This window comes from Populus alba, chromosome 1 (assembly GCF_005239225.2).
Source record: "Populus alba chromosome 1, ASM523922v2, whole genome shotgun sequence".
In the NCBI taxonomy this organism is placed as follows: domain Eukaryota; kingdom Viridiplantae; phylum Streptophyta; class Magnoliopsida; order Malpighiales; family Salicaceae; genus Populus; species Populus alba.
In genome coordinates, this window is record NC_133284.1 from 26449399 (window position 1) to 26521487 (window position 72089).

General features: G+C 33.1%; 3 protein-coding genes and 1 non-coding gene across 4 annotated transcripts in view; 3 read left to right on the plus strand and 1 right to left on the minus strand.

Annotated features, from left to right (window-relative positions):
- Positions 1–9143: 9143 nt before the first annotated feature.
- LOC118045333 (vicianin hydrolase-like) lies at positions 9144–12609 on the plus strand. Its single transcript, XM_035053926.2, has 13 exons — positions 9144–9411; positions 9534–9603; positions 9705–9763; positions 9875–9950; positions 10035–10112; positions 10190–10277; positions 10384–10636; positions 10780–10898; positions 11086–11303; positions 11409–11440; positions 11628–11730; positions 11851–11959; positions 12223–12609. The coding sequence occupies exons 1-13, from the start codon at positions 9253–9255 to the stop codon at positions 12389–12391; spliced, it is 1533 nt and encodes a 510-aa protein (XP_034909817.1). The 5' UTR covers positions 9144–9252; the 3' UTR covers positions 12392–12609.
- A 21342-nt stretch (positions 12610–33951) lies between these two features.
- LOC118045323 (beta-glucosidase 17-like) lies at positions 33952–38168 on the plus strand. Its single transcript, XM_035053920.2, has 12 exons — positions 33952–34008; positions 35506–35564; positions 35653–35728; positions 35820–35897; positions 35992–36079; positions 36263–36512; positions 36625–36740; positions 36862–37082; positions 37177–37208; positions 37352–37454; positions 37560–37662; positions 37859–38168. Exons 3-12 carry the CDS (start codon positions 35668–35670, stop codon positions 38025–38027), a joined length of 1221 nt encoding a protein of 406 aa, XP_034909811.1. The 5' UTR covers positions 33952–34008; positions 35506–35564; positions 35653–35667; the 3' UTR covers positions 38028–38168.
- A 2417-nt stretch (positions 38169–40585) lies between these two features.
- On the minus strand, positions 40586–40724 carry LOC118045357 (small nucleolar RNA Z247). Its single transcript, XR_004686969.1, has one exon. It is a non-coding gene; the product is annotated as a small nucleolar RNA Z247 (small nucleolar RNA).
- Positions 40725–68021: 27297 nt separating this feature from the next.
- LOC118045321 (O-fucosyltransferase 20) overlaps positions 68022–72089 on the plus strand; it is a 4310-nt gene continuing 242 nt past the window's right edge. Inside the window, exons 1-6 of the mRNA XM_035053919.2 lie at positions 68022–68984; positions 69517–69685; positions 70331–70420; positions 70709–70992; positions 71104–71362; positions 71544–72089. The exon at positions 71544–72089 is cut by the window's right edge and continues 242 nt beyond it. Coding sequence (XP_034909810.1) covers positions 68251–68984; positions 69517–69685; positions 70331–70420; positions 70709–70992; positions 71104–71362; positions 71544–71780 — 1773 coding nt within the window. The 5' untranslated portion in view covers positions 68022–68250 and the 3' untranslated portion in view covers positions 71781–72089. The remainder of the gene's footprint in view (positions 68985–69516; positions 69686–70330; positions 70421–70708; positions 70993–71103; positions 71363–71543) is intronic.

Genomic DNA, 72089 nt, shown 5'->3' on the forward strand with positions numbered 1-72089 from the left:
TAGACTTATATCTGCTTGAACAAGTGTTGAGCATCAAACAGAAAGGGAATGTCTGCATATTTTTATGTGGGAATACTGTTTGTCCATGTCCCATTGAAGCTGCACCTCTCCTTTTCATTCATGAACAACAACAACAATGCCTTCAGTCATCAACTAATGACAACCTTTGTTCTTGGTCAATTGCACTATTAGTTGTTCATAGCCTCTACATCTTCCAATGGCACCTAATAGCTACTAGCCTTCTACGCATGGTGCATTAGCCTTCTTTGAAGTTACCCCTACTGTGAGCTCAATTCCAGTTCAACATGATTAGACACAGAACTTCGACGTGGCAAAGCTCTCTCTAAAGAGATTTGTTTGTGGCTCTATAAGTTGGGAATGCAAGAGGGGATGTAGTAGTTTTAAAAGATACAAAAATTAACCCCACTAATTTTAGCACTGAAACACTATAGTAGGAAAAAGAGTCAGACCCGGTCTGAAAACATGAGCAGTCGTCCAACTTCTATGTAGCAAAGCTCTCCCTATAGAAACTGTTTACGGCTCTATAATTGGGAAATCCAATAAGGGATGCAGTAGCTTCAGATCGTCTATAATTTTCTCCTACTAGTGTCTGTTTTTTGAAAAACAAACCTGGGTTGAAAAGGAAGAAGAAGACTAAAACTTCAATAGAGGAGAACTCCCCTTGTAGGAGTTTATTTGTTGCACTATCAGTGAGCAATCAAAGATTGAGACAAAAGAGTTTTAGATTCATCAAGTTCTCTTCTAGTTTTGACAATGTGAGATTCCACACGTCGGTAATGGTGATGCAACATGTTTTTTGGCACTGCCAAGATTACCTAGCTGTTGGAAGGTTTCTAACAATCCTAAAACAACAACCATAACATTGGAAGATTGACATGATGTTGTGAAGATCGCCGAAAGCATTGAACAAGTAATGGATAGGGGAAATATTGAAGGTTCTGTCATGAATTTCATAACAAAGAAGAGAGATGAATTAGGAGATGACTCTGAAGGTGATCAAAATTTCTTGGAAAAATAGAGATATTGCCAGAGTAGTTGATCAAAGAAGGGTGTTAAACTGTTAATCATTTTTGTTATGGATTTTTGCCATTTTCCATTTTGTTTTAGGGTCACATCTCATCCTTGAACGAAACATGTCTTTTCTTTTTCTTCTTGTTGTTTTGAAATCAAGAGATGCTTTTTTCAAAATGGTATTTTGACAAAATATTTTGATCAAACTCCAACATGCAAAATTAATTCTAGTCAATCCTGAAGATTAAAAGTGTTTTGATTATAGAAATTACTCAATATTTGTTAAAATGACATGAGGTGACCAAACAAATTTTGAGCCCTCTATAAAATGGAATCACACATAATGTAACTAAGTTTTTGCAATATGCATAATGACACGTAGTGGATTTGGTAGTTATAGACTCGTGAATCATGATTCTTACAAGTCCAAATTATTACACTAGAGGAGGTCAAAATTTATTGATTCTAACTAACCTGGCTTGAAATGAGAAAAAGGCTATCTTTATTCATCCCTTCACTTTCTAAAGATATTTATCCTTTGCAAACCCATTTTGAGCCTAATAGAATATTTCTTTCAAGAAACCTTGATTAGGATCACACCCTACACTGGGGGCAAATGATAGGTATTTTGAAGACACTGATATGATTAATGGATAAAGGCTTAGAACAAAAGTCCAATGATTGAGATAGGGCTAAAAGAAAGGATGCATAGACTGAAGGCATTTAAGAAATCTTTGAGAAAGGCTAAAAAAAAGGAAAAAAAAAGTGGAAATTACCAACACTTAAAGGCAAGTCAAGGATAAAGATAGGAGAACGCCTATCAAGTCTAGGAAGAGAAAAAAAAATTTTCAATTGAGAAAAGATATAGAAAATGCTAAAAGTCAGCAAAAAAAAAAATCAAGCTTCATGTCTTTTGGTGTCTATGATAAAGCCTCTAATGTCTTCAAAAAGATTATATTGGTTATTCATTGAAGAAAAAGTTGGATTTGCATTATGACCTATGTTAAGAGAATTTTGATCTTTAAGATTAACAAGGATATATGTCACTTTCTCTATAATGACAACAAGAGAGAGAGAGTTGATGAATAGTTGATGTTGATCCTAGGTCTTTAAAACCCTCAAACACCTTTTGAGTCTGTGAATTTCCATTTCTTTCAGAGCCATGAACCATAGGCTGCATTATGTGCTTTAAAAAGCCCTTTTTAATCAAGTCAGCAATCTGAACCAATAAATGGCGATCTCAAAACTAGAAGAGTTGTTCCATAAGGGTCATGACTTCATCAAGCTACTGATTATTATGCATGCTGATAAAATTGGTGCTAAGAAAAACAAACAATATTTCTTGATAAAGCCTCAAGTTTTGACTTAAAACATCCTGTTTTTTTTTTATATAAAAAAAAATCCATAAAAGGTCACCTTATTCATAGACCATCAAATGACACACCTAAAATCAAAGATTAAAATTAACACAAAGAACCATAGGAAAAACCATTTTAATCTTACAACGGGTCATTTCTGTTTTCAAAATACAAGACAATCAAATGAGTATATTGAATAGCGTGTGTTGGATCTTTGACCAATAAGCTTGATTTTCAAAAATACTTTAAAAAATTGACATCTCTTTGATTTAATTTAAACAATTAGACTTGAATAGACATGACCTTTGAAATATGAGATTTGATTTCAAAGTAAGAAATGTTGTCAAACAAAACATGGATTGAGTTTGCAAAATCCTTAACAGAAATGACATGAACACTTCTCAACACTCCTTAAAAAGTTGACCACCTGGGGGCAATAAGTGGACCATGAGAAGAAAAAATGCAGTATTCAGATTAGCTGGAGGCAAAGATGATTAGAAGATGAATCAATGAACTGAGGACAATTGTGTTCAAAGAAAGATAATCAATGAACAAGCACATTCATATATTATTAGGGGTAATGTTGTTCAAAGACAATCCATGATCTAAGTGAATTTCAGCAGCAATTCATGAGCAGTGTTGCACTTAAAGGATATCTTCATATCTGCATCTTGGTTTATCATCTCCAACATGTCTATGACTTTGAATGAATGTTGGAAGGATACACCCACCAAAATCGACTATAGGACCATCTGTTTTAAAGCTCAAATGTGCACTTCACCGCATGAATATGGGTGATAAAGTAAACATCATTAATAATTCCAATGCATTTCTTTTCATGATCTGATTAGATGGGTTGGGAAGATCTTATTAAGAAACACTGAGCATACAACGATGAGTCCTTCACTACAAGCTATGAGATGCATGCTTGGACGGTTGGATGATTTCCAAGAAGGCTAATGATAACATATACTTGAAGAGTATTGTTTCAAAGGCAAGTTCATGGCTAATTAACAATCTCAGATGAGGAGGACACTGAAAAAACCTCTTAAATGGTGTTAACAAGATGCACATAACTAATTAGAATCAAGGAGATGAATGATTTGTTACGCTCCTTCATAGAATCAAGCAACACCATACTTGGGGGCATTATCTAGTTTGATAAGCAATGAAAGCAGTAATTGTTTTGCACAGCCTAGGAAAGGCACTGCGCTTACAGTTGAGTTAAAGGCTAACACATGGATGAGCTGGTTAATCAAAAGAACAAAAAAGGCTTTGAAATGCAAACAAAGGCACCCTATGACGATAGAACATGAAAGAGGGGAGACCTATATTTCAAATTAGGTAAGGATGCATATGATTGGTACTTAAAAGTGTATTTTTATCAAGGTTTTATATCATCATTTTGCAATTGAAGTATCAATAACTCCTAAACTAGAGCATGTTTTATAATAACATATCTAATAATATAAGATACCTTTAATTTATGGGAAATGTTTATCTTAAATGCAGGTCTATCATATAAATCAAGGGATTGATTGATGAGTTTAACTACTGAAATTGAGAAGACAAATAGAGGGCTAAGCTTACAAAAGAGATGTTGATTTAGTCCAAACTGGAACACTGTTCAGTCATTGGGTCATAACTGGAGTTGTAGAACTTGGATTTAGGTCTACTTTATATGGATGCAAAGCTAAGACATAGGCCTAAAACTTTCATACAGAGTGAAAGATTCAAAAAGGCCATTTTCAAGTTCCAATTACAGCAACAACGGAGAAGTCCGAATCTGTCCTACAGCCTAGATATTGTTCAATGTTCAGCCCATATCTTGAGTTCTAGAAGTCAAAATGCACTGATTCTTTTTTTGTTAGAAAGTTGAGACAATTTCCTAGAACTTTTATGACATAAATCTATTAAAATTCTGACGTTAGCAATGATATTTTGTTCAGACAAGAAGATAAGGATTGTCACCAAGTCAAGATGTGGTCACCCACTCAACAATTAGTCATCAAATTAATAGTTCCAAATTTTGGCCTATAAAAGGAGGCATTTGCCATGCATATAGGTATCTTGGTTGTTTATATCAAGACCATTCTCTTTATTTCTTTCTTTATATTTTTGTAATGTTTAAGTTTTATTTCATGTTATATTTTCCTTAATCTCGTGTTTATGTTTTTCATTTCCTTTACTATACTTATGTTCTTATGTTGTTTATTTATGTTTATCTTTTTCATTATGTTTAGCTAAGTTTATTATGTCAAGGTGAAAAGGTTTCACTAATGGTGTTAAAATATGTATAATATAAGCTCAACATGGACTTCAATGTTTATATCAAAAAAAGTTTGTTATTAACATGTCTTATCTTTTTATCTTACTAATTCTTAATACCTTGCTTGTTAAATGGTTAATCTAAATTTGTGTTGTATAACACTTGGTACAACAAATGCTTGGCACTTTCATAGACAACCGTATGGTATAACATACACTTGTGCTATGAAAGGAACTTGATTTGTTGTTAACACAAGTTAGTATCATGAATTCCGGACAATATTTAAAAGTTTGGTGTTACTTAAATAAGATAATTAATATAATCATGTTAATAATTTATAATGAGCTATTAATGACAAATCATCCGAATGGAACATCTTTTATGTGTGGTTTTCAGTTGAGTAATAAAAAGAGGTTATAGTATACTTATTTGAAATACCATTAGTGAATCTTCTAACCTTGACAACTGTTTTTATCATTGTTTAATCTTCACATTAATCTTACATCTCAAAGTCCTTTTTACCTCATCATCATCATCGTTGTTGTTGTTGTTGTTTATAATTTATATAGTTAACCTCCATATAGTTTGACCCCGGTCTTGCCGGGTTATTTATTACTTCGACACTCCTGCACTTGGGATAAGATATCAATCATTTAGTCGTGTTAGCATGCATGTCATCTAACCTCAAAGCATTGCATATATTTGTGATTTGTGCAGGAAAATCCTCAATGAAGTCCAGCAAGATTGTGAAAAAGAAAAGAAAAAAAAAGAGAGAATCATTGAGTTGATAATAATAAAGAATCATGAATTTTGATCTTGGATCGAGAAAAGAATGAGATGAACCCTACCATTAGAAAAATCTTAAAGAAATGAGGAGATTAACCATGTCATCAAGAGGAGTCTTCAAGTCAACCTTATGACTAGGAAGTGCCAAGTTTGTCAGCTTTATCCTGTTAGGACTTCTCCAACCAAGTCTTTTTGCCATGTAAGTCACATTCTATCATTTGAGTAGATCGCCCATTATAAAGAGACCACATTTCATCTTTCATTTGAGCAGGTCACCCATTACAATGAGACCACTTCATATTTTTATAGGTCACCCATCATAATAAGACCATCATCTTCCATCTAGGTAGGTCACCCATCATACTAAGACCATCATCTTCCATCATATTTTCTAGGTAGGTCACCCATCACAATGAGACCATCATTTTTTTTCTTTAGGTAGGTCACCCATCATAATGAGACTATCATTTTTTCCACTTGGGTAGGTCACCCATCACAATGAGACCATTATTTTTTCTAGGTAGGTCACCCATTACAATGAGACCACACACACATCTTTATATCGAAAAAAGACAAAGTTTTGAAATGAGTGGATCACTCAACAAGCCAGGAAGACCTTTTGTTTTCTTTCGAAGCTTACTATGCAAAACATTAAGGAATTTTTTATTCGTAAGCATTGTAAAGAGGGGCATTTGTTGCTACCCAATTTCTGACCCGATGTTTTGCTAAATTTTTTAAAAAAACCAAAAATAGTAAAAAAAAACAATGAAAACCCTAAAAAAATGCATTTTTGATATATTTGCATCGTTTTTAGCATTTCAACATCATCTCAGAAGAATTTAAATTTTCAAACATATTTTGAATGTGTTTAACTTTTAACGCGTTAATTTTACAATCACTGATTTTCCAGTCAATGTTGATATTGCTCGCTTTCAAAAATACAAAAAATCAAAATTGATAAAAAATAAAGAAGTTAGGGGACTAATGTGTTTTGGGGACCAAGCGACTTTACCTATAAATAGAGGTCACAACACACACAAAAGAAAGAAAAAAAACTTGACAAGGGAGTGATTTTGCACAAACAATTAGGGGGGAACAAAAGAAAAAAAAAACCCTAAACACACATAGCTGCTGCCCCCATCTTTTTTGAAATTTTTTTCCTCCCAAAACCAATCAGCTGCCCTCCTTTTGAAAAAACCAGAGCTCTCCTTCCCTTGCAGGACTCTCCTAAAAAGCCACACAAACCTTCTCCTCTCTCACCAGCCAAAGCCTTTTCTTTCCCTACTCACCGGCCTTTCCCCCCAAAACCAACACCCCTTTTACTAGTTATTCTTCCCCCATAGAACAGCCTCACTTCCCGATCTCTTCATCTCACAGCCCGAAAGAAACCCACCATCAACATCGAAACCTTCTCATCAGCAGCATCTTCTTCTCCTCTGGTCTCATCAACAGCAACCGGTTAGCAACATTCCTTTCCCCAAATCTGACTAACACCTCTCTCAACCACCAAAGACGCCGCCTAACAGCCTGTAGGCCCTCGTCATCGTCAAGACCCGAACTAGCTACCAGTAGCTGCACAGACGCAACAAAAGCCCAATCATCGGCAGCCTCTTGGTCTTTTCATCAACTATCTGAAACTAAGAAGGCGAAACCAAAGAAAAAAAAGAGGTAAATTTGTAGAGAGAGAAGCAGATCCAAAAGGGGAAGAAACATATCTAAAAAGGGGAGGATCGACTGTGTTGTTCCGATTTTGTTGTTGTTACAGGTGATTGTGGTCCTCACAACCAACAAGGAAGGGGCTTATTTTGTAATTTTTTAATTGTATTTGATACATTTTAATTTTTTGTTTTTTTAAAACATGTAAAAATGGTGTGAGTTGAGCATAGTAAAAAAGTGATGTTAGTGTGTGTGTTTGTATTTTCTTTTATGTATGTTTTCTTTAAATGTTAAAATTAAAAAAAGAAAAATAATAAAAAGAAGAAAAAATTAATAAGTGTTTTAATTTGTATATGGTCAAGTATTTTAAAGACAAATAAAATCATGTTGTACTTCCCATGAAAATATAAGAACACGTTTCTACATATATTTTTAGATTTAATAACTGATTTATTAAAGACTTAAGAATTTGACTAATATTTCAAATTTTCATATCACATCAAAACGCGAAGCAGCTTACCTCATTTAGGGTACACTAGGGGTGCTAATACCTTTCCTAACCACAATCAGTCCCTTACTCGTGAATCTCTGACAAAAACCAATGCTACTCACAAGACCCACTTACCAATCAAATACTAGGTGGCGACTCCCAAGACCAAATCAAACAAACAAACAAAAAATCGCCATCAACGCGTGCAGGGATGTGCGACAACACTAAGCACTCATAATAAAAAGATCATTGAGAATTTTAGCATACTTTTTGTAGTTGATATTAATTATTTTAACAAAGATATCTACACCCCTATCAAATTCAAGATTATCCCATGTTGTGCACTCGTGTCATTTTAGTCGTTAAGTCTTCTAAGATGGCAGCATTGAATTTTCATGTTGCCCATGCTCCACTAGCTCATTAGCATTAATCATGGCTTCCAGTCACCTCTGGTTTTTCTCTCCAGCAATTTAGGAGCACCGAATATGCTATTGAATCTTAGGATCTCTGGTTTTTCAATTAGATATCGCTCAAATCTAGTCCTTATAATTACTCTAAACATATATATCAGAATAGCTCACGCCACCAACAAGAGAGAGAGAGATCAGAAGTAATACTAAACTTGGAACTACAAAAAATTAAGGGTGACATTTCCCTCCTGATACGCAGTTTCGTTAATGATTCTCGCTGTAGATTCTTTAAATTCGGTGATATATAGCAAACAATTTTCTTGGGTATGCGAAGTGTGACAGCCCGAACAATGTGAAAAGTCAAAACAGAACATTTTTCATTCAATCTCTATGAATATACATTTATAAGAAAGCAGCTGAAAACGAAAAAAGATTTGAAAATCATGGACTATTAATGCTTTGTCTAGTTTTGTTATAAAATTAACCGATTTGTCTTGCTAGTCACGAGACAAGAATATCGTAAAAGATAGACCAAATTGCCAAGAAAAGATTTTAGAATAGAACAAGTCTAAACAGTCGTATTCTATTACATAATATGGCATCCATATCGAGAAAGGATTTAAAATAATATATGAAACAAGATATGTTTTGGAAATTGTACAAGATTTTATGGATTTTAAAATAATATAGCTGTACATTTAATTATGATTTAATTATGTACATCAATATAAAATAATTTAATATAAAATGATGAAATTGAAAAAAAAACTAAATAAAAATAAGATCAAGTTATTAAAGGTTCAAATTAAAAAAAAATAATTAAAAAAATATTATTTTAATAAATAGTATTTTATGAATATAGCTACAATTATGTAGACACACCTATTAGTATTTTGTTAATGCGACTTTTGGAATAGCTCTCAACCCTAATCTCCGTGCACTCAAATCTCACAACGTTCATAATTAATGCCAATTATATTGTATAAAACATGACAACAATATATAAAACATGACAACAAATATATCAAACCTACCTGGGTAGTAATGGCTATACAGTCTAGCTAGCCTGGATCAGAAAAATCCAGTTGGCACAAATAATCTTTGATATATTATTGTTGATAAGATGGATAGATACATTATGAGAATAGTCTCCATCAAGAATTAATAATAATTCAGAACGAGTGAAAAGGCACCTTTTGTAACAATATAAAGGGGCTTGAAGTGAAGTTGTAGCATTCAAGCTATCGAGTAATGGCAAATATTCAAGGAGCCTTCCTCCTCCCTTTCGTAGTCGTTGCTGGCTTGTTAGCGAGCACCCACGGTGCAAAACCTAGCCGTTACTCAATGCCCTTCAACAGGACAAGTTTTCCGAAAGATTTCACGTTTGGAGCTGGCACTGCTGCTTATCAGGTACACAGCACTTAGAGTCAGTGCAATGAACTTGTTGCTGCGTTTAATTACGCGGTGAACCTTGAGCATTTTCTTGCTTTCATATGCTTGTATTTACCCCTTGCTTTTTCTGTGTTTCTAAGTCTGAAGGAGCTGCATATATTGATGGAAAGGGACCAAGTATTTGGGACACCTTCACTAAACAGCATCCAGGTCCATTTCTCTAAACTTGGCTTCTGGGCTTTTATATGCAATTTTACTATCCATTTAACGGGGAACTTGGATTAAAAATAAAAATTACGATGTACTTGTAGAGAAAATTTGGGACCATAGCACAGGAAATGTAGCTATCGACTTTTATCATCGATACAAGGTATGGCCAGTCAATTTTCCACCATGTATATCTTCGTATCATATAGCAAACTTATATATGTATATTCTAAGGAAATTCCGTTTTACTAATATTTAGTATAAAATGTCTTAGGAGGACATACAATTGATGAAAAAAATTGGCTTGGACTCCTTCAGGTTCTCCATCTCATGGTCAAGAGTGTTACCGAGTACGAAAATCACTCAAATCAATTTCTTCGGCATCACAATTATGTTCATATGATATTCATAATTGATTCTTCTTTCATTTTCAGAGGGAAAAATTAGTGGAGGAGTGAACCCTCTGGGTGTCAGATTCTACAACAATCTCATCAATGAGCTCTTAGCTAATGGTGATCTACCTTGCAGTACTCCAAGCTCTACCATTGATATTTGTTTTTGGTTTCTGATTAATGTTAATTATGCACAGGCATAACACCTTTTGTAACATTGTTTCACTGGGATCTTCCACAAGCACTTGACGATGAGTATTCCGGATTCCTAAGCTCCAAAGCTGTGTAAGATACATAACAATATAGGCGAATGTAATTTTAATCTAATTACTATTGTCATAATGTTCAAGATCTCATATCACTTAATTAACTGGTAAGATTAATGTATTAGGGATGATTACCTTGCCTATGCGGACTTTTGCTTCAAAACATTTGGCGATCGAGTGAAGCACTGGTGCACATTTAATGAGCCGTACTCGTTCAGCAACAATGGCTACAATGGCGGTACTTTCGCTCCAGGCCGTTGCTCTAACTATGTCGGAAACTGCACGCTCGGTAACTCCGGTACAGAACCCTACATGGTAGCCCATAACTTGATTCTTGGACATGCAGCTGCTGTGAAATTGTACAGGGAGAAATATCAGGTTTGCGTGCATACCTGGAGCTGTGTGCAATGAAATCCATAATAAATCATGATGCACTGTAAATAAATTAAACAAAGCAAAAGTGAGACTTCTTGACAAGAAAAGGCTGTGAACTTAAGGGGATATTTCATTTTTAATTGCAGGCTTCTCAAAAGGGAAAAATTGGGATCACTATAGTGACAAACTGGTTTATACCAAAATCTCCAAAATCAGAGGAAGATATCAAAGCAGCCTATAGAGAACTTGATTTTCTGTTTGGTTGGTAAGTTCTTGACACTAATTTTCATCTCGCTAGTTAGTTTCTCCCTGTGATTTTTCGATGCGTGCTCATCATAACGTGCTCTTACCCTTTTTCTTAAAATCTGCCCTTAAAAATCCTAGGCGGTTGCATCACATTTTGGCTATCATGATAGCAACAGTCACACCTTAATCGTCACAAAACTGTGCAGGTTTGCGAATCCACTTACTTACGGAGATTATCCTGAGACCATGAAAGCTATAGTGGGACATCGACTACCCAAATTTACTAAAGAGGAATCTGCTTTGGTAAAAGGGTCAATAGATTTTCTTGGTGTGAATTACTACACTACAAATTATGCAGCAAACAATCCAGCTCCTAATAAAATCAACTTTAGTTACTCTGGAGATTCCCATACCATTCTCTCAAGTAAGCTAAGAAAATAAAATATATTCTCATTTAATTATTTTTCTTCGTTTAAGCCTTAATATATATAAATACACTCTAAAGGGTCATTTTAATTTTTTACCCCAGCTTCCAAGGGGGGACATCCTATCGGTACACCGGTACTTTCTTTCCCAATTCCATGCTTCATATCATAATTAATCTATCACCTTCCACTGAGCTCAAATGAAAGAAAAATGGGAAGGATTTTCTTCTATAGATGTTCCTATTTTTACACATTAATTAGTTTGTCCAAAAAGAACAGGGCGTAATTATTTGCTAAGGAAATTCTATGTTATTGTTTCACAGACAGCTTTGAATTGGCTATTCATCTATCCGAAGGGAATTTATGACCTTATGCTGTATGTAAGGGACAAGTACAAGAACCCTCCGGTTTACATTACTGAGAATGGTAATACTTAAGAGCAGTTGTGCATCTTTAATACTTTATGACAAGTACGTCTATTATTATGGAATTTTTTCTTAATAATATCCAGAGCTGATATGTTGTTGAATCTTCCTTGATTTACAGGTCTTGCTGATGCAAATAATGCATCATTGCCAGTTAAAGAAGCTCTGAAAGATGGGCTAAGAATAAGATACTTAGCTAGCCATCTGCAATATCTTTCAAAAGCCATCAAGTGAGCCCTCATTCTCTGATATATGTTATTGCTTTCTGTTTTCAAAAACATTAAAATAGATGATTAATTGCCGAACATCAAACAAAATAATTAGGTTGGAGTGCTCCAGGGAAGGTTTTATTTATAAAAAATTCAAAACAAATTAACTATTTTCTTTCTTTTGAAAAATTCTGGAAAGAGAAGTCACAATTTACACCAAAATAACCCTTAGGCACTAGCATTGATGTTGAAGAAGAGTAGTCATGGTTTTCTTCCTGGTGCAGGGAGGGAGCTAATGTGAAGGGATACTATCAATGGGCATTTTGGGACGATTTTGAATGGGATGCTGGATATACCGTCCGTTTTGGCATGATTTATATTGATTTCAAGAACAATTTAAAGAGATATATGAAATACTCGGCGTATTGGTTCAAGATGTTCCTCCTACACTGAGTTGTTGAGGTTGAGTTGGTTAGCCCTAGCTCGGTCATCTTAATTTGTTGCTTTATGAGTGATTAGAGAAGTTTAGACAAGGAGAATCTTCCTTGCAATATGACAACGATGTCTGTCCCTCGTCTCTTGTATGTTTTCTTGTAATAATCCCCATGTTTTTTTATCATGGTGTGGCTTGTTCAATAAAGAACGAGACGTCATCCTTCTGTCTTTTACGACATGTGAGAAATCCTATATTTCCATTTGCTTTATAAACTTCTCAATTTGAATGTTTTGAGGAAAAATCTGAACAGAAAAGAATTCTAATGTGAATTACAAACTTTTCTTTATGCCTAAACATCAATTATTTTTTTTTTGAAAGAAGCTGATATTATTAAGTAATGCAAAATTGTGCAATGCAATCATTACACAGAGAAAAAGTTTGCTGAATTAGCTAGCAAACCTATTTAACATAAACCCTACAAACTCAATAAAAACCTTCCACCATCTGGTTCCTACATAGGAGCCAAAAGAATGCCCCAATCAACATAATCTGCATTGGATTAAACAAAGTACCGATAAATTATCTATGAGGGTCATAGCCAAGCCACAAAATCAGATATTCTGTGCACTCCTTGTTTAGCGAGATGATCTGCCATGTGATTGCTTTCCCGGTAAGAATGAGAGTAGGTGATTGAATCAAAACATGAAGCTAGCCTCTGAGCTGAAGAGAAGAGTTTATGATGAATCCAAGGCCTATTATAAGAATTATTCATCCAGCTAATGACATTGGCAGAATCAGATTCGATAATAATATGTTTATGATGTAAGAAGCAGTTAGAGGCTGACAATTCGATAGCTTTGACTACTGCTCTCAGCTCAGCTACATTAGAGTCTAAGATCCCAATCGGCATAGAAAAAATACCTAAAAGTATTCCATGATGATTCCGCAAAACACCACCTATTCCGGAGGGGCCAGGTTTTCCGATAGAGGATCCATCAACATTCCATTTGAATCTATTCGTCATAGGGGGAGACCACATAATACCAATCCTCAACTTTTGAGAATTAGTCCACCGAACCAGACCTTCAGCAGATCGAAGCAAATCTGAGGAGGAGTAGGGAAAATCCGGTTCAATAGCCTTTAACCATAAGCAAAGCCGAGTAACAATAAGGAAGAACAAAGTATCATAATCTGGGATCTTCTGCTTAAATATTACATCATTGCGAAGAAGCCACATAGACCATGTCGCAGAAAAGAACAACATCACCCATACTTTTTTTTGAAATTTGCCATAAACCAAAGAGTCCCACTGAGAGAAGAGATTTGCCAAGTTCCTTGGACAACACCAAGCTAAGCCCCACCAATTGATGATTTTAGACCAAATGAGCCAGTGCTTGTAGCAATGAATAAAAAGGTGGTCGACCATTTCTTCCTCAGCCAAGCAGATCGGACAGATTGCAGCTGAGATATCCAGTATGCCTCTTTTAACTAACATGCTGCGGGTGTTGATTTTGTTGATGATGGCCATCCAGCAAAAAACCTCTACTTTAGGTGGGACGAGACCTCTCCAAATCCCCTTAAAGGAGAAGACAGTGTTCAATGGAGAACTAGGAGATAAAAGCCCACATAGAGATTTAACCGAGTATCTTCCTGTGTTATTGGCTTTCCAGACAAGCCGATCCTCTGCTTCTTTGTCCAGTTGCATTCTTGACAGAATAGCGTACATTTGAGTAAGAAGTCCAGTATTCCGGCCTCTCAAATCTCTGATCCAGGAGAAAACCCAGCACCATGCATGACCATCCCACATTCCCATCTTTTCTAGGCTGGCGTCTTTATCGTTGGACAACTGAAATAGAGTAGGGAACTTCTCTGCCAATCTGCCATTGCCTGTCCAGTCATCAAGCCAAAACTTAATCCATTTTCCATTGCCAACTAGCATCACAGTGTTATTAGTCGCCTAAACATCAATTATTGGTGGCAAACTATGCCTAATCTCGATTGATGATGTACTTAAAAGGGCCCCCGAACTCATGTACACCCTTGCTTCCTGCATTTATCTGCTTCGAATGGTTTTGCTAGTGAACAACAAGATTTCCATATATAAACAAGGATAGGCCATTAATTCCCTCGAAGGATTTTGTAGACTACTTTATAAACCCTAAATCTGTTTAAGAGTTATTCCTCTCAAGCCCATCCTAAATTTATTCAATATTCAGTTCAAAAAGAGAGAGAACAAATTGTTCGGTATTTACTCTCCACTTCTAACGTACTGTCCACTTGCAGTAGCGTGAATTATTCTTAATTAGTCGCGGTTTGTATACAATCTTTTTGTAATTCTTAATTTGTTTTTTTCTTACCATCTTTTTGTTAAGCAGGAGTTATGTCCTATTAAACCCTTCTCACCTTAATCAATCCTTGCTTGACAGGAAATGAGCAGATATATGGATCGCTTATCAATCATATTCGAAAACAATGAGAGAAGAAATTGTTGCATCTGGTGCTTAATTTCGAGACCCAGGCTTCAAAAATCAAGTTAAAGGCTTTCGGAGTTCATTTAGCTTCAAAGAGCCCAACATTAGTAATAAAACATGGCACATGCTGATGTGGGACACGCTAGTGTCTTAATGCTTATAAAACATGCTGATGTGGGACAGTACCATAGGCTTGACAATTTTGCTGGCCTAGTTACTTATCTTGCTCGTTGATCATATTTCCACCTGCACCATTGCTTGCGTGTGTGAATAACCTGGCCTCAACTATAGGAATGTGCTGTAATTCACTGATAGGTGGATGAGTCTTGTGTCTAAATCTAATATTTTTAGGTTACTCATGAGTTCAGGTGGATGGGAGTTTGATGAACTCTGCTAATAGCCGATCAAATTTTTATTTTATTAATAGATGTAAAAAATATTTATTTTTTATTAATATTATTAAAAAAAATGAATTTTTAATTTCTTCATTTCATCAAAATAATAAGGTTTGTGGATTATAAATACCTCATAAAACATCCAAGTAAAAAATTTATAATTTCTATTATTTAAACATTTGCATTTTTATTTTTAAAGTATTTATTATACAAAAACAAGAATAAACATATTTGTTCTCGGAACTTAAAATTTATTCTAGCATTTATTATAATTCTTTATTAAAAATTATTGACTTTATTATCAGAGGATATCTAAACCCTATTGTTGTAACCCATTTTTGGGTCCCCACAAAAAATAAAATAAATAACCAAAAGAGGTTAGAAAAATAACAGGAGGCAGAATAAGTGCTCAGAAAATGGTCAGAAAAATTGGTCAAGGAGGTTAAAAATACAAAGATGGATTTTTTGATAGTATATTCTTGAATGATGAGAGCCCTGTTGGATAAGAAAATTGGAAGTTTGAGGAGAAAAGTCCAAATTTGGATGTTTATGGACTTAATTGGATTTTTAATTGAATTTATAGGGGATTTGATTGCAAGAAAAATTGATTTTTAAGTCAATTTGGGCTTTAATTAGAAGAAATTTAAGTTTTGGGGCCAAAATATATTTTTTAGGAATTTATTGGGGCAAATCAGGGGCTTAATTGCATAAATATTGAAGTTTAATGGCCAATTAGGGACTTAATTGAGAAAATCCGAAACCAGGGACCAAATTGGAAGAGGCGCGTAAACAGGAGGGCTGTATTGGATTGATCTGGGGGCCTAATTAAAGAAATTAGAAGTTTATGGATCAATTGAGGGCTTAATTGCATAAATCAGAGGCCAAGAACCAAAGTGAAAAACGCGGCCAACTATGGGGGCGGGGATCGAAATTGGCAGGGATGCAATTGCAATGAACAAAAGATAATTGAGGGTTGATTTGAGAATTGGCGTGGTCTGGCACCACATTTAAATGAAACGGTGCGTTTTCTCCAAAACGACGCCGTTTCATACATTTAAAAAAAAATGAAGGCCGAACGGTGCCGTTTTGAACAACACTGTTCCCCTTTCTTCTTCCCCCTCGAACGTGCAGCATTGGAAGAAACTTTGTTTAATCGTCCGGTGCCCCTCTCTCCTCGCATGCGCTGACAAGACCTGAAGCCCATACACCTCGGACGACGCAAAGCCAGGAGAGTCACGCCCTGGCAGCCACGCTCGCCGACCAGCCGACCGGCGCTACCCCGCTCCCCATGCAGTCCTGCGCCCTTTGCCCCCCTATAAAGGACAGGGAGGAGACCCCGAAAAGAGGGGGGAAGGAGACCAAAACTGAGAGGGAGGAGAGAGAGGGAGAGAACGAGCCTAAGAGAGAAATGAAGTAGAGAGAGAAAGGAAAGAGAAGGGGAAAGTTTGAAACCGGGGAGAGAAGTTTTTTTAAAACATAACCGAGAAGACAAGAGGGTAAGCACAGGTAAAACGAACCGAGAAAGAAGGAACGGAAGAAAACCAGAGGAGAAGGGAAGAGGACGAAATCTCCCTCTCTCCGCCGCTTGGGAATAGCCACAGCGCCACCCGGAGCCGGGTACACTTTCTGCCCCCTCATTGTTTGCATTTTACTTGTTTTTTTCCTCCTGCATGCCGGGTTCCGCATGCAGGAGGAGGGGAGGGGAAGATATTCCCCTCCCCCCGGTCAATTATGCGTTGGGCCAGGCTGATGCTGGCCCAGCATTATGGGTTTATTTTCTTCCCGTCTGGCCCAGAAATAATTTTGTTTGGGCCAGAATGGTTCTGGCCCAGTCTTGTTGTCTGGGCCGGTCTAAGAGGGGAGTTTGTTGGGCCGAATCCGGCCCAACCCTTTGGGGCTGAGTCTGGCCTGTTTATCTGGGCCAGCCCAGCCCACATAATATATTATGTTATATTATATATTATATTATATATGTGTGTGTGTGTGTGTCTATATATATATATATATATATATATATATATATATATAAGAAACAAAAAGAGAAAATATTCTGAAAAATCTTGAAAAAAATATTGTTGGTTTTCCTGCATATTTTTGGCCAAATGACTTAATATTGGTTTGTATTTTTATACCGTAGAAATACAAATTCAGTATTAAAATACCCGGTTTTCGTTAACAAAAAAAATGTTTTCTTGTGTGTTGCATACGGCCAATACTCTAATATGTTTGAACGTTTTTATATATATATATAAAAAAATATACATATTGGAAGTTTCAAAAAATATGTTTCTGCATGGATTTCTTAAACACAACCAAAAATTATTTTCTTGCATTTCTGGATTTTACAACATGTTTGTAAAACTCCAAAGGGTATTGGCCAATATTCCAAAAAAATATAAAAATCCTATTTTGGGGGGAATTCATGTATTATTCACCGCTAATATTTGGATAAAGAAATCCTTAAAGGACGAATATCCAAAATATTATTGGGAGTAATAAATCCGCACACATCCTTGAAAAAGCCTTGATTATAATCGAGGACATTTTCAATTTATTTGTTTTTGCTCCACGGTTTACGAGCCGTGAGAGTATAGAATACAATATATATATATATATATATATAGATTTTTTAGCGCCCTAGATTTCTAAATTTTTTTTCCCTCCTTGCGATTTACGAGTTGCAAACTCTTGAAATACTAAGGGAAAAATGAGCTTTCAAAGCACATGGAATCTCCTTGGATTTCTATCTAAATAAATTTTATTTGAATCAAACCTAGAAAAACTGATGGGATTAGAAAACACCAACACCATAGCAATTATAGAGCAACCCAAACACCAAGCAGCTTACCTTAGGTAGGGCGTACTAGGGGTGCTAATACCTTCCCTTTACGCAACCAGTCCCTTGCCTTAGAATCTCTAAGAGACCAGTTAGGGTTCCTAGTGACCATAATACTAGGTGGCGACTCCTTTACACAAAAGAAAAACCCCGAAATTAAATCGAATGGTCACCGCGCTCCGCCGCGAGGGTGCGACAGGATGGCGACTCCACTGGAGACTTAGGACTAAGCTTGATATTTTGTTTGTTTATGCTATGCGTTATTGGTTTTTGTTTTCTTATATGAATGATACTTTGTTTAAAAGCTTTAGCATGCATCTTTACATTCTATCATACATGGTATAGTCATGCATCACTTTATTATTATTATTATTATTATTATGTTTTTGAGGGCACACAAATGTAACTTTAAGTTAAGTGGGGAACTAGCAGCTTGTCTTATGACTTGAGTCAAGGTTTAAAGTTTGTGTAAACCCCAACTCTTTGCTGAGTGTTTAGACTGATTGTGATTGGTACACATGCCATCCCACTATCTGCTGAACCTCCATATCGCCTTTATGAGGGTGATCACTGGAACAGCAAGAGACCCTCATTTTAAAGACCCAGTAGTAAACCTACCCTATGTCTCACGTAAAGGAACTAGAACCTATCCTTAGGGAGTATGTTCCATAATATCTTTTGCATCAAAACAAGTCTAACCCCAATGCATTTTTGAATTATAGGACTTGTGAACGAAATGGCCATCATCACTAAATATTCCATCGTAGAGTATGGGAAAAATTCTGAACTGTCACAATTGACTGAAGGAGACTGCCTTAGAAGCGATGCTAAGAAGATGTCACCAATCAAGAACCTGAATTGCATTATCAGTGAGGGGAACAAATTAAAGACTCATTTTCAGAATGTAGATAAAGATGCATTTTTTAGGAAATACAGACGTTTGGTGGAAATCGCAAGGATAGAAGTTTTAAGCCCAGCTGTGCGAGCTTTAGTTCATTTTTGGGATCCAGGCTACCGATGTTTTTCCTTTGGAAGCATAGACCTATGTCCCACGGTTGAAGAATATGGATTGTTAACCGAGTTTCCAAACAACATGTATCGGATTTATTTGCCTTTGAGATCCGACAAGATCATCCCTGAACTGTCAAAACTGCTCAGAATCTCCAACTTGAAAAAGTTTTTGGAAAATAATGGTACCAGTTTGAAATGAAGGATGTTAGAATTTGAATTGGAAAAGAAATCATAATTAGAAAGAGAGAGATTGATTGCTTTGGGTATATTTGGCCTTGTGTTGTTCCCAAGCCAGACTGGTTTAGTGAGTTTGGAGGCCGCTGCCGCTTATGTAGAGTATGAGAATACGCAAATCAATCCAGTGGCTGCTATGTTAGCTGAAATGATTTTGACGCTTAACCATTGTAGGAGGACCGAAAAAGGAGCAATGAGATGTTGTATGCAATTGTTGTATATTTGGATGGTTAGCCATATCGAAACAAAAAAACCTGTCTTCAATAATTTTTGGTGGTTCACCCAAAAACCCCTAAAGTTAGTAGAAGAAGAAGAATAGGGAGATCTAGACAACCAAGGTTGGGTTGACAAATTAGAAGGTTTGCCTAATAGTGGTTTTAAGTGGAGAGCCCCATGGGTAACAACAGTGAAGGTCCTGATGAGTTGTGGACAAAGACGTTGGGTACCATTAGTAGGGATTACAGGTTATGTGAGTTATGCTCCTGCCTTAGTGGTAAGGTAGCTTGGGGGCATGCAGTTTGTTCCCAGGACTATGGGAATTGCTCAATTCTTTGGTTTGTTCAAAGATCCCATTGCAGAAGAGGTTTTGGAGATTATCAAACAGGATTGGAAGCATCTGGTTTTAGTTGAGATAGAAGGCTTAAAAGATCCAAGTACAAGCGAAGGATATGCAAAATGGAGAGACTTAGCTGCTTCAGCCATGCCTTGTGTAGAAGCCAAATCTCCTCAAGCTGTAGAAGAGCCTATTAAAAGAAAAAGGGTTAACAATGAAGATGAGTTAAGAAGGCAAGTGGAAAAACTTCGAATAGAGTTGAGCAAAAGCAGAAAAGATAAGGCAATGGTGGAAGAAATGATGCTCGAAGAGGATAAAAGGAGAGCATTAGATGAGCAAATATAGTCTAGAGATGCAAAAATAACAAAGCTCGAGTTCAAGCTAGGTGAGGAGAAGATTGCTAGGGAAAGAAGTGAGAAGGAGCTTAAAGGGATGAGTTTGGATTGGATGCAAAGTTGCTCTGAACTTGAAGCAATGGAGATGGACTTTAACGATTGCCAAGAAAATGCAGAATATTACCAAGAAAAATTGGTGCAAGTACAGTTCGAACTGATGGATAGGATTGGGAAGTATGAGGATTTGAATAAGAAATATATGGAGTGGGAAAGTCGTTCTACGGGGATTGTAGAAGAAAGTAAAAGGAGAGGTTTCGAGGATGTCGAAACAGAGTTAGCGGTTAAGAAGAATGAGATAAAAGTTATGAGGATAAAACTTGACAAAGAACGTGAAAAGGTGAAGTATTTAGAAGAGAAGCTAGTAACAATGGAAAAACACAAGGATCAAATCGACGCCAACAACACTGCTTTGAACAGAACCAACATGTTGCTCATAGAAAAGATGACCAAGACAAATGAGCAAATGGACGAAGCTGCTGCACATGCTTGAATTATTAGAATCAATGCGCGGAATGTGGGAGGACACATCATTTGCTATCGCCGAAGCCTAGCTGAAACCGATGCCTTTCTAGGGAAGATTAAGAATCGTGGCTTTGCTTTCTTACCTTTGGCTAAAGAGTTTATGAAGGAAAGGGATTAACATATTGTATTTCTTTTTATTTCTAAATGTAATGAACGTATCAAGCATTAATGAAAAGGGCGTTGACCCATCTTCTTATGCAAAATATGTCTATTGGTGAATATGATTCAAGCAAACAACTCGAAAGGTAGAACTCCTATCAAAGAAATGTGACGAGAAACTATGCTTATAATGTGATGGCTATTATTCGTTCACAAAAAGGTTGCATCCATACCCAATGAACAAAGCATTCTTATCACAATCATGCATTTTTCTCATACATCTATGCACACATCTACAGATCGTGAAACATAGGTCCCACATCCAGAATCCACCAAACCCGGTCCAGGTCAAGGATGGAGAACGAAGAAAGAGCTCATTTAGAGTCACACTATCAGACCGAGTTAGAATCCGTAAAAAATGAAGTTACTAGGCTGACTGACCTACTCGAGCAACTTTTGAGAGCTAAGAACGGGGAGGGAACATCAGCACAACCACCTGAAGGAGCACCAGCAGCTCACATCCCTCAAGCATCTCAAAACCAGGAGGCAAACTCGGCCAATGAACAACATTTTGTGCCTATTACCCCTACCCAACCAACTCAGGCTCCAATCACTGTTGACTTAACAACAGAGGGAATCCCGAATAATAGGTCTCCTAATTTGATGGACCAGGACAAGTTGTTTGCCTTGGAAGAAAGATTAAGGGCAATTGAGGGTAATGACTGGTTTGATCCCATGCGAGCAGCGGATGTGTGTTTAGTACCAAACATTGTAGTGCCAAAAGATTTTAGGATACCAAAGTTCATTAAGTACACTGGTTTGGAATGCCCAAACACTCACCTTCGATCCTATTGCAATAAAATAGCGGAAGTAATCCGCGATGATAAACTGCTAATCTATTTCTTTCAAGATAGCCTCGCAGGGTCCGCTTTGAGCTGCTACATGAGGTTAGATAGTGTCAGGATCAGGAGCTAGAGAGACTTGGTGGAGGCTTTCCTTAAGCAGTACAAGTTCAACATGGAAATCGCTCCTGATCGAACAAGTCTAATGTCAATGGAGAAAAGGAGTCAAGAGTCAGTAAGGGCTTATGCACAAAGGTAGAGGGATGAGGCAATACATGTCCAGCCCCCTTTGATAGAAACAAAGATGGTGAGCTTGTTTGCCAATACCTTCAAGGCACCTTATTATGAGCATCTAATGGGTAGCTCCTCTCAGCATTTCTATGATGCGGTACGAATAGCCAAAAGGATAGAGCAAGGGATTAAAGCTGGGCGTATAGCGGTGCCAATGGAAAAGAAGGGTTTTATTGGAAGAAAGAGAGAAGGCGATATTAACAACTTAGAAGGGGGGTATAAGGGTAAGAGAGTAGATTCCCATAATCCACAAGTACCTAACTCTCAATTCTCACATATAAACTTTAACCAACCTTTTTTCCCCTAATCGAACAAATAACCTGCCAAACAACTAAAATCACTACCAAAGACCCCATACAAGATACACTTCAGAACAATTGCCGCCGTTACCCATGCCTTTGAAGGACATGTACACCAAACTGTTGAGCATTGGACAGATAGCTCCTATCCCTACACTACCACTACAACCACCATTCCCAATTTGGTACAAGCCCGAGTTGACTTGCGAGTACCATGGGGGCAATCTCGGGCATGGGATTGAAACCTGCTACGCTTTCAAGAAGAGGTTATTGGAGCTTATTAAGATGGGATGGGTATCCTTCGAAGACAAACCCAATGTTAATTCAAACACATTGCCTAAGCATGCCCCAAATAGTGGTCGAATAGGCATGATCGAAGTGGGAAATCAATGCAAGGTGTTGAAGGTGCGTATGAAAATGTTGTACGACATGTTAGTATGATCAGGATTTCTAGAGGCAAATGTGGAAAGCCATTTGGAGGGAGGTGACTACTGTGAGTTCCATGGAAGAGATGGACACCATATTGAGGATTGCGCTGAGTTTTGCGAAAAGATTGCAAAAATGTTGAGAATGGGACAATTGAGGATTGAACCCATGGAGAGCAGGTGTGAGGTGAGTATGATGGAAGGTCAAGATGAGATGGCAGGAGTATGCAGGGTCCAACAGACAGCTAATGGGCCCCCAAGGCTGATCTTGGTTAAACCGTCCTACATGAAGGGGAATCACAATGCCATGCCTTATAATTATGGGTATGCCTCCAATGTTCGAGCCCCTCTTCCTTTATTCCAGACTGAGATAAGTGGTTTGACCAGGAGTGGTCGTTGCTTTACGCCTGAGGAGTGGAGGAAGGCAAAGGGTAAAGATGTGGTAGATTTGGACAAAATGCTAAAAGTGAATAATCCGGTAATGAAAAAGGAGTCGAATGAATTCTTGAAGTTGATCAAGCATAGCGAATATTGCATAGTAGATCAATTAAAAAAGACTCCAGCTAGGATCTCCCTTATGCCCTTGATACTCAACTCTGAGTCGCATCGAAACGCCTTGCAAAAGGTATTGAATGAGGCATATGTACCCCAAGACATTGAACATAAAACCATGGAGCATCTAGTGGGGAGGATCTATGTAACTAATTACCTATACTTCACAGCTGATGAGCTTGATGTTGAAGGTACCAGACATAACAAGCCCTTATATATTACGGTTAGGTGCAAGGACTGCCTCATTGGAAAGGTACTCATCGATAATGGCTCGGCCCTTAACGTGTTGCCAAAGCACATTCTGGAGGAAATGCCGATCGATAAATCTCATATGAAGCCTAGTACCATGATAGCCAAAGCATATGATGGCTCGCCTAGGCCAATAATTGGGACGTTAGAAGTGGAGCTATATGTGGGACCACAAATGTTCCTAGTGACACTTCAGGTTATGGACATCCACCCTTCCTATAGTATGTTGTTGGGAAGACCTTGGATTCATGCAGCGGGGGCAGTAACTTCGTCATTGCATCAATGCCTGAAGTATATCATGAATGGGATGTTGGTAACTGTCAAGGCTAAGGAGACAATATCCATGATAAAAAATGTGGTTGTGCCTTTTATCTAAGCAGATGATTGCAAGGATAACAATATCCATGCTTTTGAGATTGTGAACACTGATTGGGTGCCGGAGAACACAGTACTACGAAGGCCAAGGATCTCGAAAGCAACAAGGATGGCAACTCAATTCTTCTTGGAACACGGGATCCCATTTCAGTATAACACTATCGCCAGGATACTAGAAGGGGTTAATCCGGCAAGGATGAAAAGTGCTGATCAAAGATTTGGGCTAGGGTATCAACCTAACCAAGAAGATTATCGGTGGGCTGCTGGTTGGAGAAGGGCAAGAAGGATGGCTAGAATTAAAGGAAGAGAGCCTGAGGAAGAAAAGCTAGAAATCCCTCCCCTTAGCGTATCGTTCCCAAAAGCTGCATACATAATGCAACATGATAAATGAGTATAAACACCTTGGAGGAAAATGAGAAGGAAGAAGAGGACATGAAAGTAGTAGCAGGAGAAGGAGATGAAGCGCTGCCACAACTGACGGTCCATACACTAGAAGAAGTCTCCGACAAGGCCTTTGTGCACAAGTTGGCTCAGGGCGAGAAGTTTCAGAACTGGGTGACCCAAGAAGCTCCAGTAGTTTTCAAACTGTAAACCAACTTTGTTTGCCTTAACATGCTTTTGTCATTGCTTATGTTTGTTTTTATTTCCTCTAGTTGACAATCAAGGCTCATGATGTCAGCTGGATTTTGTGTTTGTCATTGAGCCCACCTTTTTTTCTTTAAATGATGAGATCATGCACTTTTTAAAATCGTTTTTTGCATTTACACCAAGCACTTCCCACTTTCAGGAATCTTGAAAGCAGATCTCCTACAACATCACATACATTTAGCATCAAGAATAAATGGCCAAACTTGAACGAGCATGTAATAGCTATGGAAGAAGAAGAGTGGGATGAAAGCAATATCAGTGAATTCACCAAGCTAGTACAACAATAGGAACAGGCCTAGAAGCCTACCACCGAGGAACTCGAAACCATTAATGTGGGCAATGATCAGCTCAAGAAAGAGTTGAAAATAGGTACCTTAATTACTTCTGAACAAAGGACAAAAATGATCGCCCTATTGCAAGAATATTCAGATGTCTTTGCTTGGTCCTACGAAGATATGCCCGGTTTGGATACAAATATTGTAGTACACAAGATACTGTTGGAAGATGGTTGTAAGCCAGTCAAACAGAAGCTGAGAAGGGCCCACCCAGATGTCTGGATCAAAGTAAAGGCGGAACTCGAGAAGCAATGGGATGCGGGCTTTCTAGAAGTAGTTAGATATCCACAATGGGTATCTAACATTGTTGTGGTTCCTAAGAAGGAGGGGAAGATTAGAGTTTGTGTGGATTTTTGAAATTTAAATAAAGCTAGCCCTAAGGATGACTTTCCTCTGCCCCACATAGATGTTTTAGTGGACAACGCTGCCCGAAGTTCCACTTATTCCTTTATGGATGGCTTTTCAGGATACAACCAGATAAAAATGGCTCCAGAGGATAAGGCAAAAACAACTTTTGTCACGCCTTAGGGAACCTACTACTACAAGGTCATGCCATTTGGTTTGAAGAACGCAGGAGCAACATATCAAAGAGCAATGGTGACTTTATTCTACGACATGATGTACAAGGAAATTGAGGTGTATGTAGACGATATGATTGCCAAGTCTAAAAAGGGACAGGACCATGTGGAAGTTTTGAGGAAGTTATTTGAGAGGGTGAGGAAGTATGAACTAAGGCTTAATCCTGCAAAATGTTCATTCGGAGTTAAATCGGGCAAGCTGTTAGGATTTGTGGTAAGTGATCGAGGTATAGAAGTGGATCCAGATAAAGTAAAGGCCATCCAGGCTATGTCATCCCCCAAGACGGAGAAAGAAGTAAGAGGATTCTTGGGAAGGTTGAACTACAATGCTCGATTTATAGCTCAGCTAACAACAACATGCGAACTTATATTCCGACTACTAAGGAAAAAGAATCCGGGAACCTGGAACGAGGAATGTGAGGAGGCATTCCATAAAATCAAGCATTATCTGCAAAATCCACCTTTACTGGTTCCTCTTATATCAGGAAAACCTCTAGTATTATATCTAACAGTAACTGAAGCAGCCATGGGATGCGTATTGGGTCAGCATGATGAAACCGGAAGGAAGGAAAGAGCTATTTATTACTTAAGTAAGAAATTCACTGAATGTGAGTCTAGATACACTGAGATAGAAAGGCTTTGTTGTGCGTTGGTGTGGGCGGCAAAGAGGTTGTGACATTATATGTTATACTATACCACTTGGTTGATTTCAAAAGTGGATCCTCTAAGATATATTTGTAACAAGCCCTTTCTCTCAAGTTGAATTGCAAGGTGGCAAGTTTTATTAGCAGAATATGACATCGTGTACATGACAAGGAAAACCGTAAAAGGGAGTGCAATCGCGGACCATCTGGCCGATAATGCTGTCGAAGATTACGAACCTTTGGATTTTGATTTCCCCGATGAGGATATATTGTTAATAGAAAAAGAAGAAGAGAAGACAGATTGGTGGACCATGTTTTTTGACGGGGCAGTGAATATATATGGTAACGGGGCCAATACGGTAATAATCTCTCCTAATAAGAAACAATATCCAGTTTCGGTTAAACTTCATTTCGAGTGCACCAACAATACAGCTGAGTATGAAGCTTGTATCCTCGGTTTAGAAGCGGCATTGGAGCTGAAGATAAGGAAGATAGATGTATATGGGGATTCAATGTTGATCATCTGCCAGGTTAAAGGGGAATGGCAAACTAAAGATGAAAAGTTGAGGCCGTAACAGGAATACCTATCCACGCTAGCAAAGGAATTTAAAGAAATTAGATTCACCCATTTGGGAAGGGAGGGAAATCATTTTGCGGATGCTTTGGCCACGCTAACTGCTATGACTACCATTGATCCCAAGTGCAAGGTACAACCAGTACACATTGACATTAGAAATGATCCAGCTCACTGTTGCTTAGTTGAAGGAGAGATAGACGGACAACCTTGGTATTACGATATCAAGAATCTTGTGCAAAATCATGAATATCCGGTGGGAGCTTCTAAAACGGATAAGAAAACATTGAGAAGGTTGGCTATAGACTTCTATTTAGATGGAGAGATTTTATATAAAAGGTCGTTTGATGGAACCCTTTTAAGGTGTTTGAATGAGGCAGATGCTAGAAAGGCACTACGAGAGGTCCATGAGGGGATTTGCTCAACCCATGCTAGCGGGCATATGATGGCAAGGAAAATTCAAAGGGCTGGTTATTTTTGGATGACACTAGAAAAGATTGTATAGACTATGTCAGAAAATGTCACAAATGTCAAATTTACAGTGACAAGGTCAATAGGCCACCAGCTCCACTATTTAATCTAATATCTCCTTAGCCATTTGCAATGTAGGGAATTGACGTGATTGGGCCTGTTAACCCAAAAGCTAGTAATGGTCATAGATTCATCCTCGTAGCTATTGACTACTTCATGAAATGGGTGGAAGCTAATTCATATGCCCACGTAACACAAAAGGTAGTGAAGAAGTTTGTAGAAAAAGACCTGATTTGCCGATATGGTCCTCCGGAAAAGATAGTGACAGATAATGCACAGAATTTCAATGGCAAAATGATAGCGGAGCTGTGTACTAAATGGAAAATCAAGCATTCAAATTCCTCACCATACCGACCAAAAACGAATGGCGCAGTAGAAGCCGCCAACAAGAACATCAAAAAGATTATTCAGAAAATGGTAGTCACATATAGAGATTGGCATGAGATGTTGTCGTTTGCTCTTCATGCATACCGCACTACAGTCAGGTCCTCGACAGGGACTACCCCATATTCTTTGGTGTACGGTCTGGAGGCAGTGATGCCTTTGAAAGTAGAAATCTCGTCATTAAGAGTGTTGATGGATTCCGAATTAGAAGAGGCCGAGTGGGCCAAAGTGAGATATGAGCAACTGAACCTGATCAGTGAAAAGAGGATGGCTGCAATATGTCATCACCAACTTTACCAAAAATGAATGGCCAAGGCATATGATAAAAAGGTTAGACCGCGGTTGTTTCAAGAAGGGGATTTAGTATTGAAGAAAATATTGTCACTACCCGGAGACGATCAAAGCAAATGGGCACCAAATTACGAGGGTCCTTACATAGTAAAAAAGACATTCTCAGGAGGAGCACTGAAGTTGGCTAAAATGGATGGAGAAGACCTAGCTCGACATGTGAATTCTGACTCTGTAAAAAGATATTATGCTTGATGTAGGCTCTTAAATCAATAAAGCAAAGTTTGGCCATTGACTTCTTTCTTTTTGCATTGATCTCACAACAATCGTTTTTGCATTAATCCTAACAGTACATTTCTTATTGTTATCGCATCACTCACTAAAAAGTTTATCATTGACTGAATGAATTTCTTCTCTATATAAAAGCCTAGACTAGGATCACACCCCTACACTGGGGGCAATACGTGTTTAAAATTGGACGGAAGCCTATAGATTTGAAAACCAAGCTAAAGCATTTGACAAAAGCATGACAAAGAGGCAATGACAAGTCATACATTTTGAGAAAAAGACTACTTGTAGAAAGTCAAAGACTTTTTCTCCAAGAATATGATAGATAAAAAATAAAATAAAAAAAAAGGAGGCAACAAGAGAGATGAATCCAACCTACGACTTTAAAAGCAAGCTCATGTTAAGAAGGAGTCTTATGAACTAGAAGAAGAGGATGGGGCCTATGTTTCAAAACCACGTATGAATGCATGCATGGCATCTAATCATAAATCATTGCATATATGTTTTTTTGGATCGTTACAGGAGGAGACCTTAGTGCATTCCGACAAGATTGTGGATCAAGAAAGAATCATGGAGTGGATAATAGCAAAGAATCACGATTTTGATTCTAGAACAACGAGAAAGTGTATATATAACAATAATAATTTTCAAACCCTGCTATCAGGAAGAATGACAACGATATCAGTTTCGGTAAAAGGGAATCACCAGATGGGATTCCAGGTTGACCGATTTACAAAATAGATTTTTTGGTTTTTGATTAAAGGAGATCGCCAGAAGGGATCTTATGTTTTCAGCTTTGGTTAAAAGGAATCGCCAGATGGGATTCCAAGATTTGTTTGTTAAAGGAGATCACCAGAAGGGATCTCGTATTTCGATATTCATCAAAGAAGGTCGCCAGAAGGGACCTTATATTTCAACTTTAAATAAAAGGAATCACCAGATGGGATTTCAAGTTGATTGAGATCGCCAGATGGGATTCCAAGATTTGTTTGTTAAAGGAGATCACCAGAAGGGATCTCGTATTTCGATATTCATCAAAGAAGGTCGCCAGAAGGGACCTTATATTTCAACTTTAAATAAAAGGAATCGCCAGATGGGATTTCAAGTTGATTGAGATCGCCAGAAAGGATCTCGTATTTCGATATTGGTCAACGGAGGTCGCCAGAAGGGACCTCATATTTCAGCTTTGAATAAAAGGAATCACCAGATAGGATTCTAGGTTGATTAAAGGAGATCGCCAGATGGGACCTCATATTTCATAAAGTTAAAAAGGAATCGTCAGATGTGATTCCAAGTTGATTAAAGGAGATCGCCATAAGGGATCTCGCGTTTCGATATTGGTCAAAGGGGGTCGCCAGATGAGACCTCATATTTCATATAGTTAAAAAAGGAATCACCAGATGGGATTCTAATTTGTCAAAGGAGATCGCCAGAAGGGATCTCGCGTTTCGATATTGGTCAGAGGGGGTTGCCAGATGGGACCTCATATTTCATAAAGTTAAAAAGGAATCGCTAGATGGGATTCCAAGTTGATTAAAGGAGATCGCCAGAAGGGATCTCGTGTTTCGATATTGGTCAGAGGGGGTCGCCAGATGGGACCTCATATTTCTTATAGTTTAAAAAGGAATCACCAGATGGGATTCCAAGTTGATTAAAGGAGATCGCCAGAATGGATCTCGCATTTTGATATTGGACAAAGGGGGTCGCCAGATGGGACCTCATATTTCATATGGTTAAAAGGAATCGCCAGATGGGATTCCAGGTTGATTAAAGGAGATCGCCAGAAGGGATCTCGTATTTCGCTATTTGTCAAAGGAGGTCGCTAGATGGGACCTCATATTTCATGTTTGGTTAAAAGGAATCGCCAGATGAGATTCCAAGATTTTTTTTTGGTTTAAAGAGATCGCCAGAAGGGATCTCAAGATGACTAAGTTTTGATCATAGTTTTTGGGCTGAGGAGGATTGCTGTAAAAGACAAAGTTTCAGATCAATCAAGCTTCGACCAGATCAGTTTTGGGAGTTTCGTTTTGGGTTTATCTTTATAAAACTTACTACGCAAAACCCCTGCTCTGTAAGCATTATAAAGAGGGGGCATCTGTTGTAACCCATTTTTGGGTCCGCATAAAAAATAAAATAAATAGCCAAAAGAGGTTAGAAAAATAACAGGAGGCAGAAGTGCTCAGAAAATGGTCAGAAAAATTGGTCAAGGAGGTTAAAAATACAAAGATGGATTTTTTTATAGTATATTCTTGAATGATGAGAGCCCTATTGGATAAGAAAATTGGAAGTTTGAGGAGAAAAGTCCAAATTTGGATGTTTATGGACTTAATTGGATTTTTAATTGAATTTATAGGGATTTGATTGTAAGAAAAATTGATTTTTAAGTCAATTTGGGCTTTAATTAGAAGAACTTTAAGTTCTAGGGCCAAAATATATTTTTTAGGAATTTATTGGGGCAAATCAGGGGCTTAATTTCATAAATATTGAAGTTTAATGGCCAATTAGGGACTTAATTGAGAAAATCCAAAACCAGGGATCAAATTGGAAGAGGCGCGTAAATAGGAGGGCTGTATTGGATTGATCCGGGGGCCTAATTGAAGAAATTGGAAGTTTATGGATCAATTGAGGGCTCAATTGCATAAATCAGAGGCCAAGGACCAAAGTGAAAAACGCGGCCAACTATGGGGGCGGGGACTGAAATTGGCAGGGATGCAATTGCAATGAACAAAAGATGATTGAGGGCTGATTTGAGAATTGGCATGGTCTGGCGCCACATTTAAATGAAACGGCGTGTTTTCTCCAAAACGACGTCGTTTCATACATTTAATTGAGAAATTGGCCTTCGCGCCGGGTACACTTTCTGCCCCCTCACTGTTTGCATTTTACTTGTTTTTTTCCTCCTGCATGCCGGGTTCCGCATGCAGGAGGAGGGGAGGGGAAAATATTCCCCTCCCCCCGGTCAGTTATGCGTTGGGCCAGGCTGATGCTGGCCCAGCATTATGGATTTATTTTCTTCTCTGGGCCAGACCCCGTCTGGCCCAGAAATAATTTTGTTTGGGCCAAAATGGTTCTGGCCCAGTCTTGCTGTCTGGGCCGGATCTGGCCCAGACTAAGAGGGGAGTTTGTTGGGCCGAATCCGGCCCAACCCTTTTGGGGCTGAGTTTGGCCCATTTATCTGGGCCAGCCCAGCCCACATAATATATTATATTATATATTATTATATATTATATTATATCTGTGTGTGTGTGTGTGTGTGTGTGTGTGTGTGTGTGTATTTTAAAGAAACAAAAAGAGAAAATATTCTGAAAAATCTTGAAAAAAATATTGTTGGTTTCCTGCATATTTTTTGTCGAAATGACTTAATATTGGTTTGTATTTTTTATACCTGTAGAAATACAAATTCAGTATTTAAAATACCCGGTTTTTGTCAACAAAAAAAAATGTTTATATAAAAAAATGTTTTTCTTGTGTGTTGCATACGGCCAATACTCTAACATGTTTTGAACGTTTTTATATATATAAAAAAATATACATATTGGAAGTTTCAAAAAATATGTTTCTGCATGGATTTCTTAAACACAACCAAAAATTATTTTCTTGCATTTTCTGGATTTTACAACATGTTTGTAAAACTCCAAAGGATATTGGCCAATATTCCAAAAAAAATATAAAAATCCTATTTTGGGGGGAATTCATGTATTATTCACCGCTGATATTTGGATAAAGAAATCCTTAAAGGACGAATATCCAAAATATTATTGGGAGTAATAAATCCGCACACATCCTTGAAAAAGCCTTGATTATAATCGAGGACATTTCAATTTACTTGTTTTTGCTTCACGGTTTACGAGCCATGAGAGTATAAAATACAAAAAAAACAAAATATATATATATATATATATATATATATAGAGAGAGAGAGAGAGAGAGAGAGAGAGAGATTTTTTTAGTGCCCTAGATTTCTAAATTTTTTTTTTTTTTTCCTCCTTGCGATTTACGAGTTGCAAACTCTTGAAATACTAAGGGAAAAATGAGCTTTCAAAGCACATGGAATCTCCTTGGATTTCTATCCAAATAAATTTTATTTGAATCAAACCTAGAAAAACTGATGGGATTAGAAAACACCAACACCATAGCAATTATAGAGCAACCCAAACACCAAGCAGCTTACCTTAGGTAGGGCGTACTAGGGGGTGCTAATACCTTCCCTTTACGCAACCAGTCCCTTGCCTTAGAATCTCTGAAAGACCAGTTAGGGTTCCTAGTGACCATAATACTACGTGGCGACTCCTTTACACAAAAGAAAAACCCCGAAATTCAATCGAATGGTCGCCGCGCTCCGCCGTGAGGGTGCGACACCTATAAAAAAAAAATTATTTTACAGGTGTTAAGTTTTTAACCACCAATCATCTATACTTCATGATCTTTAAAGAAGAGAATATTGACTTGAACTTATAATTAACTGCTATTCAAATTAAATATCAAATGATCTCAATCGAGAGCATGTAGAATTTTGGAACATTATCATTTAGTGTTTTCTATAACAAATTTGATAGGAGTCATTAATGGCTCTTTTATAATTGTTGTATTGACATCCCTAATCATCATTAATAATAAATAATCAAGACAGTCCTCAAATAGAACGTGTAACTAAGGATAACCCTTCACCCGATCTGTGTTGGTAGCTCGAGAGTCAAATCAAACTTTGTAATCTCAACAAGTCTTTGTACCTGCAACAATACACTCCTTTATAGCTCCACAGCAGCAAGTTGCACGAGTTTGGGCAGAATATGTGCGGGGGTTTTCAACATTAACGGTCACCAAACCCTTCTAGATAATGTTTGTGTCAATACAATACACGTGAACATAGCGAGTATTCTAGAGTCTTATTTGGCCATTATAGGATGGGGTCTAGCCATTGATCTCGTCGTTCCGCTCCAAAAAAACTCAAGCCATTGATTCTTTAAATTCGGTGATATGTAGCAAACAATTTTCATTCAATCTCTATGAATATACATTTATAAGAAAGCAGCTGAAAACGAAAAAAGATTTGAAAATCATGGACTATTAATGCTTTGTCTAGTTTTGTAATAGAATTAACCGATTTGTCTTGCTGGTCACGAGACAAGAATATCGTAAAAGATAGACCAAATTGCCAAGAAAAGATTTTAGAATAGAACAAGTCTAAACAGCTAGTGGTATTCTATTGCATAATATGCCGGCATCCATATCGAGAAAGGATTTAAAATAATATATGAAACAAGATATGTTTTGGAAGTAAAAGATTTTATGGATTTTAAAATAATATAGTTGTACATTTAATTATGATTTGAATATCTCCATCAATTCAATAAATTGGGCAGTGTAGAGCCATTGTTGATCAGTAAAGTCAGCAATGGCAATTAGAGGTCCTTTACTAGTTTTGTTCCTGGCTTTAATTTGCTTGGTAGCAACCATCCATGGTGCAAAACCAAGCCCTCTTGTCCCGTTTAGCCGAAGCAGTTTCCCACCTGGTTTTTTGTTCGGAGCTGGATCTGCTGCCTATCAGGTTTAAGTCCATTAATTTCTTTCTCACAAGAATTTTCCCTGAATAAAAATTAGTGTTATGAAAAAAAAAAAAAAAAAAAAACAAAATCTTCTATGAGGCCTTACAAAAAAATAAAAAGAGTGAAACTAGAAAACATATGGGATAAATCTTTGCTCCGTTTTGAATGTCCATAATTATTTTCTTTAATTTACACAGATTGAAGGAGAGCAGCACTGATTGACGGAAGGGGATTTAGCATATGGGATAAATTCACGAGGGAACATCCAGGTTTGTGACTTTAATGTTAATGCATGGTGATCCTTTTTTCGTATATAATAATGTCGTTCAAATATTCTTCTTCTTCATGTTATTTATTCTTATTCTTTTTTTGTTATGTATGGTTTATAATAATGTAGTTCAAATGTTCAGATATTTATTTATTTTTTCAAATCTTTGCTCAAGGTTAAACATAAATAAATAAACTTTATTTGACTGAAGTTAGATTTGTTTATTTATTCATTAAATGTCCTATCGAGATATATAAATAATCTTTAGATCAAGTGCTGATTTATAATTTTTTTATCCCCCGGCTGTTCTACAGTCATTCTTTACCCTTTTTTCTTTTTTCTATTTGTTCTCCATTTTGTCTATTTACTATTTAAACAATTAGTTCTCATACACAAGTAGGCTTGACCTACACATTGTGTTTATCTATATATTCTTTCAGTTAACAGGCTTGGTTTTTAATGGTTGGTGTTTTTTTCATTATATACAGGCAACAGAGAAGGATTACTCTTTATTGTGTAGCATAAAATCCCATGAACTTATCAACGAAAAAGGAAAAAAAAAAAAAAATTCTATCCAATTAAACTGCACTTTTCCAAGCTGTTTAAAAAAACGAAATGAAACTCACCACTAAGACATTGAATATTTTTATTAAATAATTGTAACAAATTTAAATAGGAAGTTACTGTGATTCTCTATATTCCATATTTCAAGATTTTATGATGAATGAATAGGAAAAAAAATATATTAATGGACCGATATGCATCAATGTACTGCAATATTTTTTTATTTTTTTTTACGGTGAGGATAAGAGATCCAGCTCAGTATTGTATTTTAAAAACCAAAAATTGTTCAGTCGTACACCAAGCCCCTTTTCCGAGTTTGTGCCGTTATAGATATAATAGATTTGGCATCCAATCCATAAAAAATAAAAGGATGTTTTAGATCTCAATTGAGAAACCTTTTATTCTCCTTTATCATTTACAAAATTAAGATAAGAGTTTTAGTAGAGGGATAGATTTGCTATTTTCTCATAAAATATGTGGTGATAATTATTTTTTAAAATGTTTTTTATTTGGAAATACATTAAAAAATATATTTTTTTTAAAATATTATTTTTGATATTAACACATCAAAACGATCTGAAAACACCTAAAAATATTAATTTAAAATAAAAACAATTAATTTTTAAAAAAAATATTTTTTAAAACATAAAAATAAACATGCTCTTGATTTATTTGGAAAAATAATGAAGCATAATTTTATTTAGCATTAAGATAAAATTTACAAAAGACTGCATTTTAAAAAATGATTTAAAAATCTAGTTAGTATGTTAGCTGATTTAAAAATCTAGTTAGTATGTTAGCTGATTTAAAAAATGATATTGTTTTCCAAAAATAGAAAAAATTATAACTGATATTAAAACTAATAAGTCATTGGTTTTAATATAATATTACTGTTATTATCTATGTTCTTAATCATTTTATGGTTGATTAACAGAAAAGATTTGGGATCGCAGCAATGGAGATGTAGCAAGTGATTTTTATCACAAGTTCAAGGTGTTCCCGGCTACTATTTATATTAAACAACAAATTAATTGCTATGTTCTTCGCTTAATCTTAACCAAATTTGATTGAAATGTTACAGGATGACATAAAATTGATGAAACGTGTTGGTTTGGATACCTTCAGGCTTTCCTTTTCTTGGAGCAGAATATTGCCGAGTGAGATTTCCAAGTCTCTTTTCCCTTTTAATTACATTTTCCTCTTCATGAGTGAAATCTAATATATATTATGTATCACTTCTGTTTTCAGAGGGAAAAGTTAGTCGAGGAGTGAACCCGCTGGGTGTTAAGTTCTACAACAACGTCATCAACGAGCTTCTTCACAATGGTCAAATTCCCATCAATATTGTTTTTCTAATTCTCTCTATAAAATCAGTGTGTGTGTGTGTGTATTTTTATTTACTTTTTACTAATATTAGCAGGTATAAAACCCCTTGTGACGTTACTCCATTATGATCCTCCACAAAGTCTCTATGATGAATACGGTGGATTCCTAAGCTCCAAGATAGTGTACGTATATTGTTAGATCCATTTATTAGTGAAATATATAACAATTAGAAAAGGATGAGTAACCTTTTCCGTGTCTTTACCACAAAAAGGACAAAGCAAAGATGATTTTGAACAGAGAATGAATTCCCACAAAAACGACTTCCCTAAAGTTAATTATTACTAACTTTCAAATTTTTTGAGCAGAGATGATTTTGCAGAGTATGCAGACTTTTGCTTCAAAACATTTGGTGATCGAGTGAAATATTGGATAACAATGAACGAACCAAATGGGCTGGCTATTAATGGTTACAATTTCGGTTCCTTTGCACCCGGTCGATGTTCTCCTCTCGGAAACTGCCCTGGCGGCAACTCCGCCGTCGAGCCCTATGTTGCTGCCCACAACATGATTCTTAGCCATGGAGCTGCCGTTAAAGTATACAAGGACAAGTACCAGGTTTGTATCCTTCAAAATTATTGATCTAAGCTTTATCTTTTACCATTTAAAAACTATTAAAGCGTATATATAGTACTCAAAGTTTCAATGAGCTTGCTTGGATTTTGTGCAGGCTATTCAAAAGGGGAAAATTGGAATTACAATCGTAAGCCATTGGTTCTTACCAAAATTTAATACAACTGCTGACCGCATAGCTGTTTCCAGAGCTTTGGATTTCATGTTTGGATGGTAATTTAATACTTAACGACTCGGTAGAATTTCGAGTTATTTTCTTTAATGATGATTGATTAATTAGTGCCTAACACATCATATTATTGATATAGATCAATTTCTTTTTAATCCTTTATAGGTTTGCACGTCCAATTACATTTGGTGATTACCCCGATAGCATGCGATCTTTGGTTGGAAATCGACTCCCGAAATTTACCAAAGAACAGTCTGCAATGCTAAAAGGATCCCTCGATTTTCTTGGCTTAAACTACTATACAGCAAATTATGCAGAAAGCATTCCTTTGACAGCCACCGGGGCTAACCTTAGTTATACCGACGACAGGCGTGTCAGTCAAACTAGTATGCTCGATTTTCTGTGCCTTGTTTTAATTAGGGTTTATTTGACGAAATAAATATATTAATTGATCTCACAAATATATTTTTGTCATCACAGCTGAGAAAAATGGAGTTCCCATCGGCACACCGGTACGGTTTTTTATTTGTTTTTTTTTTTTATTTTTAGATTTCCGAATATATAGAGATTAAGGCCAAAGGATTTTGAATCATTCACTGCCTTAAAGGAACTAATTAATAAGAAGATTAATCATGGTGTAAATGGTGTGCTGCAGACTGACTTGAACTGGCTTTACGTCTACCCGAGGGGAATACAAGATGTTCTGCTGTACATAAAAGATAATTACAAAAATCCACCAGTTTTTATTACTGAAAATGGCAAGACATGCAGCTGCTATTTTATTTTTTATTTTTTATTTTTCAATAATTTGAACTCACGAACACGGTTTTGTCAGCGACTGATTAATGTGATCTTCTTGGCAGGAATTGCTGAAAATGCGTCGCGACCGCTTGCCTTTGCCCTCAAGGATAGTTGGAGAATAAGATACCACAGTGCCCACCTCTCATATCTTTTGAAAGCTATCCAGTTAGTATTTCAACATCTTAATTTTAATTCCTTGAACGTCATTTCTAGGCAAAACATATACAGAAATTTCTGAATTATGGACCTTTTAATTTACACTCTTTATAGTTTCTTTCTTAGTATAAAAACTATTAGATATATCTGGATTAAGATATAGTTTAGATGGATGTTAAGCTATTGGTTGAACATTGGCATGCAGGAAGGGGGCTAACGTGAAGGCATACTATATATGGTCATTTTTGGACGACTTCGAATGGGATGCTGGCTACACTGTTCGCTTCGGTGTGACTTATGTTGATTTCAAGAATAATTTGAAACGATATCTGAAGAGTTCAGCTAGATGGTTCCAGCTCTTGCTTAAAAAGTAAAACTTTAATTAATTGGCTGTCTAGATCATGTGTGTGAGTGAGTGAGCAGCATGAGGAGACCAGAATCAACCGTGAATTCGTTCCATTCAATAAGGTTTTCTGTACTGTATTCCGTCAAGAAAAAATAAATTCTTGTTTTTTCGTATGCAGAGTCAAATTAGTAAATTGCTTCTACTTTTATTCTTGTAGTATTTAATTAAAAAGCAATACTATGGGATAAGCTACTCTAAAAAAAAAAAAAAAAGACTATAGGATAAGCAAGTAGGAAAACTAAATTTTCATATTCAAATCTTGCACAAAAGCAAACTCAAAAGAGAAAGAGACGAACAGTATATTGAAGGGCTTGCAGACGTGGTCCAACAATATTGTGAGCTTGTGGTTTCAGACTTTAGAACCATTAAAACTGGGCTTAAGCCAGGGAAGGACGGTAACGCCCACTTGAATTTTACATGTGAATAATAACTTTAAAAAATTATCTCGAATTTATATTATGGATAAGATATATGAATCATTTTTATATTAATTTTTATTACATCTTTTAAATAAGAAAATTTGAACTTAAATCTTATATAAATCCACAATTATCATATATAGAAAAAACAAAGACAGTAAAATTTTAACTCATAATCTCTTAATTATTAAAATTTGAAATATTTCAAATCAAAACATTATGTATTAACATAGAGAACACAGGTTGACTGTCGATAAAGCTAGAGTAAGGGGTGGAAAAGAGCAATAGAGAACCAGATGAATTCTTCCTCGTTGAAAAGCCCGATCATATATTTTCCAGTGTTTGAAATGCAGATGACTAGGCCACTATAGAAATTTCTGGAGATCGAGCTTGCTCTGTTCCTGCAGAAATCAACACAAAGGGTGCAGGTTGTGTGCATGTAGAAATATGTGTAGGTTGCAAATCCGTGGGACATGAGGATAGTGGTACACTTATTTGGTGAGGAAGGGACACAGACTCTGAAGAGGGGTTTTTATTGATCATAGAGCCAAGCTCTTTTGAGTAAGGGAAGAGTATTTCATCAAAGATAACATATCTAGAAACATAGATTTTACCTATAAAGACTTGTACCCTTGAGGACAAAGACTGTAACTAATGAAAATGCAGGTTTTAGATCTGAAATTGAGTTAATTCTTGTTATATGGTCTTAAGTTCGGCCACCAGGCACAACCAAACACACATATAAAACAATAGTTAGGGAGTTTATGATAGAGCATTTCAAAAGGCAACTTGTTTTTTAAAATAGGTGTAGGAAGTCTGTTTATAACATAGGTAGTGGTTTGAAATGCATCTTCCTAATATATTACAGGCAAATTCAAATAAGCTAACTGGCTCAAACCAACTTCAACAATATGTCGATGTTTGCATTCAATTGAGCCATTTTGTTGATGCGTGTATGGGCAAGCAAGGCGATGGTTAATGCCATTTTATTGAAAATACATGTTTAGTTGTCGATACTCTCCACCCAGTCTGATTGGATTGCTTTTATTTTTCTTTCAAAATGCTTTTCAACATATGCCTAAAAGGTTAAAAAGACTTTTTCAACATCATATTTCAGTTTAATAGAAAATAACCAAAGAAACTTGGAATAACCATCAAGAAAGCTAACATAATATTTAGCACCAGATGTGGAGAGCATTGATGCAGGCCCCCTCATATTGGTGAAAATTAAATCCAAAGGTTTTGAAGAAATAAAAGTAGAAGATCTAAAAGGCAAATCATGGCTTTTCATCATTTGACATTTATGGCACATATTATGTGTTTTATTTTTCTCTATAAGAAAAGCAAGGTGGATAAGATTTTATTGACCATTGGAACAGATGCATGGCCAAGTCTATGATGCCACTCATAGATACAAACAATAGAAAAGGCTTGAGGGAGGATGGTTTTATTGGTGAACGAATAGAGTCCATCATTGAGATGGCCTCAATTAAGAACCTTCCTCGAGTAATCCTTCATAAGAAAATAATAAGAGTGAAACTCAAAATAAACCTTATTGTTAACATAAAATTGGCGCACAAATATTAAATTCTTTTGTATTTCAGGGACAAGAAGGACTTGGTTAAGAACAAAAGTAGAAGAAAGAGTTGAAAGTTTTGAAGACCCATTTTTGAGATTTACAAACCTTGCCCATTTTCGACTTGCACACTATCTACACCATTGTAGTCAGTTTTCTATACATTTAGAGTAGTAGCATAATTAGTGAGATGATGCATGACTCTTATACCTGTATGCCACTCAGTTTCCCAACTATTGTTGGAGTCATGGCTCATTGCTTCTAATTTTTGTTTTGATTGTAGTGGTGGTGCATCCTGATAAGATAGATCAAATTGAAAATAACACTTTTTAGTAGAGTGTCCAGATTTAACATAAATTTGGCAAATGATAGGAGGTCGATTGTTATTTTTGTTGGCTTAATCATAACCACCATGATTGCCAGGCCCCCTATCACGAAAGACTTCACGTCTTTAAAAAAGGTATTGTCGCTATGCAATATTTGCAGAAGGTTGTTGGACGGTTGGAGTGAGTTGATGCCGGGAAAAGCGAGCTTCAGAGCTTAGCAAAAAGGAGTAGATTTCTTCAAGAGTGATGTTATCAATGCATACTGATATTGAGGCCACAAAGCTGTCGTATTCATGGCTAAGACCTGCAAGAACATATGTTATGATATCATCATGACTTAGTGGTTGTCCAGCAACAGCTAATTCATCGACGAGCTTTTTGATGAAATGAAAATAGTCAATGGTAGATTTGTTATCTTTCGTTTCAGTTGTGAGTTGTGTGTGAATTTGCAATATGTGTGCATAAGATCGTGATGAGAAAGTGTCATCTAAAGCATTCCAAGCAACCTTGGAAGTTGTATAATTAACAACTTGAGCAAGAATTGGTTCGGACAAAGAAGTCATAAGGGTGTTTAGAATGAGGTTGTCTTAATGAACCCATTGAGAGTAAGTTGGGTTTAGGCGTTCAGAGACAACAACAGTTTCAAGGTGAGAAACAGAGATGATTTTAGGTGGTTTAAGGATGCTACCAGCAATATAACCAAAAAGATCTTATCCTCTGAAATATGGTACCAATTATGCTTTTCATAGGAGAAATTGTCATAGTTAAGCTTAACTGTGACAACGGAAGGTATGGAGATGACAAAAGGATGGGTTGGTGTTACAGGGGAATTTGAGAAAGACATTCTTAGATGTTGGTCTTTTATGGCACTGATACCATATAAGAGATTTCCAAAACAATGAATTTTAGAAAAGTACACTTTTTTTCTTGTATAAAGTTCTGTGTACATACAGTCTATATAGCATTACAGTCACAAAGGAATTCTAACAGAAATATTTATGCAAGTTGGTAACAGTTATGCAATTTAATATGCAATTTATTATCGTGTAGTTAGGTGTCAGTGGATCATTTTGGTGCAATTTTCATCTAATTTGGGGAAGAAACGAAGTGTCAAATGCCTTGGGAATGAGGCCTCTCGGGCAAACTCTCTGAAGAAGAAGATGAACAGTATTTTTTTTCACATTACTCTTTAGTCTTTTAATATGTGATTTATCTCTAATTACATCCCTAATTGATCTCAAACTTTAATTTTGTTCAATTTCACCCTTGATAAACTTCAATTCAAACCCTAGATTTCAGCACCTTTTTCATTTTGGTTCTTGGTTTTGAATTTATTTAATCAAGTCCCTAATTGATCATTAAACTTCAATATTTATGCAATTAAACCTATAATTTGATCAAATCAACTCTTAAAAATTGTAATTGACCCCTGAACTTTAATTTCTTCCAATTAAAGCCCAAATTGACTTAAAAAATTAATTTTTCTTCAAATCAAACCCTCTAAAAATTCAATTAAACCTCCAATAAAATTTAATTGAGTCCATAAACATCTGATTTTGGACATTTCTTCCTCAAATTGATTTTTTTTTTTCAACAAGGCTCTCATCAATCAACGATATACTGTTAAATTTCAATCTTTGAAATTTTTAACCTCCTCAACCAATTTCTAGTCATTTTTTGAACGCTCCAACATCTTCTTCTCACTGTTATTATTTTTTTATTTTTTTTGTTTTTAGTCCGAATATATTTTTTTGATTTTTGAAAGAGAAAAAGTGAATTTGAAGAATAACCCAAAAGGGGGTTATGACACTCATCACCATCTTCTTATGTTGTGACTCATTTTGGTCAAGCTGCTTCGACCTCAATTCTCCTAGTACTACTTCGGCTTCTCTTGACTTGGATTTAGTGATGGATTTTAGTGGTTATGATTTTTCTAGCACTCCTATCTATTCTATCGCGCCTTCACTTTCATGTCCTACCTATTGGTCCTAAAACAATAAAACAAAGGTAAATGCCTCTTTTACTTAACATTCTAGTTGTCTTACAAGTGTAATCCTTGTTTCTGCTATTACATAGGACTCTTGGCTGCAAGTTTCTTTTATTTTTGAACCGAAAACTTTCAACAAGGCTAATAGATTCTATTGTTAGAGATCAATCCAGATGGATACAAGAGATTTTTGTTGCAAGTCAACAATAACATTAAATTGCACTAACAGCCTTTGCCTCAACTTTGTCAACTTTATCATGCTAACTTTATCTTCACGTCCTATTTTAGTTGGATTTGAAGCTAAGAACTTAATTTTAACTGATTTAGTCTTGATTTGTTACTTCATGATTTAACAAGATTTTAGACATTTGAAGTATGTATATGCTATGAAAGTATTGTTAGTGGTTCAATGGAGATATACCATTATGGATACATAGAGAGATCAACATAAATTATGATATAATTGTTGATGATACAAAGAACACAAACATTTATCTTATGAAACTCGGGAGGATACATTGGCATGATTTTTGTTTTTTCCGAAGTTGTTAGCTACTACTACAGTCCTCAATGATACTACCAAAGTGGAGTTTTCTTGCATTGAAGAAACAATGGCATGGTTTTGATTTTGGTTTTTTCAACGTTCTTGTGTTTCTTGGTTATAAGTTAGTTATTTCTCTGTCTTCTACAGATCCTTGGTCTTTGCAAATTTATTATGGTTCTCGTATGCCTATTATTGAGTGTTTTCATGCATTTTATTGCCTATAAAAAAATTACACAGGCAATTAAAATATTTGTTCTTTTAAAATTAACTTTCTAATATTGTACGAGTATGAACTTGTTTTTTTGTTTTAACATATAGGTTTGTGGCCTTTCGTGACTCTATTTCATGGAAATACTTGATAAGTGCAATATATATATATGTTCCTTTTACATTATGCTTTTTAATGTATTTTGAGCTTATTGGAAGTTATTTTTATGAGTTTGGCATGCTTAAGTTTTATGAATTAATTGTTAAAAGATAAGAATTTCTGCATTTTATGTTTCAAACCCTGCTTTTTATTATAGGTTTTTCAGCGAGTTATAATTTCAGAATATGAACGTGGATTAAATAAAAGTTAAAGTACTCATATCAAGCATTCAGAAATCCAAGTTAAACCTATAAAATCAGGCCGAAATTCTATTTGCAGCAGAATTCTCTACTTTCACACTACAGATTCAAATGGACATATCTTAAACCTCAAATATCAAAATCATGTGATTCAAAGGCCAAAAATCATCTACACATACAGGACTACAACTTTTATAAGGATGTCAGGTCAGATAAAATGATTTTGAAGGAAAAAAATTAGATGTAGATGAAAGACGAGATTGGTCTCCTGATTTGATGAGGAAACTAACGATGTCGAGCATCCCACTACAGCTAAGAGTTTGACATATAAATGGTGGGTCTTAGGATCCAAGAAAGATGCAAATCAAGCTTCTACCATTTCATAGATGAAAGAATACAGCTGAAATGGTCGAATATTATAAGAAACCAAGTCAGAAACAAAGTTGCAACAGAGTCTAAATTACAATAGAGTTGTGAAAACAACATAATCAGTTTTCAGCACAAATTTTGAGGGATTTAACCAACTTTAATGACCAGATAAAAAAGAAGGAAGTAAGTAACATCAAGGACTTTTAACTAGGAGGAGAATCTTAATGAAATACAGTAGCTGAGGAAGGAAATAAAGGAAGTAAATCACGGCGGAAACAACTCTTTTCTTCTTCTCTACAACATTCTTTTCTCTCTATTTTTGTTAATTTTCTTATAACTATGAACTAAACTTTGGCTTTTGAATTAAGGGTAATAGACACCATCTCCATTATTAAGTTGTGAGAAGTAACGTTATCATTGTAATTATTTCATATTTAAGTACTTATTTATCCTTATTTCAGAATTATGCTATTGATTTTTGTTCATGCTTATTAAATTGTTTTAAGATAGTATATATGTGCTTTCTAGTTTTTTTCAATCCATAATTGTTGTTGGGGACTAAAATAAGAAGCAAAGAAATTAAATTGATTGTTAGAACTATCAATTTAATTTATTAGGGATGAATAAACTAAGTTAAATTGCTCAAGCTTTTGAATGGTTGCTTAGAATAAATTCTACAAACTTTGCTCCTAAGACTATGTCGAGTGAATTAAAATTGCATTTCACTATTAAATTCACTTGATGATAAGAAAATTGATTAGATAGCTTAATCTAATTAATTTACTCATAATCTCTTCGATTCTCCTTAGCTTTAAGGGATATCAAATTTATTTACTTGAATTGAAAGGATATTTATTTTATTTTGATGATCAATAAATTTATAGAAATGGATGTCTAGACCTTTAAATTGAGTTAACACAATATGAATTTATTTATTTTATTTTTAGAATTTTTTTTAATTTTTTTGTTCAAATCCCCCGTTCTTTTTTTTATTTCAATATATTGCAGGGAGATTAAATGAAATTTCCATTGGGTTCGACCTGGGTTTCACTATTATATTACAAATTTATTTTGTTTGTGATAATAAAGTCAGAATCATGTCATGAAGGTTCTGACAACCAATCAAATTTTGGCATCGTTGCCAAGGAAATTTTATCTAATTTTCCTTTAATAGTGAACTTATCCATGCTAAGATCTTCCCATATAGGTGAACTAGTGTTCGATTCTGAGATTGAAATAACAACTGAGACAAATAAGAAGACCATAAGTGCTTGTCTTGGAAGCCAACGGGTGCTAATCATAATTAGGATTTGATCTTCATCCCTTATGGTAATTTGTTGAAATCTGGGGGCTTTTATTTAGTGCACTTGGAATGAAGATGATTTTTATGGTCTTTTAAGATGATTTTGAAGTGAAAATAACAAAGCCATGTTATTATCCTAACTGGTATCTTCTTTTTTAGCTTTTTTTCCCGTTAATTTAACCCCTATGCCTTTGTAAGACTGGCCTTATCCGCTTGTCTGTCGTGTTTTTTTGCAGTTAATCAATCAGAAAAACTGAACCGAATGTTTTGAGCCTCTCATCTATCTTTCATCGAAGATATGAATCCTCCACCTCTCTGTATGATCGAAACATTACACTACTGCTCTCCAGCTTTCTTTCTAATTTCAACTATCTCTGACGATGTTTATTAGGATTCATTGAACTAGGAGCTGAAGTATATTGTACTAGGAACGAGGCAGCTGGGACTTTTAATTGGATGAGAAACCTAGGAACCTCAGTTTTATCTGCAGGAACAACTCATAAACCTAAGCTCAAATGTCGCCTTCATGTACCTGTCTGTGAATGCATATGATCTTTGAGTTATGAAAATCTATGCTAATAGAGATCAGAGCTAGTGTTTTTCTATTTGGGGAGCTGGCGAATGAACATAATTTAATTGTTTTTTAGAATAAATATGGACATAATTTGGTGGTCCTAAAGAAATATGTCCCGAAGACCAGTAAAAGAAGCCAGGACAAGAACAAGAGAAGCTGATTTATCACATGGGAGAGACAACACTCACATGAAAGTAAACAGGCCTTCATTTTCCTTGCCTCCGCAGTTCATAACAATCTCTGCTGCTTCCTTCGAATCTAGTCATCTTAATCTACCCTACCTATCCACTTAGTCAGAATATTCATCACATTGGCTACAATGTGAAGACAACAAAAACAAATTGGCAAAAAGTTCATGTGGGCTATTAAATGACGACCCCCAATGTGTTTGTGAGGATACAAGATGACTCGGTTCAAAAAGAAAAGGAAAACAGAAAGAATAAAACCACAATAATACTGCCCGCCTTATTGAATTAGTATAAACTAGTTATAGTTATATGATGCGGTGGGTTAAATATTTTTATTTTTTATAAAAAAATTATATATATATATATATAGGTTTTTTAATAAATTTTTATAGTTTAAAAAATTTAACAAATTAAAAAATTTATGCACACATATAATTCAATAAACTAAAAATTATGTGTGCTAATAAAAACAATTATGCACACATATAATCAAAACCGAGAAACAAATATAAATTAAGATATTTAATCTCATAAGATAGGATATTTACCTGATCATGTTTCCTAATTTTTTCTTTATTAAAACATTTTTTTATTTAATCAAATAATAATAAAAATAAACAAACATAAATAAAAGAAAAGAAATAATATCTATGTAAGGTTGTATATATTAGAAATATCTTATGAAAATAAATATTTTTTATTTTCAAAAACATAATTCATCTATATAAGAGATTAAAAAAAAATTATAGATGAATTAGAAAAATCTTTTTGAAAATTAAACGCATAAAAAAAATTCACCATTATTTAAAAGATGCTCTCTAAACAAAATAAAAAAGATAAGGGGTATTAATGTAAATATAATTAAGTTTTAAAAAAATTTAAAAAAAAATACCATTAATTGAAATTAAAAACAATAGGGGGGCAAAAGGGTCAGGCAAGCCCGCCTAACCCATTTCACCAAGACCCATGCGACTGGGCTTTTTTTTTAATCTGCACCTAAGGGCCCTTTAAAAAAAAAATAGCTAACATGTAGCCTATTTTTCCCAGATTTTTGCCACTATGGTGGCTAAAAAATCAAGGTTTATATTCTTCTTACTTGAAAACCTATTTTTTAACTCGTTTATTACCCAAAACACTTATAAAACACCTTAAAAACTATGACAAACCTATTCATGGCCTTAAAAAATAAAACTCAACCAAAAATCAAAAATCAACCTGACCTCAAATCTATTTTTTCGCGAACTTTTAAAGTATAAAAATACATAATATGAATTCCCCGCATCAAATGGAATAATTTGACACAAATATCCTCTATTTTGGTGGCCTCATTCGGTGTCAACGACATGTTCGATCTTTCTCTCTCTAACACTAGAATCCTACGATCTCTCTATCTCTCTCTCTCTCTCTCTCTCTCATCTCTCAACCAGTGATTAAAAAAGAGCAAAAATAAACTTTTAAACCAAAATGGAATAAAAACAATTTCGAGGGACCAAAATTGTATAATTTATGTGATTGTTTAAGTTGAAGGATCAAAGTATATCTTTTTCAAAACTTATAGTACATCACTTATGTTTGCCGTGTTTTTCATTTCGACCCTCCCCTTCCAATCTCACTCTTTCATAAGAATTCGAAATCAATTACTCCCTAAATAGGATCAAATTCAAAAAATACAAAATTTTGGATAGTCCATTCATAGTAAAATATGAGAGGATGAACAGTAAAAAATGCATGATAAAAATCCAACAAAGTTTAGAGTATAAGGTAATTTTGTGTCCAAACAATTTTTTGTACCAATTTCACCCATAAACAATTGTTATTTTCAATTTCGAAACTTAATTAAGAATTTTGTAAGCTTTCAAGGATAAAATTGAAATAAAAATTTCTTCAGGGACAATATTGGGACTATCTACATGGGGGTCATTTTCTAGGTTTGCCAAAAAATTGAATACAAGATGACAAGCTTGAGTGTTGGTCAAAATTGCCCTAATGATGCATTATTTAGGGGATGGCAAGGTCTTTTCCTATGTATGGTGGTGCCTCATGTACTCAAAAGTGCCAAACAAATGACCCTCATTATGTCTTCTTTTTTATCCAATCAGAAAAATGGTGTCCACTCTATGATTGGCATTAATCAGAGACAGGGATGCATCTCGAAAATTCATGCTACAACTTGTGGTTCATTGCATGTCCTCAGAAGGACTCAACTGGGGTTTAATTATTAATTTCTATTGAATTATTTGCTATTATAATCAACGTGGATAAATTATATAGTTCTTGCATCATTTGACTAAGCTTAAATTATTGCTCTGGCATAGTTTCCCCCTAAAGATTTATATATCATTGATTTAATTTATTCTATGGAGATCTTCAAATCTGTGGATGGACTCTTGATTTCCAGTAATCACATGGTTAACGACTCCAATTAATACTTTAGCATTGATTGTGAAAGAAGCCAACTGAAATTCTGACTCCAATGAAATTGTTAATACTTATAATTATCAATAATTATTATTTTTTTGGTTAAAACAATGATGAGATAAATCTCGCATTTTAAGTCTAGCCGTTGTTGTTATCTCAGAAATTAGGAAAAAAAAAAAAAAGTAAAAGACAATGGTTTGGTTGACATTAATTGTTGTTGTTCAGGAGAATGGCAAAACAGATTACATGAAAAATGTCTAAAATCTCACTTATAAAATATTTTAAGAGGTTTTATTTATAATTTTACACAATGCTATACTTGGCGGCTCTAAGAAAAAATTAGATAGCTCTATGCTGTTTTTCTTTCTTTATTTGTTTTCTTTCCTGTATTTATTTTTAATTGATTAGGTGTTAAGTTTGTTTTTAAAAATTACTTGTTCAAGTATAAAAAAATATTTAAGATAATGTTGTCATATATCGGTGTAAAATTGCTCCAATCATCGTGGTGGCTCTTGGGTAATTGTCCTATATCTTTAATCAGCAAAGAAATGTTTTTAATCAACAAACACACATGCACTTGTGAAGACAAGGACACGAGAGATTTACTATGATGGGTGAGACGTTTGTATTTTTCTTAACTTATGCTATTTTCATTCTTCAAAGAAATTAATTATAATAGTTTTAAAATTTTTAACAAGCATATATTTGTTCTTATTTATTTTTATCATAAGATGTTTACGAAATGGCTGAAAATCGAAGACAATTCTCATAACTAAAGCACTCACCAAAAACTGCAGATTCCACCTCGATTCTTGGGAGACCTCTTGTCCTGGATCCGAACATGTTATTGGAAAGGGTTTTAGGAAGAATAATGGCGGACTCCAAGAATAAGGGCGGACTCCATAATTAATTTCTAATTCCAGCATGAAACGATGACGTAGAGAGAATAACAGTGGTGATTTTTTCTTTTTCGTCCAATAATATTGTCTTCATCATCTCTCTGTTAATATTTATGAGTACTTATGTGCTGAGCAAGATAGTTTTGAGGCATCACATTATTATACAAGTGGTACCAGGTAGGGACCTAGATCATGTGGTGCCACTGTTTACTGTTAAAACAAGCATCTAAAGCTGTGAACACAAATCATTTTCTTCTTATATACGCCAGGAGAAAAACTCGTATAACTTTATACCATTCATTTCAATTATATAATGAACTTGTTTGGAAGGATGGTTGCAGTTATTTTTTAAAATGTTTTTTCATATTAAAAATAATAAATTTTTATTTTTTTAAAAATTATTTTTGAAATCAGCATATCAAAATTATTCAAAATATATTAAAAAATAATAATTTTTAACTACAAATTTAAATTTTTAAAAAAATATAGGTTAGCCGTAACACTCTTTTAAGTGAGATGCTAGGCCGCAAATGAAAACAAATGTATCTGGTTATAGAAGTTTACCCAAAAATACGTTAACAAAAATACCTTCACAAAGGTTATAGAAATTTAGATCCAAACTAGCATTCCCCACCTTTACAAGTCAAATTACCCAAAAGGCAAGATTATAAAATTTAGTATAAGCTAGCTAATATGGTATGATTCAGTTGAGGTAAAACATGATATCTTAATATAAGTTTAAGGTAATAGATGAGATTATAAGAATAATTTTATAGTATTTTTTAAAATATTTCCTTAAATAAAACCCTTTAAATTTGATGCAATTTATATTTAATTTCATTAATTTAATTAAAAATCATATGGTGACGGTACATGATCACATTATTTTGGGATTAATTATATTAATTTAATTATAGAGAATGGAAGGGTGAAATTCAAGCTATTAACAATTTAGTTATTAACTCTGTAATATTATATTAAAAAAAATATTTATCTAAAAATTTAAATTATTAAATGAATTTTTAAAAATAATTTTAAACCCATTAAGTTTATGCCTCTTAGAATATATTTAATCTAACAATATATAAATACTATTTAAAAAAAAATTAATGTCGTCCTTATCCATTCCATAAATATTTAATTCAAACTTCGGTAGAAAGATTCAAATGTCTATTAGATGAAATTGTAAAATATAAAATTCTTTAATTTTTATCTAGAGTCGATCTCTGATCGGATTAGAAAAGATATAGATAATGTTAATATGAAAATGCATGAGAGAGAGACCTATCTCACGTCAAAACATTATATAGATAACATTATCCATATTTATTTTATCATAAAAATAAATAAATAAATAAATAAACCAGCATCATTAGCTAGAACCAAGAAAATAAGATGAAGTGCTGATTTGAAAGGATAAACTAAAATTCAGAGATCATAAATGCACATGGGAGGGAGACAATACCCACATGATAGAAATACAGAGTTGAGGATGCAACAAAACAGAAGGCACTTCACCAGAACAATTTTGGAGGCTTCTGAAGGGGGGGAAAAGAAGAAGAAGAAGAAGAAGAAGAAACTTTTAGAAATTGATAATGAACTTGCGTTGATTTGCGCATAATGTTAAGTAAAAAGTACAAGAAAAAATTAGAAAACAAAAGGAAAAAGATTATTATAACCTTCTTTTAATAAAATCATGCATCAAACAAATAATATGATTGTTGATGTAAAAAACAAGGGTTTTTAAGTTTATAGATTTCCTTAAAGTGATGGATGGGATAAGGGTTTAAAAGATATAAGAGAATAATATAAAATTATTATTGATGTCTTGTTAGTAACTTAACTTTTTAGATTAAAATAATTATTTAATTATTAGAGAGTTAATAACTAAGTGGTAAGAAATTCAAAATTCATCATATAAATTTTTTGATAAACTTAAACATAAAATAATGATGAGTTTGAATAAATTTCTCTATGTTAAATATTTTAAATATCGTTAAACTTAAAAAAATCATGAATCTTAAGTGAAAAGATTAAATTTAAAGGAACATCTATAATAAAGTTCAAATTAAAGAACCTAGTTAGCTTTGGAACTAATTCTTCAATTGAATTGTGTATTTTGTCCTTCCACTTAAATAGTTTTAACACTAACTTTTAATGACATTAAAGTCTTTTCACATAACCCAATAGTTATTATCAAATTGACCAGACATAAATAAGTTTTTTTAAAAAAAAAAATTAATGGTATTATATTTTTTAATTTGATCCTTATTGTTTTTATTTATAATTTTTTTTATCAGTCCTTTTGTAAAAGTCATTATTTTTTTTTAATTTCACACTTCAATTTTTTATTTTTTTTTTATATCAATTTTAATCCTTATTTTTTTAATTTTTTTTATATCCTTTTATTTTTTAGAAAAGTTCAATGTTCTTATAGCTCGAAACTAAAGCTAAAATACATTGCTCTCGATGGGATTTGTTTCTTCTCAATTTTTTTTCTTCTTTTTGCTGGGGTGAGGCATTTGTTTTTCTTTGATTATGTAAGAGTATAATTGAATTACAAGTATACAAGTATTAACATATTATTTTGAGAATTCCCTTTAGAAAAGCGACCCAACATGTAGCCACCGCTGCATCTCCATTAATAAGAGTGTCAAGGACCCCAAGGCATGCCTGATAGTAAAGAGCCAAATAATGCAGGTTTGCTGAGTAGAAAGGGAAAACTACAAGACATAAATGCACATGGGAAGGAAACAATGCTCACATGAAAGGAACATGGGTTTCTCTCCCCTGCATCCTCGATGCATTACAACCCTCTCTCCAAGGGACACTGCTTACTCCATGCCAGGTCTCGATTTGACGACGACATGCAACTGAGAAACAAATTCAGCTTAAGAGGATGATAATTGGTAAGGTAAGGTCTCTCCAAAAGAAGGGATCGATGCCTTTTTGCCTCAAAAGTGTCAAAAGGGCGACCCGTGATTGGGATTTGTGGGTATTGCTTGTCCACCAAACAGGACACAAACTGGGTCTCAAAAGTCACTCTTAATTTTTCAGTTTCTTGCCTTGGTTTATTATATTTTCCATAGGGATTCTCAAAACTTAATATATTTATTAAGAAGAGTTTAAAAGGAAGAAAAGAAAAGAAACTGAGATGAGGAATCATGTAGAAAGGGGGGGTGGAGAAAGGGAGAAAATGAATGAATAGGTCAAAATATAAAATTTAAATCCAATTTTATTCCCGTTTACTATATAGTTCACGTAATGTCACTGTAAATCATTATAGGCTAAATAGAGAGTGCGCAGAACAAGTGAATTTGTTGCTTGGATCTGAATCAACCAGATGATTTGTGGGTCTTCTTTTGTTTTAGTTCTGCTTATGGCTCTTGGTGGAGATGCTCTGTTATTTAGTAGGTTTGCTTGTTTTGCATCTATAGAGGCAATTACTGGTTCAGCAGGTGATTGGTCTAAAGACCTCTCTTGTTCTTTTAAACCATGTTTAGGAATGCGGTTTCATGCTTGATTCAAAGACCTTTCTTGTTTTTTAAAGCGTGTTTGGGAACATGATTTCACTTAAAATTTAAATTTATTTTGTTAAAAATTATTTTTTTATGTTTTCAAATTGTTTTAATGTCTTAATTTTAAAAAAATAAAAAATATTACTGCATAGTCTTAATTTGAAAGTTTAGTTTTGGCAGTTCTGTTTCTGCGTGGAGGCAATCCTGCATTTTAGGGCTGTTGCGGTGTTTTTTCTTGTGGATTGATGGCCTATTCTTCTTCGCCCTGTCCTTTTTTATATCTGCGTGCCTTTGCAGATGTGTGTCTCCTTATTCCCGCCATAATTTGGTGTTTTTTTTACTACATTCCTCTAGCTATCAAAAAAAAAAAATATATATCAACCATATGCGATCTAGTGGTAAGAACCTGGAATCAAGAGATTTGCTTCCTCTGTGGTCTCAGGTTCGAGCCCGGTTGCTCATATAATGGTCACTGAAGGCTTACATGGTCGTTAATTTCAGAGCCCGTGGGATTAGTCGAGGTGCGCGCAAGCTGGCCCGGACACCCACGTTAAACTAAAAAAAAAAAAAAAAATGTCACTGTAAATCATAGGACAAACCTCAAAAAAAGTCGACGTGATTTTAATTAGGTGCTCGAAAAAGTCATGTGATTTCTCATCTTGATTAGATTGCCTACTTGTCAATGAATTTTCAACTACATATCATTATGATAGTTTAAGTTAATAAAATGGTTAAATATTCATATAAAAATCATGTGATTTCTCTTTATCCTATTAAGAACGCATGAATTTGTTAAAATCATGACTCATATTACCTAATAGAATTGACTATGAAAAGAAACATAAGAGCTTTGTATTTTTATTTTTTTATGTATATAGTTTGGTGCATGAGTTTCATGTTATTCAAAGAAACATGAGATCTTAAAGAATTTATTTGATTTTTTTTATGAGAAAGGAAAAATCATGTGACTATTTAACAGTTTTGTCGATTACAAACAATAGAAGAATATAATAAAGAATTTTTCGATCCGTTGAGAACCTAATTAAGATGAAGAATAGATTAGCGTTCTATTGAGACTAACTTCAAAGGTTAGAGACTTTTAAGAGGTTTTTCCTTAATTATATATTTAAGAACATTGTTTCAATATCATTTTTAATAATGCTTCTATAGATTAATTTTATTGTATTGTTTCTCCTCTATTTTTTTTTTCTTTGCTAAATTATGAAGGTTTTCTTTTTATTTGTTTTTTATTCAATTTAATATTCATTTTTTTCATTGCTATTTAATTTGTTTTTTTATTTTTTTATCATTTTTTTCTTCAATTTTATCCCTCATTATTTGGTTTCATTTAATTTTTACATCAAATTTAATCTTTATTTTTATAAAATAAGTTTTGTTCTTAATTTTATCCCTTAATATTTAATTTCAAATTATTTTTATAGTAGATTTAGTACCCATTCTTTTTATTTCTCTTTCTTTTATTTTGGAATTTTTTTTTTAAATTTCATCTCTTAATATTTTATTAATTTAAAATTTTACTGTATTATTTTTTAGAATTTGTCTTCTATGAAATTAGTCACGGACTTGATGACTAGAATCATGGGTTTTAAAGGTTAACAAAGGTTGATTTTGACCTTGTTTTTGCTTTTTTAAAATTGATTTTTTTTTTTCAATTTTCAACTTCAATATTTGATTTTTTTAAGAATTAATCTTCATATTTTTATTTTTCTTTTTTCTTTTTATAGATTATCCTAATCTTGTGCTTAAAGTCATAAGATTTGTAGGTTGAGTTGGGTTGATTTCGATTTTTTGAATTATTTTTTTTTTTATTTAACCTTTCAATATTTGAATGTTTGATAATTAAACTTCATAGTTTTATTCATTTATTATTTACAAGTTTTATAAATTTTTTTTTTATATTGTCAATTTTTTTTGTCAGTGTATTTTTTATTTAAATTATTAAATTAATTAAGTTTATTAAATCCAATAGAGTTGAGAATCAAAATCTTATATATATTTTTTATTTTTTAAAAAATATTTATGTTATCTTAGCATCTTTCTTCTAAGTTGAGAAAAAATTAGGCTGGCACTTACGTGTCATGGCTTCTTATTTAATTGTAGGTAGGCCTCGCATCCAAGTCATCTTTATAGATTCAATCTGTACTAAAATAGAAAAATGGAAGCAATTAGGATAAGAATTCTATTTAATAACAGAGACAGGACAAACACTCATTCTTGTCTTTCTATTACACAAATTGATGTCTCGATTGGACACATAAGATTTACGGTTGTGTTTACTCTCAGAAAATAGTTTTTTAAGTTTCTACCTTTAGTTCTCCTATTTATTCTAAGAATATTTTTGTATGAAGAAATAAAAAATATGCGCATTATATATATAATAAACACTTTTATTTGATTTTTTATGTTGTTTCATTGGTTAAAAGCTTGTTTTAAGGTTGGATTTGTATTTAGGAGTATGAGGGGAGCATTTTTATATAATTGTTTTCTTAACAAAAATAAACCTGAAATATGATATTAAAGGTATATTTGGCATAGTTTGAATCATAGTTTTGTTAATTTTTTAATTTTTTTTTAAAAAATAAATTTTTAATATTTTTAAATTATTTTAATTTAATTAAAAATAAATTTAAAGAAATACAAAAATAATATAATTTTAATATAATTTCAAAAAAAAATTACTTTAAAAATCCACATCATTCATTCTCAAAAACCCCGTAAATATAGAAGGAAGATTTGATCGTAAACTGCCCAATCTTCCTCGAAACCTGTGAAACTTGCCAGAGAAGACAATTGTGGATGACATCTCACCCACATCATTTTTTTTCTGCTTTGGTTATTAACACGTCTGATTTTTCTATATATATATATATGTGTGTGTGTGTGTGTGTGTGATTGTATAAAAAAAATATTCTTTATATTCCATCAAATGAATATAGAAGAATATGTATTACCAAAATAAATTATAATTTATTTAATAAATAATTTATGAATAAATTTACACAGAAATTTAAAGGAATAAGTTTTTTCTATTAAATAAATAAACTCTTAAATTGAAGTAATTTCTTAACAAGAATCAAATTGCAAAATTGAGATTATATACACTGCATAAATTACCCCTCCAATAATCTTTCCATAACTTCCATGTATCAATGTTTTAGTATTTCTGAATATATATGTATTAAAATGATCTATAATTTATCCCTCCCATGTTTTGAAAAGATATTATTCTTCATTAATTATGTGAAGATATATATTTAAAACTCTTCATCCATGGAAAAGAATAAAGAATGCAACTACGTTAATTAAAAGTTTTTAATTCATTGGAGGGGTAATTCCTTCCTAATTTATTTTTTTTTTGTAGGTTTTAATTGTGATTTTTCAAGATTTATTTTTGGAGGGTGGTTGGCTCCCAAAACCTCTTCTCCTCCGGTAGTCGTTTCTATGAATCATTTTACTGGCTCCTTTTGCACCGGATGCAATTATCTTCAAATCCAACCTCCCTAATCCAAATGATTAAGTCTTCCAATTTAAGTTCTCATAGGATTAATTCATCTTTTGTCCTTTTCAAAATTCATCAGTTTCCTCAGCCACTCCTTTTCAAAGAAACTTTAGTGGTTCAACTCCCCATTATTACAACCTCACCAAATTTTTTTTTTTTTTTTGCGTAATTTATTTACAAATAGTCAGAATACCTCCAGCGACTAAGTCTTGATCATGTATAATTAACAATATATAATAATAGACAGGTTACTGATATATAATATTTTTGCTTTCATTAACTGATTAATTAACTTATCTGATACCTGGTCCTGTTTATTTTTGTATTTTAAAAATAATTTTAAAAAAAATTTAATATTTTTTTATTTTTTTTTTACCTTAATTTTTGTGTATTTTTAAATTATTTTGATACACTTGATACCAAAAATAATTTTTAAAAAATAAAAAAATATTATTTTAATATATTTTTAAGTAAAAAAATATTTTAAAAAATTTCTGCAACTATAATACCAAAATAAAACTTTGCTTAGCACAATGTTTTTTTTTTTACATATATATATATAAAGTCAATGCAATTTATTAAGTTTGTTTTAAACACAATGTCTCCAGATAAATATAGCTGGATTTCAAGATCAATTATTTAGCTGAAAATATTATTATTATTATTAGACGTGACGTTTATGGGTGGCATTAAGAATCACGTACGTTTACTTTTCTTGCTAATCAAGTAACTTGGCATTATTAATTAGACGATCGAGATTTATCTAATTCACAATGAAGGGATTGGAGAAAATCTATATTCCAATGTTAGAAAATTAAAATTAAAAGAGAGAAATAGATAAATTATTGTCAGTACTCCAATAAATTGGCTAGCTAGAGCATGAAGATGGAGAAGAAGAGCCGTGTAACAAAAAGGACTCACCTACCGCCATCTATAATCAACAAGTAGCTAAGCTTGAGTTGTTGGCAAACATATATAATACATTTCCTCCCAATAATTTCACCTAATTAAACAACTAAGCCATGAATATAATTAGAGTTGTTATGGAATGATAGTGCCAAGTTCGTCATTTGATATATATATATAAAGTCATCGAGATGATGATTTTTGCTAGCGTTGTAATTTACCTATGTTTTAATGTTCTAGAACTCATTTTTCTCTACTTGTAAGTTTTTTATACTACTAATTAATATGTAAATTATATATAAACCCAGAAAAAGAAAAGCTAAAATTATTTCTTTTGCAGGAATACCTATACATCTAGCAAATTTTATGGATGAAAAATTAATTAGTTTCTTAAAAGCAAACTGATCAAAATAAACATAACCTACAAGATAAAAAAAAAAAAAAAAAAAAAAAGCAAAAAACTAACACCTCGTTATCTAGACATTTATTGATGTAACATCACGTCATTGTTTTTGTCGGTATTTACCGATACATTTTTCCTTTTCAAGAAATACAAAGAGAACTATTAGTAGAATTCAAAGAATAAAACTATAAACATGACTTGGATGCAAGGCCTACCTACATTTAAATAAGAAGCCATGACATGTACGTGCTAGCCTAATTTTTTTTCTAGCTTAGAAGAAAGATACTATGATAACATAAATATTTTTTAAAAAAATAAAAAATATATAAGACTTTAAATATCAGCTCAACTGGATTTAATAAATTTAGTTAATTTAAATAATATAAATAAAAAATATAATCACAATAAATACACTGATAAAAAAAATTTGACAATGTAAAGAAAAAAATTATAAAGCTTGTTAAAAACAAACTAAATAAAACTATAAAGCTTAGTTATTAAATAATATAATATTGAAAGGTGAAATAGAAAAAATATATAATTACAAAAAATCCAGCTCAACCTACAAACCCTACGACATTAAGTACAAGATTATGATAACCTAGAGGAAAAAAAGTTAAAAATAAAAGTATGAAGATCAATTCTTAAAAAATTAAATGTTGAAGTTATAAATTGAAGAATATCAATTTAAAAAAAGCTAAAAAAAAAGTTGAAATCAATCTTTGTTAACCTTCAAAACCTGTGACTTTGGTCATGAGTTCATGACTAATTTTATAGAAAACAAACCCTAAAAAATAACACAATAAAATTCTAAATCAATAAATTATTGAGAGATGAAATTAAAAAAATATATATTAAAAAAGATCCAAAATAAAAAAATAGAAATAAAAAGCATGGGTACTAAACCTATTATAAAAATAATTTAAAATTAAATATTAAAAGATAAAATTAGTAGAAAACTAATCTTTTACTGAATATCTATGACGTGGAATTACAACAAAATTAAGTTGTAATGTTGAGAATGATGATAATTTAAGAAAATACACACAATTAAAATATATTATATTATTTTATTTGTTTCAACTTCCTGATATAAAAACAAATTTTGATGATTTTGATGTTCAACTACCGAGAGAACAACATGCAATGCACGAACTTGTGCCTGGCTACGTGTGTTTATATTAGTGGTAGATTAAGTATACAGTACTTTAAATAGAAAATAGTCGTTAATTCAGAAATTAAAGTTGACAGGCTAACTAACGAAACCAATGATTAAATCATGAAGTAAAAAGGGGTAAACATATTTTATCCCCTGTAGATTAAATCATATTTCATTTCAGTCCTTATAATTTAAAACTCTTCAATATTAATTCTATAGCTTGTAAAATAAAAGAGCCAATATGACCCATGACCATTAAAAGCCTCTCTCGGAGTGTTAAAAATACTTTTTTTATATTTTGACATTAACATATTAAAATTATGAGATATCGTATAAGATTTTATAAGATTTAAATTATTTTTTATTTTGGATTTAAATTTTGTGAACTTTTTATGAGATATTGTATAAGATTTTATAACTAACCCTACATGCATATAAAGAAAGACGAAGATATTTAAAGGTTAAAGGGTTAATAAAAAAACGTCGAGGCTCAATAAGGAACAAATAGCAAAGTAAAAGTAAAAAATATCAAAAGTTATCGGGTAAAAAACAAAAAAACAAAAATAATATGATGAAATGTTTGATATGGCAAAGTGGGTTGTTTTGAGGTATAATCAATCTAGAAGATATATTAATTTGTTACTTAGTTTATTATCGGGTTTTGTCAGCAAAATTAACAACTCCCAATCAAATCAACGGCTCATGTTTCCACTATATTTATATCTTCTTTTTTTGTTTTACAAATTATAAATTTAGATATTCATACTTTATTAATCAGCTTTTAAATATCTATATAATTATTCATTATTTGAGCACTATTTATTATTTAATATAAAATAAAATATAAATGTTATATATATATATAGACACACACACACTATGCTAAGAAAGTTTAAAATATTACCGACCGTAAAAGGATTAAATGATATTTTTAATCCCAAAAATAAAGCAGAAAAAACCCGCGATGTTCACCCTTCAACAGCCCTTTGCATGCATGTATTGATGAAGAGCATCACCTCACCCTGACGTCCATAAACAAACCATATTTTATTTTAAAAAACAAAATAATAAGACGTGCAAGGCATGTGGAATTGTTTACTTTATACATTTTCATGGTGGGTGGCTTTTTTAAATTAATCCCTTGTCTTGTTCTTGAACAAGAGTACTTCATGCATGCTGCAAGTTTTAAACATTTTCGAATTGCTGTTGCTTGTTTATTTAAATTATATGATTTGTTTTTGCGAATAAGATGAAAATAAAAACTTCAAAGTCATCCACACCATCTCAAGTAAGAGCTAGCCACAGACAAATAATACAAAATTAGGGTTGGCTATAATTAATTCTATATATTTTCTGTACTCATATATATCCTTATTGTCAACTTGTGTTTAGTGGCTCTATTCCACATATTGATGATAACATCCAAGCTAACAAGACTTGGCCCTCAAATGAACCAAAAGAATCGCCTCCCCTACAATTATATATATATCTTTCACTTAGAATAAATCAAGAATAAAATCCAAGGAAATGCAAGAGATCACTCTATACACTGCCAATTATATATCAACAAACGTCTGAAAATGTACGAGGGCAGAGAAGTTTCTTAAGGAATAATCTCCCAATGCCATCATTATCAGGTGACATTTCTTTAATGGAGGATGTTAGAGAGGCAGTCACTTTCTTATTATTATTATTATTTGCTTTATGCATAATTATCAGTTGGCTCGTTGTGTGTGGTTGAGGAATACTTGACTTCAAAAACCAACCCACCATTGATTGATGATTAGTTGACAAGCACAAATCACTCAGGGCAGATATTACGAGGATCCAGAAAGAAGACGCATTATTGGGTCCACAGCAGCCATGATTGCAGTAAAGAAGTGGGCTTTCTTGGAAGAAGTTTGGAAATGTAGTTATTATTGGTTTTTAAAGTGTTTTTAATTTAGAAAAACATGTTAATAATATTTTTTATTTTTTAAAAATTATTTTTGAGATCAGCAAATTAAAATGATTTGAAAACATCAAAAATATATTAATTTAAAACTAAAAAAAATAAAAAAAATTTAAATTTTTTTTAAAAATACTTTTAAAAAGCACTCCCAAACAGGAAGAAGAATGACAAGTCTTAGGACTCAATTACAGGTCTTCAATCATAAAGGACTAAGTTATAGCTAAATTTAAAACCCAAAGACTAAAGAATAATTCGCAATTGATTTTTCATATCTTATGATTTTAATTTATTATTATGGACATATAATTGCCTATATCTTTCCCATGTGCCGTAGTTGAGATTTTAAGATAAATGTTAATTAGATCACGTAAGTGCCAAGAAAACTACGACTAATCACAAGGTTTGTCTTTGCTTATTATCAATATAGTGACTTGTCATAACCATAATGCACACATGGAAAGGAGAGTGCAAGTAGAAGAGGGTGATGGTCCTAATGCTTATTTAAGGATGTTTCAGAGGTTTGGTAATAGTTTTTTAAAAAATTATATTTTACTTGAAATATATTAAAATAATAATTTTTTTATTTTTAATATTAACATATAAAAACAATCAAAAAATATAAAAAAAATACAAGTTAAATTTTTAACAAATACAGTTGTGTAAAGAATAGAGAGTTTAAACTCATATATAGCATTTCCAAACGCTAGCGTGGATTTTCGTTATAAGACATAAAAAGTTAAAATTCATTTTTTGACGAATTGTAAAGAATATAATTTTATTACTATATGTATTCATTAAAAATACTTTTCAAACTACACAATCAAGTAATCAAAATCAGCATGGTATATGTCATTAGTTGACTAATGAACTCCACTGACCACACTAAATGAAATCCAACAATTAATCTAATGGAGAAGGATACCAAACTATGGTTAAAAGATATATATATATATATATATATATATTGACTAAGCTGTGAATGGAGGTTTCCACTTCATTAAAAGCTATTTAATTATTCTTTTTATGAAATCCCAAGCTTCATTAATGATCAAGATAAAGTATTCTGAATAAGAAGAATGAAATTCTCAGGAAAATAATATCGAATAAATATATCTTAATTGTTTGGAAGATGATATAATTCCTTGTTAGTTATTTTTCAACTTCGAATAATATTGCAATACATAACTTTTCAACAAGAATTTATTTTTACAAAAAAAAAAAAAAAAAATTGTAAAGCGGACAGGTAAATTTAAATTTATTTAAGATATATTGTGCCTATAACATACAAATTAGATTTTAAAGCACTTTTAAAGCTTTTCTATAAACTGAACATAAGACATAGAGTTATATATCCCCTAATTAAAAACTACAATTTCATAACTTGAATCTAATGTCTCGTACGTAGCATACAAACGAGCACTTAAGCTCTGAGCCAACCTTGGGCAAAGGCAAAGGAGAGCTAGTGTTATATGATATATCTATCCATGAATAGTAATGCAACCACCAAATGCCAAACATTCAATGACAAGCAACAAAAGTTGTATTAAAAAAAAAACTAAAGGATTTAGTCTTTTATTATACATCAAGACACGTATCATTATGATTTCGAATAATAAAATTGCTTTTTTGCTCTTCTTGAATAAAATTTGTTAATTGACTATAAGGGGTAATATGAATTTTTCAGTAAGATTTACCGGTAATTGATATATTGATAGAGAACAGATCAGTGTTCTCATATTTTTTAAAACATAATTAAATAATTTAATTACCTTTAAAAACAAGAAATATTAAACTGGCATATAAGGGGTTTTTTTTTAACTTTTTTTCAAAATAATATAATGACTCGATCACCTTTACAAGAAAAATTACTAAATTGATGTTCATAAGTTTTTTTTTTTTTTTTTGTATTTTTATCATAATGTTTTTTTGTTATAATCAAATTGATTGAAGCTAAATTTAATAATTTGATAGATATAAATATTATTAAAAAATAATACATTGTAAGCGTCAATGCATAGATTATGGCCACGTCATTCGAGTGGTATGTCAGCAAACAAACATTTAGTTTAGCGTCAACGACCTTTTCTTCTTCTTTTTTCCTTTCTTTTCTCTCTTCTCTTGATTTTCATATTTTACCATTTCAATTTTCAAAGTAGCCTTTTTATTTATTTTTCCTTCAGAATTGATCTTTGATTTTTTTATTACTATTATTGGATTTTTATTTATTTATTTCATCATTTAATTTTTTTCACATGTCAGAATTTGATCTTTATTTTTTTTTCTTGCTATTTGTTTTATTTAAGATAATTTTTAAAATTGAAGTTTTTTTTTCATGATTGCTTCATCCTTTAGTTTTTTTCCTATTAATTTGATTTTCATTTTTTTTATTGCTATTTTTTTTACTCTAGCTAATTTTTTTAATTAATTTTTATTTTATTTTATCATTCAATATTAAATTGGTTGGGAATTGAGCTCAATGATTGAATTCGGGTCTATGATTTCATGATTTGCTTGGGTTTACTTGGTTTCCCCTCTTTTTTTAATTGTTTTCGGTTTATCCTTCAACATTTATTTAATAAGAGATTAGGCTCCATAAATTTTTATTATTTGCTTTCAATAATATTTTTCATTGATTTTGAAAAAAAAAACTCGGGTTATCTCAGGTTTTTTTATTTGTTGTTCTTTGTTGAATTTAGTTTTTTTTTTAAAAAAAAAAATTATTTTTGAATTAAATTGAATTAATTGATTAAATATAAGCATGAAAAACTCACTTCATAATATCTTGTTTGGTTTGCCTTTTGTCATTGCTATTACGACTCGTGTTTCAATGTTATCGTGCAACTTTTCATAGTGGTGTTGGAAGCATCTCGTCGAACTTTATTTAGAGGTGAGGCGATGTCCACGACAGAGTGACAATAAGCTCTAACATGCCTTTTCTTTTCTTTTCCCGAGCATGATATTAATAGCTTATTTTTTATAATTAATTATAGCTAAAAAAAATTAATTTAATTTATTATAGTATTTTTAATCATATTATTAAATTAACTAGACTTATTTAACCCAGTGAAGTTAATAATTTGAGTCTTAATTTATTTTTATTTTTATAAAGCAATGTCATTATATAAACCTTTTTTAAGTTAAAAAATATTAATCTAGTACATAACCTATTGTGAAACACATATTTATATGAAGATTAAGGGGTATTTGGGAGTAAATAACCATTGTTTTTCAAAATATTTTTCGTTTAAAAATTTATAAAAATAATATTGTTTTTAATATTAACATGTTAAAAAAATTTCAAAACATAAAAAAAATTAATTTAAAATTTCAAAAGGAATTCAAAAAAATTCAAACAGTTTTTAAAACCTACTCTCAACTCCACCCTGTACCTAGGACTAAAGTAGTTTGAGGGAACCCCCGAAACCAGCAATGAATGAGAGGTCCCAATCTGACAAGTATAAGAGGTGCCAGCATGGACAGGGAAGAGGATGCCAGCTGTCAATTGAATAAAAAATAATTGGGCTAGAGAGGAGAACGTAATTTTTAATAGGGAAGTGGACATAACAAGACATTGCAAAAACATCACAGGCTGTAATAGTTGAGTGACGGCACGTCACGTGCTTGCTCACTTCAAAAAATGTTTATTGGTACAGCTGGCTTTTGCACAACAAGACACGGCCTCTACCACTACTCATTCTCGAGATGCAACACACTGTCCTTTCTCTCTCCTTTTTCCCAGCTTTTCAGTAATTGCATTTCAAATTTTAAACCTTACAAATTTATCCAATTTCTGGGTCACAGTTGTTAACTTATAGCATGTCAATATCTGCGGGGAAAAAAAACACGTTTTTTTATTTATTTTAAATTAATAATTTTTGATAAATTTTTAAATAAAAAATACTTTTAAAAATAATAATTATCACGATTCCAAACATTAACATAACCTATATTGGTGCAAACCATGTTTCTAAAAAAATTTAATTTTTTTATAAAAAAATTAATTTTTTTATATGTTTTGGATTGTTTTAACGTGCTAATCTTAAAAATAATTTTTAAAAAATAAAAAATGTATCATTTTGATATATTTTCACACGAAAAGTTATTTAAAAAATAATAGCAATCATATTATTATATTTTCACACACCCTTATCATAATATTAAAAAAAAACTTTATATTAATTGATCAATTCATATAAGTTTTTTTTAATTCTTTATATTTATCTAATCAGGATTAAAATTATTTATATTCATATATTTTTTATAATTTATTTAAATTTATCGAATTCTACATGAAGTCTTCAATAATCTTATAAAGTTCTTAATATTCAATGAAGGAGAGGCTTGGTCAGATGCCTATATCGGCATGAAATAGGGCCCACCGGGCCATGTGTTGATTAAAAAAAAAAAAAAAAAACAAAAAACAAACCAGAAACATGTAGTTGTTGGAAATTTTTGTATATTGGAAAAGTGGAATAAATTCTTGAACCAAGCCAACTAACAATAATTGGCATTTACCCTTCTAATTCTCTACTAGGAGGGACGACACAATTGGTCATGCTGATTTTATTCATATTTTGATTTTATTATGAGCAATTATGATTTGTTACCTAGGAGGAAATTATAAATATAAAGTTTTTTTTTTTTTTTTATGACTGAATCCAGTTTTTGTTTTTTTATTAATATAGGTGTTTGGACCAAGTTATTCATATTTCAACTAATCTCACGGATCCTGAAATTAACGATCATGTAAGCCTCTAGTAGTCATCATATTAATAATCATAAAGCACGAGCCTGAGATCACAGTGGTAATAAACTTCTTGATCCTAAACTCTTACTACTAACCCCACCTACTAGTAATTGCTCTAGTTGCAGAGAAGGCTAAATCAACACACATTGTCATAAGAAATTATTGGAGGGGTTCCAATGGATATGCTAATTGGGTTTAATTTTTTTATTTTATCATGAACAAATTTGATTTGTTACATTAGAAAATTTTTAAATATAATTTTTATTTTTGGTGTTTATTACCTAATCCAATATTTAGTGACTCTAATTTTTGAGGAGGTTAATCCATTACACATTGTTGTAAGAAATGATAGGATGGCCACAATTAGTCTCTCTCGAAATGACAATTATCACTACCTAAAGTACCTAACCATTAGTTTGCAATCTGCTGTTGTTATGATTTCTTCACCTAATCCTAAAGTGGATTGGATATTGCCGAAGTTTGGTTTCTATTATATATTTCCTTACTTGCTCTTAATAACTTCTGTTTTTTACCTAATCATAGAAAAAACAGTTTGATAAACAAATAATTTCTGCATTTTGAATTGTGCTCCCCCACATAATTTCATTTTAAACTTAAAACCTATTTGAAAATCTAGTTATAATAGCTTTTTAAAAATGTTTTTTGTGTCAAAATACATCAAAATAATATATATTTTTTTATTTTTAAATAAAAAAATAATTAACTTGGTATAATATAGTCAAATCAACATCCAAATTAAAGTCATCTGTTTTTTTTTTTTTCTTCTCAAAACCACATAATTTTAATTTTTTTTTAAAAAATAAAATCATAAAATAACACTGTTTTGATTTTATCCAAATCAATCCGTTAACTATAAAATTTATTACTAGACCTTAGACTGTACTATGTACCTTAACCTAAATTCAATAACTTCATAGTCACTACAAGCTATTCATTATCCTATATATATATATAAAACCATAAAAGAAATCCTAAAAAATCACAATACTCATCCATAGATTTTAACCAGCACACTGCATTATTAAACACATGTGCTCCGTGTCTCTAACTCACGTGAGATTTGTCAGTGGATGCTGGTCAAAGAAAGTTTGTTTGAAAATATATTAACTTCGTCATCTTAAAGCACGTGTAGGAAATTAAAAACTATTTTTGTGAAAGAAAAAATAGATTTTTTTTTTATCAATTACATAAAAAAAAACCACCATTTAAACTTAATTTCACATCCAAATCTATAAAAAAAATTATAGTACATGTATATTTGATAATGTATGGTAGGTAAGTTTTGCCCTGAAATACATATATGACTATCTATCCAATAAATAATATATATAATATATGAATAACATTTATCCAATAAATATTTATATAAATGATAATATTTGATAGTGTATTTGATAATGTATGGTAGTAACATTTATCCAATAAATATTTATATAAATAATTATTCAATATTAATTTAATACATAAATGTGCGAGTGTATATATTATTTTAGATCAACTAATAAATGTTACTTAATAATAGATACTAATATAAATACTCAAAATTTAATAGATAAATTATGAATATATAAATTTTTTATTTGTTTAGTAATAAACATGATATGATTATAGTATAAAAACGCTATTTATAGATATATTTTACCATCACTGATTGCATCTTTTTTTTTTTTTTTAAATAAATAAATCTAACTTGACTTTTAATGAAGATCTTTAACCCTAACCGACTTCTTGTTTTCTATAATCATCATTAAGCTTGAGTTTCAATATTAATATAACCTGTTTTTTTTTTTTTTTTAATTTCAAAAATATTTTTGAAAAAAATTATATATTTTTTATTTTTTTCTTTACTTTAAATTAATATTTTTTAGTATTTTCAGATTATTTTAATGTGTTGATATTAAAAATAATTTTTAAAAAATAAAATTTATTATTTTAATATATTTTAAAATAAAAAAAACATTTTAAAAAATAATTATAACCACACTCATAAAAAAATTACTGATTTATTTTACTGAAAACACCACTACAATATTAGAACTCATTGAGCTTGAAGATTCTTCAATATGTAGCAAACTGCAAATATTAATAGTTTATTTGTTTTGTTTTTAAAAATATTTTGATTTTTTTAAATTATTTTAATGTATTAATATAAAAAATAATTTTTAAAAATTAAAAATACTATTTTTTAATATATTTTCAATCAAAAAAACATTCTAAAAAATAATTATTACTACATTCTCGTATTGATACAAAATAAAAATAAGGTTAGATTGTAGTTTTTAACTTTTATTTTTTTAAAATTTAAATTATATTTTTTATTTGTTAATATTAAAAATAAAAAATATTATTATAATATATTTTAAATAAAAAATATTTTAAAAAACCACATTGTAACAGAAACCCAAGAACTAACAAACGTCATTATAACAAAATAAAAAAAGTTAATCAAAATAAATAATCCCTTAATCTTCAACTTAAAACATCATTAATCTTAACTAACGAAAATTAAACAAATTCTCACTTCTATATATATATATATATATATATATATAACAATTACTAGTACTATAAATGAACCTCCACGAAACCGTCCTCGACGCATTTTTCTTCTTCTTCCAATTCTGACAACTGCAACGCGTGGACAGACAGCCCTTTTTGCCCAGTCTTCACGTTCCCGCCGCCCCATTCTCTCTCTAAGACAGAGCATTTCTTCTCACTCTTCAACCATTTCTTTAGAAAAAGAGGGCTCTCTGCCTCTATCGTCATCAAGAGAAGCAAAATTTCAGTTATTCTTTAATGGCAAAGTCAAAGAATAATGCGAAGAAAGTTTCTTACATTTCAGTTCCATCACAAATTATCAATTCCTTATCTTCTTCTTCTTTGCAATCTCTGCTTCTTTCTCCAAAGAAACCATCACGAAACAGGTTTTTTGGGTTGAACTTGTATAGGAGTCCAAGATTTTGGTTCCTGGCTTTGTTTCTTTTTTGTTTTCTTGGTATGTTAAAGTTATCGTACAATCTTGACCCTTTAGTACCATTTTCTCCTTACCCTTGTGTGACTAGTCAGCCACTGCTGCAAGACTCTTTCTCTAAGAAGTTAACTACAAGATCACAGCTTGGTTTTGTTTCAAATGGTGAAAAGAATGATATAAAAGATCAAGAAGTTGGGTCCGTGGATGCTCGGGAGCTGAAATCTGAGGTGGGTTTTGGTTCAAATGAAGTAAAAGATGAGTCCTTGAAAGGTGTGGTTGATTTTCAGGGTGGAAATTCTGATGGGTTTGAAGAGGAGAGTGAGTTTTGGAAACAACCTGATGGGTTGGGTTATAAGCCTTGTTTAAAGTTTAGTAGGGAGTATAGCAGATGGAGTGAGCAGATTGTTAAGAATAGAAGAAAGTATTTGCTAGTTGTGGTTTCTGGTGGAATGAATCAGCAGAGGAATCAGATTGTGGATGCTGTGGTGATTGCAAGGATTCTTGGTGCTGCTTTGGTTGTTCCCATTTTGCAAGTCAATGTCATTTGGGGAGATGAAAGGTAAAAAACTAACGTGTTATAGAGCTTTTTTTTCATTAATTTTTTTTCTAGTTTTGCTGAACCTAATGGCTGCAGCTGCATTTATGCTTATTGATAAAAAGAAATACTGGCTTGAGTTTTTGGTGTTACTGTTATGTCATTTGTTTTGCAAAGGGAAGAATAACTGAGAAACAGAGCCTTTTCAGCTACATTTTTTGGAAACAAGGAAGTCCTTTTTTCATGTGTTTCGAATAGTTTTGAAAACAGAACTTTCCTGTGTCTTTAATATTGTTTTTAACAGGTTTGTGAGTTCACTTTACTTTAATGGATATTGTGTTTACTCAAAGCCAAATGGCTCCATGATGAGGAATTCTTGGCTTTTTAATTCTGTGTTTGTTTGTTTTTCCTCCAATTTATTATTTTCTCTCATTTTGACTGAATTCTGCAATTCCCATTTTGTATCATAGGTTATGCAAACTAAATTTGTTGTCTATAAATGCTTTTTGTTTGGTTAATTAACTTTTGTAATTTTGATTTTATATGTTGAGTGCAGTGAATTTTCTGATATATTTGATTTGGAGCACTTCAAGAGAGTTTTAGCAAATGATGTGAGAATAGTTTCGTCATTACCATCAACTCATATAACCACAAGGCCGGTGGTTGAGAGCCGAACTCCACTCCATGTCTCCCCTCAATGGATTCGTGCACGTTATCTTAAAAGGGTGAGAATTACTTCTCAGTATCTTTTGTCATCGAGCGATTACTTATCTTCTTTGTATTTGTTGTTGCTTTGCAATTTTCCTAAATTTGTTGTTTGGAGTAAAAGGATTTTTGTATTCGTTTGGTGTTCACTTTGGAATGCTGATTTGGTAAATGAGGGGAAAAACAGAGGAAAATTTAGGCAAATAAGATAAGGCTGGCAGCTGCTAGTTTGTAACTAGGCATAATGGCCCACAATTAGTTAAGGCATTATAGAGCATGTATGTCTGCTTTTTGCTTTTTGCCTTTTTCCTTGCTTTATTTGTATTTGGAGTATTGTGTTCTGGTTGTTGGGAGAGAATTCTATTAATTGATAATCAGGATTACAATAGTGACTTACCAAATGGCTGCAACTCTAGGAGGAGGCTTAAAAAAAATAGAAGAGGAGATTGGATGATTCTTTGCCTGTACATTTGATTCACTAGCTTCAAAGAGTGACCAATTCAAGGTGTAGCTGATTTTAATATCAAAACACATTCTCCTTTTGTCTCCCATGTTTAATGTATAATCACGGGAGTTGTCATTTCACATTTGATCAACATCATTGTGCTCCAGCAGATACCAATTTGCATAGTGGGTCTTACTAGGGGTTTCTTTTGGTTCTGCAGCTTAACAGGGAAGGTGTTTTACTTTTACGTGGTTTGGATTCAAGACTTTCTAAGGATCTTCCTTCCGATCTTCAGAAACTTCGATGCAAGGTATTGTCAGACATCTGGTATTTAGTTTTTATCATTAGATTCATGGTTTTCATGCTTTAGTTAACCAAAAAGCTTGATACTTGCCATGCATGATTCACTCAAAGTGCCTCTCCATCCAACCAAGTAAAAAAAAATGTATCTGGTTTTTAATTTTATTTTTTGAATCTGGCTCAAATAAGCAGTGACAATTGTGCCAAAAACAAAATCATTTTGTGAATTTAAATTCAGTCAAATGCTGTTATTCATTCAGATTCCCACTGTAGATGTTCTGATCTCGTATTTGTCCAGGTGGCATTTAATGCATTAAGGTTTGCACCACCAGTTTTGGAGCTTGGTAACAAGCTTGCAGAGAGGATGCGGAGCAAAGGACCCTATCTTGCTCTTCATCTACGGATGGAGTTGGATGTGTGGGTGAGGACTGGATGCCAACCTGGTTTGAGCCATGAATACGATGAGATTATCAATAATGAGAGGAAACAACGACCTGAACTCCTTACTGCAAGGTCAAACATGACCTATCATGAAAGAAAGCTTGCTGGTCTCTGCCCCTTGAATGCAATGGAGGTTGCAAGGTGAGAATTTAATCCTATGCAAGGTGTTGTGTGAGGATTGAGGCAACTTAATAGTTTCATCTATATGAACAATTTCTGAAGTTAAATTTTTGTTTCATGTTAATGTTTTAGGCTTCTTAAAGCTCTTGGAGCTCCAAAAAGTACAAGAATATACTGGGCAGGAGGGCAACCACTTGGTGGAAAAGAAGCTTTGCAACCATTAACCAGAGAATTTCCTCATTTCTACAACAAGGAAGATCTTGCTCTACCTGTTGAACTGAAGCCATTTGCAAATAGAGCTTCCTTGATGGCTGCCATTGATTATATAGTTTCAGAGAACAGTGAAGTTTTTATGCCATCTCATGGTGGAAACATGGGTCATGCAATCCAGGTACAGTCTAGCATCACTTTTTTCTCTCCCTTTCCCTCTTTTTTATTGATTGCAGAAGCAAGTATACATGCTACTGTAGCCGACTTTAGAAAATGATTCATTTGTCTAATTTTTGGATTTTTAGAATCTGAAATGCGTTTATGCTGCTATTTTGGAAACTTAAGTTTTGTTTTTGTTACAGGGACATAGGGCATATGCAGGACACAAGAAGTATATAACCCCAAACAAAAGGCACATGCTCCCTTATTTTCTAAATTCCTCTCTCCCTGGAGCTGAGTTCAACAGGATCATAAAAGAGTTGCATCGTGACTCCTTAGGACAACCAGAACTCAGGACTATCAAAGCTGGAAGAGATGTTACGAAATATCCGGTTCCTGAGTGTATGTGCAGTGATTCACATACTGGCTCCTCTTTGTGATTGCATCCAGCAGCTGTCAAAATGGCGCTCTTCGAATGCAAAAGATTTTTATGTATGTGCAGTGGCTCGCATACTCTTTCATGATCAAATCAGTGCCAACATGAAGATAAAATGCTACATGTAAATTTCTTGGGAAAAGTAAATTGATTGGCATGCCCCACGCTCTCAAGTCCTTTCGAGAGGCAAGTAAATCACGGTCCAGGCAATGATGGCTCTTTGGAGCTCCATATTTAATGGCACAGCTGGAGAAGGCAAGCTTTTGCGAGTAATCTCATTTATTTATTCATATGCTCTTATACTTGTGTGTTG

Excerpts from the sequence above, each read along its gene's own strand:
- LOC118045333 (XM_035053926.2), top strand. The coding sequence starts at position 9,253 with ATGGCAAATATTCAAGGAGCCTTCCTCCTCCCTTTCGTAGTCGTTGCT. Across the intron at positions 10,278-10,383 it reads TTCCTAAGCTCCAAAGCTGT|GGATGATTACCTTGCCTATG; the intron begins GTAAGATACATA and ends TTAATGTATTAG. Across the intron at positions 11,441-11,627 it reads GACATCCTATCGGTACACCG|ACAGCTTTGAATTGGCTATT; the intron begins GTACTTTCTTTC and ends ATTGTTTCACAG.
- LOC118045323 (XM_035053920.2), top strand. The coding sequence starts at position 35,668 with ATGAAACGTGTTGGTTTGGATACCTTCAGGCTTTCCTTTTCTTGGAGC. Across the intron at positions 37,209-37,351 it reads GAGTTCCCATCGGCACACCG|ACTGACTTGAACTGGCTTTA; the intron begins GTACGGTTTTTT and ends GGTGTGCTGCAG. Across the intron at positions 37,455-37,559 it reads AGTTTTTATTACTGAAAATG|GAATTGCTGAAAATGCGTCG; the intron begins GCAAGACATGCA and ends TCTTCTTGGCAG.